We start from the raw sequence: 72,089 nt of genomic DNA, 5'->3' as shown, positions 1-72,089 counted from the left end.
TTATATTTTTTTTGATTAAATACATTCTAAAACAAAAGTAGTGTATTTTGTATGGTTGATTTCCAGCCCACTCGCAGACATGGGTTGTTTCATTTTCCCTCTGTAATTACCTGCTGTGACATTTCAATCTAGATGTCGAACCGTTATTTCTAGATAACTGTCCATACTATCATTGGTGTCTTACAAAACACAAAGTAGATCTAAACAGGCTTATATGAGAGATGATGTACATATGTGTTGTCTTAATATAGGGAATACGTTGTGTATGTCTTCAAAAGAAATATACGACATTAATTAACAACAATTTATTCTCGAAGAATATCTGGTATCTGTTACAATAAAAACTGGTTTCGGTTGTCGCTGGCTCAATTCAGAGCAGGTTATCGTGATTTAAAGATCAAGAAAGACATATTTCAAAGCCCAACAGTATCTGTACATCTTGTAACCGTAATGTTGTAGAAAATGAGTATCACAGTAATTTACGTTAAACAAACCACATTTTACACAGTGTTGGATTATCCAATAGCGTAATTTAAAATTCGTTATGACTGGTCAGTGTACTAAGGAATCATGTGCGTTGTGTAGAGTTACCTCCCTTGGCGGCCAGGATCCGTTGGTAGCTGGATCGAACCCTAGGCCTTTTGGTCTGTCAGCACAATAAGCTGTTCATCTTCGGCAGGTGTCAATCGAAAACGTTTCATATATACTCGCTGTTCTAACTGAAATTATATTGTAAAGGCAACGTTATCTCTAAATATATTTATTGTATGCAATTTATATCTTCAAACATTCTATTACGACAAATACATTGTCCATTTTCCTTTTAAAACCCGATCCAAATGATATGATGCTAAAAAGAGCAGTTCAATGAAATTACGCTCATGATCGAGACCAATTTTATGCTCATTTAGTGAATAGAGAGATCAAGGGTATGTTTCATTAAATTATTGTAATATAAAACCCTGTATAATCGAGGATGACGTACAGTAGCACAATGATGAGGAAGATTTGCTTCGGGTTTAATTCCTTATTTGTATATCATGTGTAGATGAAGATCGGATGCCTGGACATTTTGAGGCGAAACAATACCTCGAAGCGTGAAGGTCGTGTCCATACGCATTTATGAGAGACTGTTAACATCTGAGTATAAGGTACCGTGACTTAAATCTACTTACATAGTTGGGCTTCACCTTGGGAAAGAGTTGTGTTCCACATTGTGAGAGTGTTGTGCTTCAAAGTTGTGATCACACAACTGATAAAGTTGGGCTTCTATATGCTGTCACAGTTGGAGAGCGTGTAGCTCATGGCTTGAGAGAGCTCGCCTCTATACTAGGTAGCAAGATCTGACAGATTGAGAGAGCTGGGCCTCACACTATAAGAGAGTTGGCGCTTCACAGTTGTGACCGTTGGCCTATACTTTGATATATTTTGATAAAAAAATGTTTATGATAGTTAAGCTTCACTTGGCGAGAGTTGGGATTCTTCAGATGGAGAGATTTCGACTTTGATTTTTAAGAGTGTTGGGCATCATCGTTGAAGGGGCCCGGGCCTCACAGTTGGCGAAAGTGTGACCTCACGTTTGAGAGAGTTGGGCAACAACTTGAGGTAGTTGGGACATAAAAACTGAAGGGCTGTGAAAATGCTTCCTAATTTATTCAAAGACGTTCAAAGACGGAAACCATCAGAAGGTGACTTGTCTGACAAATACAACTCCAATATGAAGGCCGAAAGGAAGTTATAATGTTACAACATTTATTCGCGGCCATCGATCAGCATGCAAAAAGTTTGGAACATCTGTAATGGTACACAGCAATACAACATCCAATCACGCTAAAATATGTTTGCTTCATGCATGCTGTAATGATTTGTAAAGATGTTTTAATGCTCACAATCAAACGAGGAAATAATTGTTTCCTAATTTAAGGATCTTTGACAGTTTTTCTACGCATCTGTCATAGGCTGCAGCACGTCTCTTTTGATGCTGCATGGAGCGAGTTACGTTTGATTGTTATTCAGTGCAAATGCTAACAATGATTACAAGCTCACGAACAACGTGAAGCCTTACAGTCAAATGAAAGGATTACCCGCATTTATTTGTGAGGAGGGAGATTTTAATGTTGATATTTGCTCATTATTTACATAATTGTTTGTTCAAAAACAATGTTTTTTGTTGCAAAAATATTTCCGAAAAAAAACTCTTTAACGTCATATCTCCAGAAGCAAACGTGTTGCTTTTTATAGATATGAATGGTTGTATCGACGCGTACTAGATAGTGATCGATGCGAATTACCTGTTTTCCTACATTCTCCTATCCGTCGGTATGGAGGTTTAGACAAGATAGCAAGAAATATGATATGATATTTCAGAGGAAAGCAACGTTATATCATGGAAAGCACATTATTGACTGAAAAAACAGAATTAATCATTAAGGTACTGGTCATGCCGTTGCGTGCGACAAATATTATTATCGTCTGATTTACGAGCTGTCGCAATTTGTGTCGAAACAAGATAGTCGCCAGGGAAATAGTATTTAGTTCCTTCCCATCATTCATCGCGACGGACCAGAGGAGGTGGATTTGTGTAATGATGTTTTATGGGCTGGGCAGACACGGAACTACCAGATTTAACAAAGCTTCTCCAAATTCTCACGACAACAACGGATTACGAGCTATTCAGTATAAGAATTCTATGACTCAATCATGTCCTGTGCAATGGAAGGAAATGTTATTTTGGTACGACCTGTTTAGTGAGTGACGTAAATAAGCAATTTACATGTATATGTTGCGTTCATTAATGTATTGCTTCAAAGTCAAGCCAATTAAATTTTTCTGGGGCTACATGAACAGTTAATGCTATGCGATAAATAAGATACACCGACATAAGGCCAGTATACCCCGAGTACAGAGTTGTATCATGTATCATAATTGGCATAATATTGTTTACTCATTTCGCGAAAACTGGTGTCGTCACTGATTTTGCGTGATCCATTCATATTATTTTCACCGCTGTTTTGCCTTTTTCGCTAATTGGAATCTTTCGCCGGATAATGGAGACTGGTTATACTCTGTCATTGACGTCCGATATTTACATTTCACTTCTCTTATGGAAAATACAATTTCATGTATTAAGATAACACGAAGTTTATATCTTTCTTCTCAGTTGACATTCATGCTATTCTATCGCGACATTATTAAAAGAGGGCTGTGCCTGCGGCTGTCATTATATACCGTATAACTAAATACGGAATGAGTAGGCGACTATGCTTGTCGTAAGAGACAACTAACGGGATCGGGAAGTCAGGCTCGCTGACTTGGTCAGCATACCATCAGTCCCAATTGGATCGATGCTAATGATATCAATCACTGCATTGTCTGGTCCAGACTCGATTATTTTTAGACCGCCGTCATATAGCTGGAATATTGCTGAGTGCGGCGTAAAACAACAAACCAACCAACGAACCAACGAAATGAGTTTCGTCCTCTAACACACAACATTCACTGCATAAAGGTTCGACGTTGTCACGAGTGCATAGATCGGGTTTACTGAATACCTTGATCTAAACCCAAAATACCGTCACATTACCCCTGTGACCAAATGCCAACTGTTTAGCGTTTAACTATTCCACAATAATTCTATGTTGATGGGTTTAAGTTGAACACTTGCGGAATATGTATACAAAGAACTTTTTTGTTCAACATTTCCTTTGAAATATGGATGCCCTCAAATAGGTGACATTAGTGTGCTTTAAAATCAATACTGAAGCAAACTCACTTAGTGACCAGATAAACAAGACTGTAGTAATATATATTTATGTACATCTTCATTAATAAAACAATACACTGATTCGTGATAGTAACACCTTTGGATTCCTTACGGGGAGCCGCAAATATCCAACACGCAAGCAATAGATTTAGAACAGAACCGTCGGCGGAACTCGAGTGAGTCATTGAATATGTAAGTAGATGGTATTCCATTTGAGAGAACCTCCAGAAAGTAATATTTTATTACAATATTGTTAATCGTTCCGGTGTTTTCAACGGGTTGGGTGATCATGTTTCGGTCAGACGTTCATTAAGTGGGAAAGACAGTATTCAGAACTATCATCAGTATATACTGTTGCCATACTCAGCGTATTTGAATAAATTGATCAAGAATTGCCCACTACCATTCAGAGAGGCAAGTACACGCCCTTGTGTCAGAAAAACCATGTTATGAATCACATGTGGAAGGAAAGTATCTCTTCCTCTTCAATGATTGCTTCAGTGGGCTACTGGTTTTTCTTGGACGTCATACCACTGATGTGTGAGAAGGGACTTGTTTCTCCTTGACGTCATACCTGTGATATCTGAGTTAGGACATGTTTCTCTTTGACGTTATACACGTTATGTGTGAGTTGGGACATGTTTCTCCTTGACATCATACCCCTGATGTGTGAGTTAGGACATGTTTCTCTTTGACGTCATACCCCTTATGTGTGAGTAGTGACTTGTTTCTCTTTGACGTCATACTCCTTATGTGTGAGTAGGGGCATGTTTCTCTTTGACGTCATACCCCTTATGTGTGAGTAGGGACATATTTCTCATTTACGTCATACCCCTGATGTGTGAGTAGGGACATGTTTCTCTTTGACGTCATACCCCTGATGTGTGAATAGGGACGTATCTCTTTGACGTCATACCCCTTATGTGTGAGTAGGGGCATGTTTCTCTTTGACGTCATACCCCTTATGTGTGAGTAGTGACATATTTCTCATTTACGTCATACCCCTGATGTGTGAGTAGGGACATGTTTCTCTTTAACGTCATACCCCTGATGTGTGAATAGGGACGTTTCTCTTTGACATCATACCCCTTATGTATGAGTAGGGGCATGTTTCTCTTTGACGTCATACCCCTTATGTGTGAGTAGTGACATGTTTCTCTTTGACGTCATACCCCTTATGTGTGAGTAGGGACATGTTTCTCTTTAACGTCATACTCCTGATGTGTGAGTAGGGACATGTTTCTCTTTGACGTCATACCCCTTATGTGTGAGTAGTGACATGTTTCTCATTTACATCATACCCCTGATGTGTGAGTTGGGACATGTTTCTCTTTAACGTCATTGCCCCCGATGTGTGAGTTGGGACATATTTCTCCTTGACATCATTGCCCCCGATGTGGGAGTTGGGACATGTTTCTCTTTGACGTCATTGCCAGTGTTGTGTGAGTAGTGACATGTTTCTCTTTGACGTCATACCCCTTATGTGTGAGTAGTGACATGTTTCTCATTTACATCATACCCCTGATGTGTGAGTTGGGACATGTTTCTCTTTAACGTCATTGCCCCCGATGTGTGAGTTGGGACATATTTCTCCTTGACATCATTGCCCCCGATGTGGGAGTTGGGACATGTTTCTCTTTGACGTCATTGCCACTGATGTGTGAGTAGGGACATGTTTCTGCTTGACACCATTGCCCCTGATGTGTGAGTTGGGACATGTTTCTCCTTGACATCATTACCTCTGATATGTGAGTTGGGACACGTTTCTCTTTGACATCATAAACCCTGATGTTTGAGTTGGGACATGTTTGTCCTTTACGTCATTCCTTCTGATATGTAAACGGAGACAGGTTTGTAGATAAACGTACTGTGCTATCAATGTAGAGCTAGGTTACCTGCTGACCTTACCGCGCTAGATTGAATATGCAGCCATCCCTATGATGCATGGGTGGAGGCCTAAAAGACTGGCAAGATCTTTTGTGTCTGGTTTATAAAAATATTAATTGTTTACGTGGGACAATTATTGCAAGAATGAAATTATTTGTCTCCTTCTTTCAGAGAAATATATTAACAAGAAACTGTCAGAGGACATTGTGCTGAGGCAACCGTTACGAAATGATCCAGCCTAAAACACATTTTGGTTTAGGTCTGTTCACAAAACCAAAACCAAAACAAATATACTATTCGTTCCGTTCTAACCTCAACGTCTCTTGCTGAGCAGATATTAATAACATCCACAACGCCATATTGAAGCACAGTAATCCTCTTCCAGGCTACGTAATGCATATTTGCTGATGAGTCTTCGATGCAGTAAGGTATTCAGCGAGACAAAGCAATACATTAAGAACATGCAACATGTTTGACCTGTTCAAGAGCACAATAGCTCATCGCATTATTCGAATCTGCTACACACAACAGCAGTAAAATAACAAAGAATAGCACGAAAACTCATTTTGGCTACAAGGCAGGTGACCACGATCTCATAACGACAGGCAAATAGCGCACCTGTTTGCAATTCTGAGGTAGTTCCAATTCGCAAGCACTGTAGCTGAATTAAGCTTGGACGAAATTAAACTCTATTACCTTACGCATGTGGAATGTTCAATAAAAGTGGGCAAGGAAATCTCGAGGTGGCAGAGACCCCGTAAAGATAATTCGGTGGAAGTGTTTGGAAGAATATTTGAAATAATCAATAAGAAAATAAGACCCCTGTGGGTATGGGTAATATCATGCTATATGGTTATGGGTTCAGTCGGATATTTGCACAGCTTCAAAGGGCGCTGTGTGAATGAGTGTTAATGAAGGTTTGGAAAAGTGTACTAAACCATCGTTGTAATAGGCCTGAGATACGAGGACGGGATTTCACTGTGCTAAGGCTGTAAGGCAACGTGCCTAAACTGATCTGGAGTATTTTACTGTACACATGCTTGGCGTGATTGCGTGACAGTTTGTTAACGTGATGGCCTTGAGAGACACGTGAGCAGCGCGTTTTGACGTTATGTTGTATTCATAATTATAGATATTACCTCATTATTTTGTGTCGTGACCTGTATCGTTAGTTACCATATTAGGATAGAAAGTATTATTCATAAAAACAGTCTGATGCCAAGAGTTATCCATTTGGGAGCGCTCAGTTTATCATCAGTTGTTATTTTTCATCTATAACACAGCAGCATATTTCTTTCATCAGATAATATACTGTTTATGTCCACAATAGAGCCACAATAATTCCCTCCTTGTCCCTGACCAATGCCTTAATCTAAAACGAAAACGGAGAGTTCATTTTATTGTGTTCAGCTTAATGTAGTACGACAAATGATTGTGAACATGGGCATAACCAGAGTATAAATTATTTTAGAATTTGTTCTATCAGGTGAGGTTCTTCTATTATAACCGACAAAGAATAACTCTAATGATTAAAAAGAGCACGGTTGGACCAGTCCAATCCGTTAAGATGACGTCATCCGGAGTAGTGCTTACTACTCATACCTAGTAAAACCCTTGACAAAACGTTTCGGCCATATCTGTAGATAATCAAGGCCATGACGATAATGCAAGCCAGATGAGACCAATGAACATTGATTAAACACTCTTATGCCGTTTCGACGTATGTGAATTCGACTAAAGCATGAGAAACGTCTCAATGAATTACAATCAGGAAAGTAGTCCATCATAATCTGAACCTAGTTTATTACCATGGAGTAGCCAATCACGGATCTCAAATTCGATATCACACATATGTTTGATAGGTGTACCAGTTATCTCAAATGGGTTTCTCATCCAGAGGTGTGTAAGAAACGTCTAAGACTTGCGCCACTTTGGGCGTCCCTTCCACATAATCTGGCACGCCTTGATATGACTGATATACAAAGGGGCATTAAACCAAACCCACTTACTATTACTTATGATTTTATTTGAGCTAATATATAAATGCTCAAAAATTAAACATGGTTACAATTGGTCTTTTACTGTGATCAATTATAATAAATAACAAACAACTTCCAATGCACATAATCTTTTATTTATCACGATTGTAATAGTTAAAGTTCCCTGGCCACTTTCATTTTGGCTGCTGAATAAAAATATTTACTTAGCTGTCAACAAGTAAATCAAAAACTGAACTTTGAGCCCTGTTTTTAGGATTCGGTGTTCACATCAACATCCTAGGTTCAATTTGAATAGGATTCGATACATGTGTATTCACATTGTTGGTAGAGTCGGTATACACACTTGTGAGGACGGTTAACACAGTAGGAGAAGGACCTGTTTCCCTCACCTACCATGTAAATGTTGGTTCGAATCCAAGGTATGGTCTGATAACCTGTTTACGTGGGTATCACCTCAAACATTCACATCCGACTGCAGAGATATTTCTGTTTCAATTTTAATGCGTTAAACACCATATGATGATATTCCAAGACATTAATTGATATACCGATTTGGAGTATATGCATGCCACACATACTGTATATTTTACTTAAACAAATGTCACCTTAAATTAACAATTCTCAAATGTAATATTTCGCATCATACGTCGCATATTCTTTTTAACTTTTTAAAAATGAAACGTAATAAAAGCATTTTTTTCGATCATAATGGACCACGCAATGGAATTCCTAACTGCAAACAGTGCAAAGTGATGCCATAATTCAAATCTAACATTACAAATCTTCACTTCTTCAAACTTTTATTGACATCTATTGAAATATGAACCAGCAGCTCGACTCTTTATGACGACTTTGATGTGGATGGCTTTGCTATTGACATGATTCCGATGATCCTGCTGATGCTTCCACACGAAGCAGTGGGTATTTCTGTTGCAACTTGAGGCCCATAACGTGACTAACTAGGCAGGGAGTCGCTGTAACGGATCGTGATTTAAGTGAAGTTCACTTTAGAAATCATTCAAAACATTTTATTTTCAGCTTAAACTAACTAATGTTGTTAGTAGGCTCATCGTAAAAAAGTCTTGAAGTCAAATTTTCTCGGTATCCTGTGCACAATTACTTTTATGTGTTGTTCTCAAAATGTAACCCCTGAAGGTGTAGAGGTTGTTTTCGATTCATTCGAAAGAAACGAATAAAGACATGGCCAGAGGGAACAGACTAGATGTTTATTGAAATACGATGAAGACAAATCTTTTTATGTGGTTTTAAGAAACTCCGACTTGATGACTTGGATTACAAGATCTATTTTAACAACATGAAAACCGGGAAAGTAAACCTCCGCGACGCCGAGACCCCGGAACCGAGCATGTCCTCGTCGAACATCTCGGATGGAGTTAAGTCAGGTGCGCGGAGGAAAGTAACACGTTTGGTTACATTTTAAAAATCCAAGCCATATTGTTTTGCCATGTCAACAAGGGTCTGAGTGGATTCTGACGTAACCTTGAACACTAAAGTAACTGTTAAAGACGCCATCGGACATTCATCACCTTGTAAATCCGATGGTTGTGGTGTCGCGACAACTCAGTGATCCGTTATATAAGAAAGAATTAAGATGCGTTTTTTAAAAAAGACGCCTTGTTGAGTGCTACACTGTTAGCATTAGACCTGTCTCGGATGTCTGTCTGAAACAACTACTGTTTATCATCAACATGAGGGGGGCACGGGTGGCCCAGTCGTCTATGGCGCCGCGATTCGCTGTGCAGAGTTGCGTCCCTCGGGCACGCCAGAAACCTATGATTGAATCACGGTTCGCCCCAATTATGTTTCTAGGTTTGTCAGCACCATATCCGTGCTCGTGGGTTTCACCGAAGTGGTAAACGTCTGAGAACTGCATCACTTCGGGCTTTCCTCCCACATTAAACTGACTAGCCGTGATATAACTGGAATTCTGTTAAAAGCGGCGTTAAACCCAACTCACTCACTCACTATCATCAACATGAAGGCGACCCTCCTTCTTTCAAGTTTACTTATTGAATAGAAGGAAAACAATAAAAAACCACTACAATAGCTGATGTTATAATTTCATAAATGGCATGCAGCACACGCAGTGGGTCCAAGGTGAGTAATCTATCTGATTTACGAACACCTATGTCATCCTTATATTATCAGAAATATTTAATATGTAACATTCGTTTCATATCTTCGAGAGTCCGAATTGGGATTCCGGGTCAGTATTCTTCTCCTTGCATTGTGCCTCATGCTTGTCGTTAGAGAAGACTTAAAAGCGGATCAGGCGACCTCGCTCTGTGACGTGGTTGAGTGCATGTCATTGTACCCCGATAGCGTGGATCATTCACTGGTCGTGATTCGAATACTTTCATAACGGGACTATAAACATTTAACATGGATCTCACCGCGTTAACAACATCCACACTTGACAGACAGAGATGAGAGTGAGAAGACCTAATTTTATATGAGTTAATCTTTACACGTATATGTACACCCGTTATGCTGATTAAATTTGGAGATAAACCAACTGTGTTTTGAAATTTGAAATAGTCTTACTGTAGATTAGATATCTCGTATTGTAATGTGGAATCGAGCGCTTCAGCAGGTTTATCGCCAATCTACCATGACGTGAAGAACGCTTTGAAAACTGTTCTCTCTCAGAACGCATACTTTTTTGTACACAAGGACACATAGGCCAGCTATCGTTTAATGTGCCGAAAAAGAGATCACAGGTAGTAATAGACATAAAAACTGTTACTCAGGTTTAGAGATTCAGAGATTATTTACTAGAGTCTTACTTTTTCAAAATAAGGGTTAAAAAAATCATAATTTGTACTTTTGTACCAGATAGTTTGAAGTTAAGATTTCTCAATAACGGTATTACCCATTCGGAACATTCGGAACATCTCTAGATCTGTCCATCGTGTTGTGACAGTATTATCCCCCTGTTGTCAACACCTTACCCATGTTATCCCACTCATATCATGTAATTGTTGTTACTGTTAATCCTCTACTGTTAATCCTCCACCTACTATATATATTCTGTACTAAGTCCCTCATTCAGTCTTGCTTGACGACGGTATAAGGATCTATACCGAAACGTCGCTTTTTACAGTATTAAACAAGTTGTTATCCGTGTCATCCGTCAACTTCTAAGTAATGCCTATCAAACAATACATTCTGAACTCTTCACTGTCCGTGGTTGCGAAATAGGTTTTCATGGTGGCAGTAATATATAAAAATGGAAATGGGCCTGCTAGCACAACCTCACCCCGAGGAATGGCTGATTTTTGCCGAAGACATTGTACGACACGAGAGCGTTTGAGTGACTGCTCATTTTCATGATATGATTTCGTGGTTATGTGGCTCTGACACAGCGGTTAGTGTGTGTTATACTTTATTGTGTGTTCTCTGAAATAGAGTTCCTGACGTTTTAAAAGCTGTTGTAATGTCGAACATCTACAATACTAACAGGTTACCGACAGTCGCTGCATCCATGCGTAGGCTGTGGATAAATCAATGTTTTCATACGCAAGATTTTTGTTCGAAATGCCATAAATTTTTTTGAACCATTAAATGGAATTAGATACTTGATTTTAATGTTAATTTGACCAATTAGAATCAAGCATTAGTCTGTGTAATGGTACAATTGGAAATAGTTATCGTATGCAAGAAAATAGGCTTCATTCCTACATACGGTAAATCCTCCCAAGGCGCTACTTAAACAGATTGATATGTTTCATGTTTGTCGTGCGCATTGTTATATTTGGCTAGCTGTGTGCTGGAATATTCCAATTCTATCGGTTAGTGTGTTTTGTACTTGTCACACATTTGATGCTTCCCAAACAATATGAAGATTCTGGTGTAATTCCTCCAACAAATGTATTTTGCGAATGATGTAATGGCTGGTTTACTTAGCTCCCCCCCCCCCCCCCCCTCCCCCAACACACACACACATCTTTAAATACCATACACCAAGAACGTTAAAGCACGGTGATTATCGAACAAATTCTGTAATTTATGTCAACGTATGCCATGTTCCATGTGAGCTTTTATGTACTTCTAACATTTGGGATAACCTACATTTTAGATGTTCTTGCTGAGGAAAATCGCCATCGACTTTCCACACTTGGTTATTCAAGAGAGTAGACTTGTTTGAGTGAGGATTTGAAGAATATCTTGAAAGAAGTGCACCTATTCTGAATGTTATTTCTATAATTAGACTTGTAGTTAAGATGCAGACAGACATTTCGCCCCACTAGGTAAACACATTTTATTGCAGAGGCTTACAGAATCGGTTCTACATACCACAAAGGGAAGATTAATAGTTGAAGCTGAGAAAATGAGGGCAACTATGTAGTTACAGGAAGGCCATAGATGAGAGAGAAGTGGCCTTGATGTACTAGAAATGTCACTAAGGTGCATCGAGACCGGCCATTATGTATCTGTGATGCAGGGAGGATGGGATTGAGAGTGTCGAATTCGATCAAAACGTTCGAAGAACTTGGGGAAAAGGGACAAATTAGTAGAATTTATCTGGCTTTGCCTCTCTGAAGGGCAATTTAGATTCCGTTTTTCATAGCGCCTAATTAGTGATTTTGACACATGAAAAGGAAGACTCGTAAATATTGACGGGAAAGTTGTAGCGATTGAAATCAATCTTCAACAAGGACTGAGAATATTGGTAGATTTAGCTGTATGTTTTTACATCATTATTCGTTCAACACTTTACGCAGACATTATAAGGGCATTTGATAGGGGAATAATTTCACAATTTGAAGTCTTATGATGTCAAAGTTGGCATTTGTTATCGAGGGAGTAGTATGCTGACCATTTCATCTGCTCGAGTCATTACCATGTGTTCAGGCGTTTGATATGCCCGTCTAGATGTTCGTACATCATTACGTGAACATTATGAACACATTGCAAGAACACATAGGCATACACGAGGGATAGTCTCCAGTTACTGTTACGTCATTTCACCACTAACAGCATTTGCTACACAAAACAGAGATGTGTCCTTATAGTGAAAAGTTGATAAAAAAACAGTTTATTGGCGTGCACTTAAACTTCAGTGTCCATCTGCTGTGGTAGTCCTGAGCTGGTTCCTTGTATGTGTGAATGTGTTTAATAGATGTATATACCCAGTGAAACATTATCAGTCATACTATCATCTTAGTTACATTTACAATGGGATACTTACATTTATGTCCAAATGCACATTTGTTCCATCTGAGTTCATGAATTTATCACGCCAATATCACCTTAAGACGTCTCATTGCTGATCCGAATGACATTGGAATCTGTTATTGCAGTCGACATCGTCACAATCGCATTACACTTGTCAGTTGTTGTCTGATGATAATCACTTTATAGGCTTGTTCGGGGTATCATTTCAGAGTTAGTGAGTTAATCGTATCAGAAGCTATCGGTCGCCTATGACAACCAGATATTACATTCCATAAAGTAATTAATATTATGTCATGATAATAAATCATTCCATTTATAACCACGATATGCACAATATTTCAAACCTGACAGTGTTTATCGATTTTTTCAAACAATTATTTACTATGAAAATAATAATGAAAAATCGCGAAAGGGAAGACACGATTCAAGCAATGGAGGAGGTATGCGGTGTTTGTTTGGTCATATATTTCCATCAGTTGATACAGCTAATGTAAATTCTTCAATACAAATTTCACTTTTAAACGTATTCTGTGACCATGAAATAGCCAACTTACACGCGTGCCTTTTACGTCAACAGCTTTGTACAAATTTACTTTTCATAAATCAAGCGGGGTAATTTCTCGACCTAACGTTATTCCAGAGAAATCGAATGTAACGAACAACCAAATACATTCAAGTGTTGGGGCAATGGAGTCTGGTGGCAGTACAAGACAACCTTATTATCTGACTTGGTCAATAACGACTCGCTTCAGCCATCAGTCTCCCTATAATAGGCTCAGCAAGGCGCTTAGGACATGTGTGAAATAAGTAGTTACGAAACTGTCACGAAGATTGCCTCCTATATCAAGAAGAAGATTCGGGTAGAGAAATGAGATCATTCTGAGGGCTTCTGTGGTGGTATTTGGACCCGGAAACGTCTTGCTACGTATGAGACGAGATACTATTTCAAACGACTAGTTACAGCGTTTTACACTAGAGATGTCAACGTTGCGACTGACCAGTGATTGAGTGCGCTGATTGATTGGAAATTTGTAACGCTGGTGACCAATGGTTGAGAGGTGAAGAGGATAACATTATATACCTTAAAACTAGATGAGAGTAGTCACATCTCAGAATGATGCATCACTTACACGTATCGGCATCCAGGGTTATTGGTATACTGTTGTGGTATTTTTGTACCATTCTGTGGTATTTTGTTAAATAAACGTGAGTACAGAGACACACGTTTTGGTCGCCGGTTTGTTTTATTCATATTCCAGGTGACAATCTATAGTAGGCTTGAAAATGCCAGGAATATACGAGTATGGTAAAGTGTATTGACGAATATGCTATCATATATTTAGAGCGCCTCTGTGGTCTAGTTGATAAAGGGTCTTCCCTAAGAGCGGAAGCTCAGTGAACTTGAATAGCCTGGATTAACACAGATTGTGTGACGTATGTAACAGACGTGACAATCTATACACACTTAGGCTCAGCGTTTCTTTGGGCCTTCATATAGAGAGTGGACGTGGATGCGTTAATGACGATCCGTCAAGTAGGATGATATGAAACGCTGAGATCACTTTGATTCACTGTGAAGAGAATCACTGTGTAGTGGAGGATGGGAAGGCCCACAAACCATTAGTCTCACCCACTTACATGAATTCTGGCACGTACGCGTGTAAGTCAGGGAATTAGGTTTCAGTCCATATCAGCTATATGAACAACGCGTGTGGGCATTAAATATTATTATCTGGGGGACTAAGGTGACGTGAAATGGGGTTTAATGTCGCGTCCAAGATTATGAGATTGCGCGCGCGCGAGCGTGTGTGTGTTTTAACATGAATACCAGGGTAACAACAAGTACCATCTTTTAACGCTCTACCACTAGACCACGGCGAATAAAGGATTCGAACCACATCCAGTGCGATGCCACTTTAACCACTACGCCTGAAGCATACTCTTCAAAAGAAGTTAAAGAACACCAGATTGTTTCATATGACTATATTTAATCTCCCATGTCGGGTTATATAATTTTGGTAGTATATATTTATATTTTTATACCTGGAAAAAGGTTAAGTACCACCTTCTTTATTCTTACATTCCCGATTATATTTGTATTTTTTTGGAAATGTCTACATTGGATGTTGATTTTGATATTATTAAAAAAACTAATTAAAAAATTAAAAAAATACCTCATATGGTCGCAATTAGTGAGTTATGCCACTCTGGAAACACACACAAATGTGTTTTATCATAATACAGAGCTCCATTTATGATAAGAAGTTATTTATATCAATATATGTTATGCAGCGTTAAACCTTTTTCAAGGGGTAAATATGATTTCATGATACATTCACATGAGTAATATCTGAGCAGACTGAAACGGAACTAAAATGTAAATTCAGTTATTTTACACTACCTCATTCAGATACCAGTTTATTTCACATGTAACTGAACGAAGGGGAAAGAAAGTAGACATATCATATTTAAACCACACACAGAGCCATCAAGCAATACAGAATACATTGTAGTAAATGATTGAGTGAGTTAAAATTTAACGTCGCATCGACATTATTTCATCCATATAGCGACTTGTAGTAAATGAACACCAAAAAACCTTTACAGCAGATACAACTTTTATGTTTATATTTGACATAAAGTATGTACACATATACAGTATGATTTTCGAATAGTAATATGCTCTATATACAGATCAAAGTGTGCGAAAACCAATGGCTATACAAGCATCACAAGTAGCTCAAGCGTATATAGGATATAGGAGCGAGAGAAAACAAGTTTCCATGTACACCGTGTCCTTGGGTAGGACAATCAATAGTTAACAATAACAGTACCTTTGTCAACTAATATAATAGCCGATCATATCAACAAGGATAAACTATGTTTATCACATTCAGAACAGATTGATATTTGTGTACTACTGTTGTATAGGAGCAGTAAGGCAGTGTAACGTTCAGTTACCCATCCCCTTTAATTGTGTTGACGTCGATATGTGTACGATGACAAATATATACATGGTGTTTTAGAACACATTTAAATATATTGCCATGCGTAGATCTCATGACGGATATATTACCCAAATTTTATAATTTGGTGAAATTGCAGGTTCGATGTGTGCTTGAAAGGTCGTTCAGTGTGAGCTTATGAATTCGTTATTGATTAAAACTTAACCTGAAGGCATTACACGTGATTGACCATGTGATATTCGGAGTTGTTTTTTGGAGGCTCGATTTTTTGTCAGCTGCAGTTGCAAAACCATATACATAATAATATATATATAATAATTCCATTATTAAAGAATACTATTTACTATTATAAAAAAGAGAACGCCTTGCAACAATGTGTTTTAGTGTCAGACAATGTAAAATAGTCTGCAGCATATTTTGTTTTTTTGGTAAGCCAAATCATATTCATAATATAATATAAAAATGGACGGTCCCTTGCTTGGACCTTTTACAATATCTGAGTTTTTTTGTACCTATATGATGTTATAACGTAAAACAGAAAATTGTTCGTGGCAACGGGAGGGTGTAGAAAACGATCCAGGCATACCACTGCCCGCTGTATACTACCAGCACCAGCTTGAAAACTGACAGCAGGGATGGCTCACAATTGGCAGTTTTAGTATAAATGCTTTAGGTAGTGAAGAAAGCGTTGTATAATTACTATTTGTAAAAAAATACATGCGTGTCAGCATTTGTTGTGATTATACATAATTTAGTATATGCTATATAACGTACTTACAAAACTGCACTCATAGTAACTATACCTAAGTCTTGCTTTGCAAACAACAATTTCCTTACATATACTACAAAAAAAAGTTAAGGATCACCTGATTCTTTCATATAACTAAAGTTAATCTGTCATACCATGACATATTACTAGAGATAATCAGTCATGCCATGAACAACTATTACTATAGAAATATGAAAGAATAGGATGTTCTCTAACTTGTGAGAGTAGTTTCGTCATATGGTTCTATGCAGGCTTATTCTACGACCAATTTAAGTGAAAGCAAATTATGAAGCATGGTACGTTTCCACACCTCTTGATACTTAATCTTGCTACTGACTATGTCGTTGACATGAAACCAACATTGAAACATTCTCATTGTTTGACCATGATATCGATAACAGTGTATTTGTTCATAACAGAGAACAATATAATCTATATAATACAGTAACATTCAAGCTTATACATAGCTGCATGAGGGCAGAATAACATGAACTAAACACAGCTGTTCAGCATCTTTATAAGTATATGCACCAAGCCTAAATCGAAATACAATTACGAAACTTTCGCACTTAAGCTGGGTTTGAAATTATCCGTATCGATATTACATACAACGTATAATCAGAATTGTCCTGGAAACTTTGACTCCTGGAGATGTCCTTCGGTGGGACATGTTGAAATGATTTGACCAGGTAAAATCTGATCGCAATGATAATTTTGTTTATGATATAAATAAACAACCGAGCACTAATACATTGTTTGTTCCAAATTCCATAAACACCTTATGTGATATTTGTCTTCAAATTGAAATCAATAATCAACTTCTGCTGAATTTCTGACACGTGGAATATATTATGTCTAAGCTTGGTGTATATATCTTTAATATCTACATGTAGCTACTCCCTCCTCAGAACATTTATAATGAGTATAATTCATGCATTCAATTACAAAGCACAAAGAAAAATAAATACAATAGTATTATAATGACAACACTATATCCTTTCACACAAAACTTGTGACATTCTGTAGATAAACCCGTCTGTCTGGAAGGACATGATTAGATACTTGATTTTCAAAAGGGCAACGTTCACTGAAGCGCTTATAACACACATTCGAGACAACTGTATATCGTCCAGTGATATGGAAATAAAAGCAATAAAATCCTTTCCATAATCATAAGAAATATTTGCCAAAAGCAGTGTCCATTGCGCGATCCGACAATATCATGAGTATACGTTTATGAATTACCATAAAATAGGGATGATACAAGGCGAGTGTACCCTTTTAGAGCTGAGGCACCCGTCTCAAACACACGCAAAGGCAAGTCAAGTGTTCATCTGAACAACCACGGGAACATAGGGAAAGCCAAACTTAGAAAATTGAATCGGACATTATTTCGGTAACTGCTGCGTTAATTTTGGAAATTCCCTCCTTGTGTCTACATGAATAAATTAGAAAGTTTTACTAAGGTCGTGAATTCTGTAACCCTGATAATTTGAGCAAGAGACGCATGACGCCTCTTTGAAACAAACATCCCTGTAGTTGTAGCTCCGGCACGATGGAAGATGCACGAGAAATGATTATCGTTGTCCCCAGTGACTGAGAGAGACTAAGCTGAGCAAATATATAACTGTTGACATTTTCAAAAAAATGTTTGTAAAACTTGAAATTGGATTGTCACATAAAGATAAATGCCGTGTCACAGTAAAAATGTGTGGTTTGATGATCATGTAATAAACGAAAACATGCAGTCAATCAGAATAAATTAAAACCACCCACAAAAGATAAACCGTTTAAACAGCTGGAGACAGAAATCATCAGAGACACACCACTAAGAAGAATAGTTTCTTGTTTGAACTAAGTGTTGTTGGTTAAACACTTCTTGAACGCAGCGACAATTTCAAATACTACAGTACACCATTCGTTTAGAAAGTGGTAGACATATATCCCCCAAAATTAGGAAAAGGTAAAAGAATGAATACTAGTATTCGCTATGAAATATGAGATGTTACGCCCGTTCGTGAAGTTAATGAATTCTGTATAACAGGTCTCTTTTAAAAGCGTTACAGTAAAACACAGAAATTGGTAATGAGATTTCTGTTACACAGGTTGTGTAGCCGGTGCAATAACAAGGATAGCTAAGGTTGAAATTACAGTTCCAGCAAGGAATATACAGAAAAGAATTCTGTCAACAGTCTGCGCCAGTCGACGCCAGTCCTGCATCACCTCATAATCTTTTTCCTCTTTCTCATGCTTGTCCAGAATACGAGTTAAAGAAAACAAAATGTCCTCGTAAGACTTGGTAAACTTTCCTCTGGAGTTGGACTGCTTTGAATGTCCATGACTATGTTCACCCGATACACCTGACAATGTAGGGTACGCCCTATCCCTTCTGTCCTGGGAGGTATTCTGACTATGAGTGTCATTTGACAGCGGCTCGCCCACACCATTGTCTAAACTGAGTTCATCTTTCAGCTCCTGGGCAATGTTTTCCAAGGTTAGTTTCAGAGACAAGTTTCTCATGAAATTCCCTTCATTGGACGAGCAATGGTTAAGAAAGCACCTGTCGTTGTTGGAAAGGAATATACTAGGATGACGATAGCTCCCAAGAAAGATCTTGCGCAGCCAGCCTGGAATAGCTCTTTTGTCTGGGCCTCGGTGATGGAGGTTCAGCACAAACACCGTCATGATGACGGAAACAGATGTTAGCGACATGACTATCGTCAGGTAGATGCCTGTAAGATAACAGTAAAAGAATCCTTAGATTGTAGTCAGTGTAGCAACTACTAGGGGCGGTAAGCTATTCAGTGTGTGGGTTGAAGCCATATCATGTCGTGTAGCACCAGGGCATTTCAAGCCATTTAACCAAATCAGGCTCCGAATAGACGATTTCTAATTATGTTACAGATACCTTAAGCAAGGCATTAACAGTTTTCCTAGAATGTTGTAATTTAGAAATTGGAAAGTATTTTTTTGTCATCCCTTAGATCTCTGTATATGGTAGCTGTGGGGCATTGTCATTCTTTGTCCATGGGAAGATTTGAACAAAAACTTGAAGTCGATATCGGTTCATAACACACGTGGGAAATTGACATAAAATATATCGATTTTTCACACACTGAATTTAGGACTGATTGAAAAACAGGCTTTTGAAAGCTGGATTAAGTAATAATTGCAAACTTAGAAACATTACCTTGGGACATCATTTTAACATTAAAATCAACATTTGCTAGCTAATCAAATAATGTAATCTTTCTTCTTGACTGGACATATGGAAGAATTGTGCAATATTGCCATAAAGGTAAGATCAATACAGATAGGCTGCATCTTTAAGGGGCGTTTTTCTTCTTTTACAACGTTAGGATTACATTATTTCGACTTGCTGATCACGACACATAAAAGATATGTTGCTTGAAAGGAAAATACTTTCACGATTTTCAAGACTGTAGTCGTGACAGTACAGTGATGGAATCCGCGAACACTGCTTTGTTTGATTAACGAAGTGTTAATGTTTGTGCCCCAAAAAGAACAGAGCTGTTTTTCATCGTTGTACATCTGAATATTGATCTTAAGATAAAGACATTTAAGCAACACCAAATTCATTCTATATTCATATTGTAATACATTGTCTGAATGTAAAGATGACAGGGATTATCTAGTCATCTCTGCCGCCACAATCATCTATGCAGAGTTGCGGCCCTTAGGCGTGCCATGGTCCTACGGTGGTCAGTTCGAATCCCAGATTCACCCTGATAATCATTAATGGTTTGTGAGCAGCATACGCGAGCTGTGTGTTACAAAGTGGTAAACGTGGCAACTGACTAACGTCGGGCTTTTCTCCAACATATAGCAGACACACCGTGACATAAATTAACAACTTTTCAAAACAACTTATAACGCAACTCATTTATTCTTAATTTAAAGGTGGAGTGATTTAGCAATATTCCAGCAAAATCACGGCGGGGGACACCGGAAATGGGCTTCACCCATTGTACCCATGTCGGGAATCGAACCCGGGTCTTCGGCGTGAGGAGTGAAAGCTTTAATCACTAGGCTACCCGACCGCCCCTTTAAAGATGGAAATGATATTTGTTTTTTCATAATAACTGAGATAATATCGACTCAATTCTTAATTTAGAAAAAACGTTAATGTTAACCTGTTAAATAAGAGAATATAATGTGCAAATACTTACTAATTAGAGGAACAAACTCGGACGTTTCAGGAAGATTTTCAGCGACGGCTAACATGAAGACTGAGAAAGCCAAGAGCACAGTAATTCCTAGTGCTATTTTCTCACCCGAGTCTGGTGGCAGACAAAAGACGAGCAATGTCAGAGCCGACATCATCACACACGGGAACACCACGTTGTACATGTAGTACAACGTACGACGTCGAATTGTGACGTAAAATGTCACGTCAGGAAAAGGCTCATCGCAGCAAGCATATCGCACAACGTTACGGACAATCTTTATACGTATAAGTTCCCATTCTCCGTTGACGACGTAATTGCTTAGGTCTACCTCTGTTGTCCGGTTTGTAATGTCCACTTGATAGCCATCATATGTCCAAGAGCCGAACTTAAGACGACATCGCTGTATGTCGAAGGGGAAGTAGGTGACGTCAACCTTGCAGGAACTCTGTAGTTTGGTTGGGACAGGCCAAAAGACGTTACCGTCAGAAGCTACCATAGCGTTAGCTGGCATCAGTCCGTCAGTATATTCTGCAGCACTGCAAAAGAAGTGCACTGTTTTATAAGAACAAGGACTGGCTTTGTGTGACACCAATTGATTAACAAGTACATGTACTTTTGAAATTAAATGTTGAAAAGAACATTGAACGGGTGAGTAAAACCACAACCCTTTGTCAAAAACAAACAATGCAATTTGTTGTAATGTTTATTAATGACAACATTCTCACTGTTTCAGAAGTTCCATTCTGAAAAGTTTGCATAAAGAACATAAAATGTAGACTGAGATTTACTGACCTAAATGTACCAGTTTATCACACAGAGGATTAAATCAATGCAATACTCGTATAACGATCAATAGTCTGGCAAGAATATTCACATTCCTACTTGAATCTGGGAATCAATATATCTTTCCTTAATATTCCCTAGAACGTTTCATACATGTAGGCGTAAGTCATGGTAAGGAAACGTATGGCACATACATAAAGATAATGAGAGCAGTGAGACTTTAAACGACATCCCTGGATAAACTCATAGCTTCCACCCAGAGTACGAACATGTGTGATTGCTATAATATTCCCGTCTCTATGGTAACACGTCCTTTAATTTTTTTGCAAGAATGTATTTATGAACTCTGCATATTCGTTCATATGCGAAATTCGTTCTGTCATCTGGTTCCATAAACTACTGAAACGTAATCTCGTATCCCATTTTGCATGTCTGAATACATATAAAACCAATGGATATAAACCGACCAATATTACAGGATTAATAATGACTTCAGATGTTATGGAGTTGATTCATGCAACGAACAAAGGAAATTGAATTATTCCCCGTGAGAGTGTGAATTTAGGTTTGTTTCACTCCTTTAATGACCAGAAACTACATATCACACAATTTGCAATTTCCTTTCAGAATGTCACATGCTGTGGGTCAAATATCAATAACGACTTAAATAAGTGGTAATTGGTTTACAGAAAGGCAATACAAGAATTCATACCCACACTGGAATAAAAAAAGCGACAAAACTCTTTCCATTCTCATAAGAAATCTGTGCGAAATGCCGATTGTACGGAATCCCAATATATTATAAGAATGCGTTGATAAATCAATATGAAGTAGTCATGAAACCAGGTACAGTGGCTGAAAAGTTCTGATCTAACATAGAAAGATTTATTGAACACCCTTAACAGATTGCATGTATTAAATGCAATACTTTTGATGTTTACAGGCTGTATTTGACCATGACAAAGGTTTAAACACGGTGGGTTTCAAGGCTTCTGACGCTGATCTGAAACGCTCCAGGTTCACCATCTCTCATTAAAAATCACATCGTCTTGAAGCAGACCTTACTGCTTCTTGTGAGCGATTTAATGCCATGGACAAATGTTGGGTTCATTTCTATCTGCCAGACTTACAGAACGTCCATCAGCTGCCAAGGTGATGCTTTCGGTTTTCGTCATCCTACAGTGGACTACCTCCCGAAAGGTCAGACGAATGCGTGAGGATAACATGGCTAAACGTCGCTGACGCTGACGTTGTTCCACCACGACAATACATCTGTGCACCCGTCTCTTGTCTCCATGGTTGCAATGCATTAGTGTCGCTTTGAACTCATTGGCGCGATCAGAGTTCCACCTCTTCCCAAACTTTACGAAATACCTGTCTGGCAAGTATTTTATGACGTGGATGACATGAATAACATCAGGCGGATGCCTTCTACACCAGTGGGGTCCAATATTGCTTGAAATTAACGGAAAGGGGACTATTGGAAAGTTGAGTCATCCAAATTGTCAATAGTGTCAATAACGTCTTGTGTATAGCATTTCGCCACTATGAATCGTTAAGCAGAATATATTCCCCAAAATTAAAACGGTTCAGGCGGTTCACTAGTCTCCTTTCTTTCTAGTTAGATAGATAAGGGTAAGGGAATTGGCTATTTGACAATTATTGAACGATACCAGGTCGACGATAAGTTGAAAACGTTTGGCAAAATTCCCTCATTTATACTTTTGCAAATCAGAAATTCCGATTTATACGCATAAGGTCGACAGGAGGCGATGCTCATGGGGATGCCTACCACTTGCCTAAATGTCCCATCCCCAGATTTCACATAGTGTTATCTCAGTAAACATAAGTAAAGGGGGTATATGCTTTCAGTTTTGACGAATTGTCCTGAACCTTTGACGACTGGAAATGTAACAATATGTGGCCACCACGTTTGGTACCAAATGCCCTGTGGATCAAGGAATAAATTTATCTTTATGTTTGTAGTGTGGTATAGTGGTGTACACAATTGAAAAAAATCAAAGAAGCTTTTCAGAAGTTGAAAAAAATCAAGCAAATCCTTTGAGGTTTTTAAGAATCTACATAGTAGTAATTTTCACTTATATAAAAAAGCCCTAGCGTAATTGTATTAAAGATTATCGTTAATCTTTGAGACAGAGGTTTGATGAACATGGAACCAGCAACATCTCCCTCTTTGTACTTATTTTCATTGAGCTTTGGAATCACTTACACTAAGATCTTTGGCCAAACAGTTATTGTAGTTATGCTTACATATATGGTTATGTTATTTGAGGCGTTGTCAACAATTACAAATATTTCATGTCTGGCAGCCATACTTTGGATAAGAGCTCACTGATTCAGACTGAAGTTATTCCAATGAATTTGTGCATTCACACACAGACATGTTGCACCCTATTTGAACAACTTAGGGAGATTATGAACAGTAATATTACCTTTACAAAATTTCCTGGGTTATAAATGGACAAATAAACTTGTGTAAACTTATGTTTTTTATGCTTGTAAATATGTAATATTTAGATTTATATGTCATACTTGCACGAACTGCTTATGCAAAAATTACAAGTAAGTGAAGGAATACCTTTCTTCCAGTACCATAAACATGGTATTATGCCGGAACTCATTACAGGCTAACATCTACCAGACACAGGGCGTGCTTGCGTAAGCACGTTGTGCAGTTAACGTTAAATAATTGTATATGGTTTCAAAAACAGTTGTAACGTACATGTATCAAAATGCCTGCCTTACATTCATTATACAGTGGATGGAATACATTATGTATCGTGTCTTTACAGAACATTTTTCTTTGCTCAGAGAGCTCAATCAAATCAATATTCTGCATAACTTCATTCTTTCGATAAACGCCACAAAGACATTTTCAAAATAATAAGGAGTCTCCACACAAAAAACCCAACTTAACTTACGGTATAAAAACTCAGTTTGCTGTCTTACGCCGCACTCTAAATATTCCAGCTATGTGGTGGCGGAGGGAAACATACATACATAATGTTCATTGGAAGACATTAAACTCACTTGTTATAAAGTACTATATCTGGCAGCCATAATTTGTGGCATGGTATCCTCAACATAGTGATGTTATTGAACATCATTGGATTCCAGGTGAGGAATTCGTCCACCCACTCCTGAAAAGAGGACATACACTGATGCAAAGGGAGAAACAAATGCTTCCTATTTTTATTCACTCAAAAACCGTTCCCCTACGATTCGGATTTCAGTTAAGTTACTAAACATATATACTAACTTGAACGGAAAATGCAATCTAAAACTTTCATTCAATAACTGAGTTATCATTGACAAGTAAAATCATTATTACATGGCATCCTGAAATGTAATTGTAGTCTTTTTAAGGCTTTGGTTATCGTATGTTTTTTTTTCAAATACGACATGGTCGATATTTCATGGAGATTAGATTAAGTATTTTCATGTTTGCCAATATCATTGTTCTATAATGTTCAGTATTTAAGCTTCTTATTAACGCAGTTTATTGTACTAACCTGATCTAACCACACGTTTGTAACGAGAACCTGATTCTTCTCATCCTGAAACAGAACAAGGGTAAACGGTGAGTATTCAGATGTATTCAGAAATGCGCAAGAACCAAGAACACTTGGATGTGCACACAAGTGACAATGAAGACCTTTTCCATGTCCTTATATTCAACAATTAATCGATGTCGTAAACACCAATGCTCGAAAACACGTACATGATCCTGACTGTTGTACAGGGACGTAGTCTACGGTGCACAATTATTATTTGGAAAAACAAAAGACAGACCAATGGAGACTTCTTTGAGAAATAGTATTAGTCTTGGAAAGCTTAAGAAGAATAGAAATCAGCAAAGCCATTTTCTCTTCCTCTCTCAGAACGCAATTGTTTTGTTCTCAATACTGAAAGGCATAAAGGGAATGTATTACCATGTATATGCAGAAAGACTCTACGCAAACTTTACTTTCTAATTGACTTGACGCTTTCTGTCTATTTGGTTATTGTAGATCAAACTCTAGTAATGATAAAAAAAATATTTTTCAGCCGTTCTACAATATACGTTTACAGAAATATTTGTCTTACAAAAAAGGGGGCACGGGTGGCCCAGTCGTCTAAGACGCCGCGATTCACTGTGCAGAGTTGCGTCCCTTGGGCACGCAAGAAACCTATGATTGTGGGTTCGAATCCCGGTTCGCCCCCATTATGTTTCTAGGTTTGTCAGCACCATACCCGTGCTCGTGGGTTTCACCGAAGTGGTAAACGTCTGAGACCTGCATCACTTCGGGCTTTCCTCCCACATTAAGCTGACACACCGCGATATAACTGGAATACTGTTAAAAGCGGCGTCAAACCAAACTCACTCACTCACTCACTCTTACAAAAAGAATGCAAACTAATATTGCACGTGTATACAATAAATTATCAGTATACATGTATATGCCTATTGGATGATTGGTCACCCATATACGTAGGGGCATGTTGTTCAACATAACCATGATCTGAACAGCTTTTCAACGCAGCTGGGTTTTCTTTGTCGGTAAGTTAGCTGACCGGAAGCAGCTATTGATAATGTGCGAAACGGTATTGTGGCGAAAGTAGACATTCTGGATTCTTACGACAAATATTGGTGACAAATATTGATATTTATCGCTTCATTGTTACATAGAACGTTCTTTTAACCTAACAGATCTAGAGTTTAGCTGTAATTCATGTCCAGACATTAATGACGTATGTTTTGTGGGAGGTTCAGTCTGAGACTAATCCTAACGGCAGTATTCAGCAGTCTTAATTCAAGACAGCGTTGGGGTGTCATGCACAGTGTCTTCACTTGGGTTGTCCAAGGACAGAAATAGACGTAATCCTCTGCTTAAGTTATTTTAAAGTCCCCCGCGTGCACAATTTCACAAGGACATCAAGAAGACCCATATCGTATTTTGACTGGCTTTATTTACGTTTTCAGCACGTGACGTTACTAGTGAAACGTCGTTCTTTATAGCAACAGAATCCTAATGCTAATGTTGGCAATGTTCAACATGTGTGCCGAGTCTGAGAAGTTCATTCACAAACGAGGACAACCACAAGATTGTCTGATGGAAACCTAATACCGCTAATTGGAAAACTATGTAAAACAAGAGTGGACCAGGTTGGACGTGGCTATCCCTCAGCTCTTACTCTAGCCTTGTCTGATCAATTTGGGATCTGTAGAATTGTATTTAAGAGTGAAAACAGGATGATGTCGCATCTCCCCTAAGGGGCTGTTTGTCGGAGTAATGAGAGCAATTGTATTCGCCCCCACGCTAACTTCCTTGTTTACATTAGAACCCGGATTGGATCAGAAATTCTGGACACGGGATATAGTTTGCAATCAGATTTTGCTTCCGTCCTTCTCTCCTCGGAGAGCTGGTGTCATTAGCCTATGGCTATTCACAATAACATAAGGAGGGGAAGTATCAAATGTATCGAAAGTGTTTACACTGTTAGTTACTGTTGAATCGCCAATTATCTGACTTAAGGCATGCGTTTATTTACAGATGCAGAAAACTCCAGAACTATTTTCAGATTTCCTTTCAAATTTGTTTCATTTGATAAAAATCGTTACTTATGATATGGTCCCCGGTCTGCATGTCAAATGAAGCTGACATGCTGGGAGTTTCACGTGATGTTTCCTTCCGCACAATCAATGGCTATGATACTCCATTACTTCCGCGAGTGAAAGTAAGATGTCAATGGGCGATCTTCCCGTATTCTGGGTCATTAGTTGCTTATTCAGTCTCACCAGAAGTATAGGTAATTAATTGATAGGTGGAAACAGCGCTGTTGTTGATAAAGGCGAGGATCATGTTGATATGCAAGGATGGAATTGGATATTTTTCATCAGATACCTTCAAAGAATAACACGTGACATCAACAGATCCACCTGTGCAGACCTGAAGAACAACCCACAGGGGAAATTTACCGGAGTTCAAAGTAACTGTAAAGGTCTGATCTAAGACAAGTGATCTGCATCTGCGCTGAGAGTTCCTTTGTATCTGGTTATATCGTCATGTTGTCCAGACTGGACGGGATATCAAACAGGGCTCAATTAGTAAATGACAGTGTGTTTTTTTTCTCTGTGTGTGTTTGTGTGTGTGTGTGTGTGTGTGTGTGTGTGTGTGTGTGTTTTCTTTTTGTGTGTGTGTGTGTGTGTGTGTGTGTGTGTGTTTGTGTGTGTGTTTATGTGTGTGTGTGTGTGTGCGTGTGTGTGTGCGCGCGCGCACAGTTCATCTAACTTGACACTTGTTACAATATTACAATGCATTATTGCGTATTGTGAGGCCATTATATGTACTATTGAAAGATTATATCTCAGGACAACATTCCATTATGTTTTATTTACAGCCAAATTGTTTCCTCCCTCATCATCATAATATTATTTATCTTACGTCAAAAATTAGAGAGTATCAAAATAACTTCTTTATTACAATTACGATTACATAATTTTTTTATATTTTTCCTAATGACCCCAGTAGTCTTTAAAACCACCTTGTTTTAGGTTGACTCTTAGATATGTATTATTTAAAGTATAACCCCTGTCGAATGACACATTCATTTTTGTTTGTGTGCCAAACAGCTTGTTGTTATGTCTCCAATAAATGTTCCCTGTTATAACAGTCAGATAAGTATGTATATTTAAAACTGACCGATAATCACTGATTGCCAATAAATAATGAATAACATGTTGAATCTTGTTAGTATGTGCGCTTTTCGCCCGAACTCTCTGTTGCGATATACGCATGTCGATCATGGAAAGTGTTTTCGGAAACAAATAATTACCGTGAAATAACATTAAAAGGAAACGCAAACATAAAGGTATAAGAACAACCTAAGTTATGCTAATTCAAATATTTACTTTGTGAGGTTTCAAGTTCTTTTCGATCGTTATATTACAAGAAAGTTGGTTGTAGGTTTTATGTGTGTGAATACCATTCACTGTGGGATTGTACACTGCAGTATTAATTCGGAAGGTGACTTTGGAGATGTTGAAAAGATATTAACAATGTAATTTTTCGTACATACGGAGATAAACAATAACAACAGAGAAATTGTAATGGAGTTAATGATAATTTCTGTGTTGATTGCCTCTTCTTCTTATATATCAACAGAGGTGGTCACATTTAACGTAAGCCAAATTGACACGGGTGCAAGTCCAATCACTCTTGCACTAAAATACTTTTTACGAACAAAATGTCGAGCAATATAATAAAAAAAAGTGTTATGAAAATATTCACGGTGGCTACGTTTTATGTCTCGCGCTGTTTTCATGGAAGCCTTTAAATAGTTCAAGAAAAGCAGAATCGATAACGTAATGCTTCGCACGTTGATTAGCCAAGATTGGAGGCACAGAGGATGCTAAAAGCCGGTAAACATGGTTACTGGGTTGTCTAGATTTTCATGATATGAAGGCTATAATTACACTTTATTTTGAATTTGAAGTCTGGAGATTGATAGAACTGGGGGCCAACATGTGTATTAATGCAATATGAAAATAATGTATTTGTCAAGGTATCACAGGTGTCATCCGATTATGGAACGGAAAATAATAAAATAAAGGTTTAGCATGAACTCATGTGCTTATTTTCCACGTCAGTTACATTGGTGTCATCAGTGAGCGTCCACCTGAAACGTACACGGGAACATATATGGTAGATGTCCAAATAGGGAAATATGTCCCTGGTGCGTCTAATTTGGAAATATTCTCCACATTTTTTACAAAGTTTTAGTAAGGCCTTGAATGTTGTAACCCTGATCAAACAGCTTTTGCGCAAGAGTCGTGTGACGCTCTTTGAAGTCGTGGTAGAAAAAGCATGCACGATATCGATTGTACCTCAATTTTTTTTAAATGTAGACATCAAAGGATGGTGCTGCTGGAATATTGCTCGACATAAAGGGAATGTTGACAATTTGAAAGTTGCAGAAATCCCTCTTGTGTATAGTTCTTTGTCGTTCTAAATCTGTATGCATAGATCTAAATATGAATGGGGTGAGGTGGTATCACTAGTCTCCTTTATTTCTAGCTTAGGTGGGTAAATCAGTGGACGGAATTGGCGGTTTGATCGTTATTGAACGATATCCGATCATCGATATATCTGAAACGTAATTTAAAACGTACTGGCCAAATTGCCTTAGTTTGAGATTTCAACTCGTATGTATAATGAAACAGATCACATATTATCATTTCGACATTGCATTTGTGGTCAGGGAGAACCAAAAATGGCTAATTAATTTCAAAACAGATATACAGTAAACTACGGTTATAACGAACCACTAAATGTAGTTCGTAATAACCGTAGTTCTTTATAAGCACATATACATCACATAAACAGCAAATGGACGGGGCCAAAAACACTTCGTTATATCCGTCAGTTCGTTATAAGCGTGTTCATTATAAACGTAGTGTACTTTAGCACACTCTGCGGTAGTGGTCCGGTATTGACGACAAGCTGATTATGGACAATAGCAGATATTATGTATCTATCATTCGAGTTTATAGTACATGCATTGCGCTTGTAACAAAAACTCAATATTGAGAGAAATATTGCAAATCAGTCTATTTCAACCTGAATCATATAATCCTAGTATGTCGAGTTTCCTTTTATCGGGAATGCAGATTTCATGAATCGATTATGTATGAACTGTCAAGTTTCGTAATCAATTGCTGGCAAAATAAAGTCTACAGCCATGATTGATGGTGGCTAATATGAAACAAACAAGAAATGTTTTTTAGATGGGGATGAATTCGAAACAGGTATCATTGTCGTCTTTGGATCTTAAGTTTGGACTGTTTCGGCGACTGTTGTCTGCCTAGTTAAGAATTGGATAACATCTGTAATTCTACAACTTCTTTAATACTGTGAAAAGAGACGTTTCGGTATAGATCCTTATAGCGTTGTCAAGCAAGACTGAACGACAATTTTATGGATAACAACTTCTTTAATACTGTGAAAAGAGACGTTTCGGTATAGATCCTTATAGCGTTGTCAAGCAAGACTGAATGAGGTCTTGCTTGACAACGGTATAAGGATCTATACCGAAACGTCGCTTTTCACAGTATTAAAGAAGTTGTTATCCATAAAATTGTGTCTATCTTGTCATCGTCAACTTCTAAGTAATGCCTAGTATCAAACAATTTATCTGTAATTTTGTGCCCAAATCCATCTTTCATGTTTATACTTTCTTTAGCCCGGCTGTTGAGTACGTTTTAGTTGCAGCCAATCATGACATCATCAAATATATCCCTGACATCCACGTTTATACGTACAGAAGAACCGCGTTGTGTCGAACACGTGGGTACCCGGGAAAAAGTTTGAGTTATCAGGGGAAAAATCGAACATAATGTTTTGAAACATTATTACATGTAATCTAGTTCCTTTGGTTTCATACTACGTTTCAACGTCGATAAGGGGCACGGGTGGCCCAGTCGTCTAAGGCGCCGCAATTCGCTGTGCAGAGTTGCGTCCCTTGGACACGCCAGAAACCTATAATTGTGGGTTCGAATCCCGGTTCGCCCCGATTGTGTTTCTAGGTTTGTCAGCACCATACCCGTATTCGTGGGTTTCACCGAAGTGGTAAATGTCTAAGACCTGCATCATTTCGGGCTTTCCCCCCACATTAAGCTGACATGCCGCGATATAACTGACATACTGTTAAAAGCGGCGTTAAACCCAACTCACTCACTCACTCACTCACTCACTCACTCACACACTCACTCACTCACTCACTCACTCACTCAACGTCGATAACCATATTGACATTATAGTCATAAGTTCGACACAGCGAGGTTCGACTGTATACTGTTAATGATGATATCGCCCAAATCCTGAAATGAAGAGTGCACCCGAGAAAGTCAACCATTCTTTCGAGGCATCTTCGTTTCCTGTTTCTCCTTTTCACTAGTTGCAATGCTAAAGCAGACCCGCCTACATTATATTTGCAAAGGAGACAATCTGTAAGTGTTGTATTGAGCTTTTCGGAACATGCCATTGACAACCTATGTGTTATGGATGCGTTTGCAAAAGGAACATGTAACTTCAGGGTGACGAGGATGAGGTCAACTCCATTTACGACAACCAAACCGCCCACTTCGTAAATGTAGAGTAAACCTCAGTAAAGTGTTTCTAATAATGTTTATCAATATTTCATTCAAATGTGTTTTGTGCTATAGTTAACCAAGACACAAATCTATATTTCGTACATTTATAATCAGAACAGAATGTTGTGTTTTTTAAAGGTTGAATGGGGTGAGTGAGTTTGGTTTAACGCCGCTTTTAGCAATATTCCAGCAATATCACGGCGGGGGACACCAGAAATGGGCTTCACACATTGTACCCATGTCGGGATTGGAACCCGGGAACCACTAGGCTACCCGGCCGCCCCCTTTAAAGGTTGAAGGTACTGGATCTACGTACATGTACATTGATAAATCCCGGTCTGTGACTTGTGAAAATAATCGTATAATATATAAGGGTATATACTGTAGATTTTGAATGATTTCCATACCTTTATAAATTATTTACTTATCAACGTGTTCAAAGCCGACTGACGTAACATACATTTAATCATAACTCCATGCTGTGTTGAAAATAACCATATTTTGTGTACAATGTCATGTGTGTCATCATTCAGATACACAGATCCAAATGTCATATAATTCATCTGTACATATCATGCCAGACAAACTTATTACCAATAACCTTCAGCACACAGCCAACTCACAAATTATAACAACATTCATAAAGCTACCATCAGTCGATTCAAACACACTCACCATATCAAATATTTGTGTTAGCGTTAATCCCATTCTAATAATGACTGCCGTTGTGGCGTTCCTGACCGGCCTCACTGCCTTCTCATAGCCCCTCATAATGTGGTTCATCAGCCTCTGTTCATCGGGGATGTTGGCCATTTCCTCTGGTGTCCGTTGTACTTCCACCAGCTTGATCTCCACAATGTTGGTGCCTTTTCCCCCACATCCTGAAACTAGTGTGACTGTCATAGATAAAGTACACTAATTGATTCATAATGCTGTCATGATATTTCTTGCCAATATTTAAAACATTGTCACTATTGTAGACGTTGGTCATATATATCTGTACGTGATTAATATATATTAATGTTATCTCTAGCAGCATCTGAAACCAATGTAAGGGTTGTAAATATTGATAAGAGAAATAACAAATGAGAATGATACTACAATAATAAAGCGTTATCACCGTTTTATTAAAAGATAAAACTTGAGATGGTCAAAACAAAACATACACTCAACAGTTTCCACATTGACAGTATCCGAAGCAAAACACTAAACGTGTAAACGTCAATAGCTATATAAAAACGACCAAACCATTTCCATAATCATAGACACGTGCGACTAACGTAACTGAACAGTTACACAATGTCCCTCTTCTGTTTGCCTATTTGTGTCTCTTTATGTCCTTTTCTCAGTAAGGGGAGGTCGGGTAGCCTAGTGGTTAAAGCGTTCGCTCGTCACGCCGAAGACCCGGGTTCAATTCCCGACATGGGTACAATGTGTGAAGCCCATTTCTGGTGTCCCCCGCCGTGATATTGCTGGAATATTGCTAAAAGCGGCGTAAAACCATACTCACTCACTCACTCTCTGCTACTGATTATTCACTTATTTGACGTCTTACCTATTTAACCAACAATACTAGTACATGTACTACCATTCACTTCGTCGATGTCATCATTATCTTCATCAGACGGTGTAGGTGTGTTGAGTGTTTTCTTCGTGTGAATCAACAGCCCGTGTTGCTGATTAGTGATGCCTACGTGTAGAGATTCATACATTTCATAACTTTTTGTGCAGAGCCTCAAACTCAGCGAGAGATATATAACAAGCGCGTTTGTGATCAAACCTTTTTTACTTCGTGCTTCAAACTTTTTACAATACTTGAAGAAATCAATACTCTGAAGAGTATCTTATCGGAAATCATGCGCCTCAAGTCTGCATGTAACCTTTGCTTGTCGTTTTGCTTTAGTAAGACATATCAGAAAGGTGGCATTAGATGGGTGCAAGTACCACTTTCTCATAACTCTTTTAATCAGCGGTTATATTAAGATTTCTTTTATCTGGCCTCGACCTCGACGAGGTGTCATTAATTGTATTGACCTTATAGTAAATGCACATGCAATCATGCGAAATGTCCTCAGTGGTTTAATCGCGATACTTTTCTCTGCAGACTGTCGTTTGAGTATAACCTATCTTAAAATATATAGGATCATTGTTCGTACTTGGTATATGTAGGTGTCACGAGTGGTCAACTTGTCTGGGCGCGTTCAATGATGTAGAATCTGCCTGCCGTCGGTTCGAATCCCCAGAAGATTATATTTCTTTGCGACTGAAATACTGTTCAAAGTGGTTTTTAACCCGCAATCTCTCACTCCACAACATTGCAAAGGTTGTACACACGAGCAATACCTTCATCCAAATTGACAAGATGATACTTATAGATATCCCATATGATTTCGGTACATTTGATCTTTCATAACTAAAATGAAATTACTTTCAGAAATGTTTGAACTTCTCCATTGACGTAGCCCAAAAAAATCAGCTATGAACCAGGTTGTCAAAGTGTCAATAACTCAGTAATCTAGTTATCTCCAGTACTTCAGGGAAAGGCAGTAAAAAGCATCTTAGAAGATAACAATAGGCATTCTCAACAGACCAGGCACAGTCTGATCCTTCTTGAGATAACGAGGAACGCTCAGAGCGTCAGGAACCCGGGAGAAGCCACTACTCATTCTCGCGTGGAGCTCCTTCACATGCCCATGAAACTTGCACGGTAAACATAGATCAGGCAGGGACTTTTTATTGAGCCTATCATGTGGTGAGAAGCACGTCTACTCTGCCCATACATCGAGTTTGTTATTCCAGTTTTTTAGCTTCATTTATCACCAGTTGTGAGTGCTGCCTGGTCAACGGGTCATGTCCAGAGACGACTTGATGATCACAGCGTTCTCACATTGTATCACGCTTGGTAAATACTGAAATAGAGTTACCGGAATCCTTTTAGGATTGACTTGATTATACGACGTATGACGTGTTTGTTATGAATAGAAGATAACCGTTCTTTGATGGTCCAAGTTCTCTCAGGAACGTTCTGGAAATTCGTCAAGGGCAGTTATGTCAATCTGCATAATGCGCAAGTCATTGTCCTCAAGACTGATGTACTTATTAAATCATCTGGTTTATGATGTTCTTACTACACGTTCCAGCAAGGATGCTCCTTTGTTCCGGTTCACTTTGTACGTTTCTACTTTTCAATGTTTCATGATATTTAAGTTAATTAACAATTTGTCATTTTCGCTTCGCTCGTCACCGCAAAGACCCGGATTCGATTCCCCACATGGTTACAATGTGAGAAGCCAAGTTCCGGTGTCCCCTATCGTGATATTACAGGATTATTGCTAATAGCGGCGTAAAACCACACTCACTTTCTCACTCACTCTTTTTCGCAACGAAATCGCTAAAGCAGAGAAGTCTTGTTATGTAACCCATAGTTACATCATACACGAATGCTGAGGTGGCCATTTTCAACATCCCTTAAACAAATCAGTCGCTTTCCGGTTATCATGTTGGGTCTGTTGATCTTTAGATAATATTTGTCCACAGTAGAATTCAGTCAACTAGCAACACTTATCAGCAGCAATTTATCATTGATAAAAAGCGAAGGGGTTAAATATTCATCGGAGTATGGAAAAGAATGGTATAGGTTTGTTTACACAGTTGACACTTCAACTAAAGGTTGCCCTATAGTTAAAAAAGTTTCGGGGTACAAATCTATTAGAAAGCTGGTAATCTGTTCGTCACGTTGGGGAAAAGATAAACACTGTGACGAAGTTATCAATAGTTGCTAATGTTTGCTCTAAACATTCCCTTCTATTGACAAAGAACGCTCAACCGCATCGCGTAGTGACACATGTCACTATACAGCAGCGTTTGCAACAAACCAACATGACATTACGTGAGTAGATACTTTTATCATTGAACACTAAGACCGAGGGTAAATGCCATGCCATCATTTATGTTAAAGGTTATTGCTGTTATTACTTCTTACACCAGCATTAGTAATTTCAGTGACATAACCGGATGTATGCTGTTCTATATATGTCAGATCTAAGGGAACACAACCACAAGTTGACCTTGTGATGCGCGCGTCCTAGATATCAAGTTTATGGACGTTCTCAGCGTCAACGGGTTTGTTCCAATATTATGGAACTTTACTGCGTAAATGGTACGAAATCGTTCGTCTAGCGTGAAGTGCATACAATGTCGTTGTTATAATGATTCGAAAAAGTTATAATTAAAACTGTGTCACTTTATACATATTGTTCAAAGTTCGCAAAATATGAGTATTCGTTTACACATCGGTTTCTAGCATTGACATTTTTAAATTGGCATTGGCTATGCTTGTTTGATGTTCAAATATTCTGAAATATTGATAAATGTCATATTTGGCAAACGTGTTCTGCCATCACTTGTGATCTGTTATTATTTCAAGTTGTTCGTCAGTATGACATGCACCACACAGAGACTGCCATGGGTAATGAGTGTTGGACGAACATGTTGTCTCTTCCTTGTTATTTTTCCTGACGTTTTTTGCAATTTGTCCTTGTATTCATTATTGATCCATATATCACCCTGCAGATCCCCATATCTGACACAAATAAATTGCATGCCTCACACGCACTTGTCAGACTCTACTCCCACGTCTACATCAGAACATTGCAAAACCTTCATGTCTGATAAATCGACACTTCACAGTCCCTCCACTACATACATGCATTGATAAAGGCCGATAACTGTTTTAATGCGTCTGTGGGAATGGCAATTCTTTTCATGCAAAATATACATCCTCTGCCTAGCATTGATTGAATGAACTAAATGGATCGTTCTACTAAATATTTCAGTCCGAACTACTTATGGTAAAACTTTCATGAAAATCGTATCAGACAAAATCATTTACCTGGCGTCAATAGGCTGTTAATATAATCTTTTGAAACATTGATATTTCAAACTATCTTCCCGAACAAAACATTGATCTCATTTCGGTCGTAACAACGTAATGTTTGTCTTCAATTGACAAAATTTCAATAATAAGCAGCTTTCTGAGACGTCATTAAACAGACATTTCGGGATGTAGCTTTGAGGCATTGGAAGACAAAGGTTTTCCAGATTAGTAGAATATGGTGCCTATGAATTACATTGACATGCTAAAAAATCTTTGAAAGTTTTTGCATTTTTGATTGGATGTTTGTGCCAGGAAGGCCAATCTTCATTTTTAATATACTTTTCATGGCAAAATATTATTGATTATAATCTCATTAGCATGCTTTGTAATACTATAGGGGATAATTTTACAAAATTTATATATTTCAAGGGTGGCTATCGGAAAAATCTCTGTGTGTAATTTAATAGGTGCAACGTAATAACTGATGACGATACAACATTAACCTTTTCAATGCGTATTATCAAAAATACAATGACACAACAAAGAGTTTCAATGCTGACGTATGCATGTTGCTTTAAAAGGACATTGTCTCATGTGTTTTCAGAAAATGTTATTAACCCTACACACAGTGACGAGCATAACGCCCCAACACGTGGGTTGCAATCTTGGTTTACATATGTTAGCAATATGAACGCAGGGGAATCTAATAATAGCGAAATATTTTCGAGAAACATCCATCAATCACCAGACTACCTCACCACGATCAAAGACAGACATCTCCGATGTATGTGCCCACATTATCTACTTAACCGCTGGTGCATAATTGACATTACACACGATTACAGTATAATATAATCTATACACTTTCCGTGCAGACTTAACACACCAATATATATGCATACTGTAGAACATTAAGTTTATTCTGATAGATATCTTATATGACTAAGTATCACTCTTTTGTTGTATTCACATATACCTGCAAACATTAATAAGTGATAATCGCATCCTTAAGATAAGAATATACTCGTGATTAATTCGCCAATATCGTTTAACGTCCCACGTAAGCATTTCAAAAAAGCTAGCGGACACAAGCACAAACATATATCAACATTAGAACTATTGGGTTTCTCCTCTAATAATGCAGTGACAGGGATATTGCACAGATTGCATTCTCTTTCCAGTTACACAACGTAAATCCACACAGCACGGAAGTTCAGGATTAATATGACGCGGAAACTAGAATAGAATGCAGCCAATTTATAAGGCACAGTTTTCCTTGATTTAAGCGTTTTGGGGGTTCCATTGTCCGATCCTTATAAATGACGTTTGAGGATAAAGCGTTGGCTTCACGAGATTGTGCAATTACGTGATTACTCCGGAAAATACATTTCTAATCACACACCGTGAAATGTGTTAATTTACGGGAGATTTCGATCAGGCTGCAGTTATGATTTTCCGGACCACTGAACATTAAAATTGAGCAACTTGAAGTTTTTTCATTCACCCAAATCAGCAAGACCTATAGGTGAGTCCTTTTTTATCGCAAAAGACACCGAGGAACGACATGAGTTGGCTGATCAGGATTGGCGTGACTTTTATTGAGATTGTCGACCGCAATCATGAAATTGTGTCGTGTCTTTACAGTTTCCTACAAGAATTGATTTCTAGATTATATGTAGATAGGTCAGACAGGCATGGCGATAGTGGGGGTCACTGTTGGCTTTTATTGGAAAAAAAGCGCTGGACGTTCTTCCCGTTATCGTTTCGTTGTTTTATAATCTTGTAGCGTCTGTTTCCCACACATAATGTCATCGTAGTTTCACACTGTAGTGACATAGCCATCATTTATGGCCGCTGGGTTAATAGCCAACCCATCAAATCAGTGCCTTCGCTAAACTCAATATTCGCATCCCTCAAGCGGACAATTTTAGTATTACCATCCATATGCTGTCTTCACCTTTTCACCTTGAAGAAGGTCCCTGGTGAATAACAAATTCATTATAGAGAGGATCCTAAATCTTCGTTTCGTTGAGTAACATTTATATCTACCCGAGAAATAATTATGCAGCAGAATACAACGCTTTCTAAAGGAAAGTTCCCTTCATCTGAAAGATTAGCTTGACCATATAACCGGACTTATTAATTAGGAAACGTTTAACACCGATTGGGCATTTTATTGATATTAACACATATACCTCACTGTATGCGGCATCTAAACACCGAATGCGTGCCATGATGAAGTAACAAATAATACCATATTCTACTCAATATCCTGTTGTGTGAGGCCCAATGACAAACCATTCCCTAAACGCTCCACATATTCCTCTGTCTGATAGCTCTTGTTAGTTATGTCCGATATAGAAAGTAGATTGATGAGGTTAATACGAGTCAATTGCTAGAAACCTGCCTCTTCTTCCAAAGATGAACATTGAGTCCAAGAATCGATGACTATCTATTTGTGTGGATGATGGGCTCATGATGGTCAATGGCTGCCTCCGGCATACATCATTCATTTCATAAGTTCAGCTGGGGATGAAATTGGCCAAGCCCCTTACTTACTAGTAATTTGTGTCCCTTCAAGTTCAGATTTGTTTGTCAAACTTCTCTGGCTCAGGAAGATTGCCCAAGGGCAGAACAGAGTCTAGACAACACCAATACATACAAATACTGTTTCCACTTTTAAGGATGTTTAGTATTTGCCATAATTCTTACTGATGCAAAGAGCTTGTAAGAGCTTACACAAGTTTAACATCTGATGTGCTTCTTCAGTGTGGGACTTACGACTGTAGAGTTACACGATGTATTAATATGCTGAACCGCAAAAGAAACGTCATCATGGATAGATATATGAGAAACCTTATTTGTCCAAACACTGTAAACATACTTTGAGACATATTAAAAAGATGAAACTTGGCCAAACTGATCATGGAGGTTGAAATTAAAGTGTGAAATGTTCTTAAAGTGAACCCCAGCACCAGTCTCTGAGAAAATGGCATTACAAGTCAGTATCTCGTGTTTCTGCCATGTGCATTGATGATTGCCGTGCGACGTCGATGCATGGAATGGATGAGGCGGTTGATGAAGGCCATGGGCACTTGAGCCCACACTCTGAGGAACGCCTGACGTTGGCCTTGGTCGGACGTCATTCAGCCGTCTTTGAATCTCGTCCCACAGGTGCTCAATGGGATTTAAATCGGGACTGAGGGCAGGCCACTGCATGGTTCTGATGCCATTCTGCTGGAGGAATTGTCTTGTTCCTCTCGGAGTGTGGGCACGGGCGTTATCATGCTGAAACTCGTGGTCACGGCGACGTGCCAAATATGGTATGGCGTGTGGTCTCAAGACTTGAACAATGTACCGAACTGCGGGTGGCGCCAATGCTGGTGCTGTGTTGCCCACTGAAGACGGTCCCGGCGATGACGTGGCGTCAGAATGGCTCCTCGGTGTGGCCTGTGAAGGTGGATGTGTCTGCTCGTCAATGGTCGACGCACGGTGTCCGCACTAATGTGTGGCTGGTGTGTCCCCATGGTCTGTCGAGCAGTTTCCGCAGCAATTACAAAGCGGTCTTGAAGATGCTGTCGCACAATCTGACGATCCTGACGTCGGGTAGTGACCCTTGGTCTTCCACTACGTGGTCGGTCATCTGTAGTGTTGGCGGTCTGGTACCGTTGCTTGAGCCTGTATATGGTCCTTACGTGGTCCTTACGTGGACTTGCCGGGCGGTTTGTCCAACTTACAATCGTCCAAGGGCTTGGTGTCGCTGATTTCTTGTCAATCTTGGCATGTGGTAGCAATTCAAAAACGAATGAATGTTATCCGATCTCGGTGGATTTTTATAGGGCAAGAAATGGGAGAACGCATGTGCATTTAAATTTGCACAGAACTCACGTGCATCAGGTTACCATGGCCGTTGCTGTGATGCGTTTGGGCGATCGGTTTATTGTCATCAGCTTTGTTTTTTATCATCAAATTTCGTTTTTCCGGACAAGGTAATGTTAAATTTTAGAAACTTTGACAAAATTACTCAGATATTTAAATGACAACTTTTCATGCAATGTTACTTCGGGTGACGTTTCTTTTGCGGTTCAGTATAGTTTGTACTCAGTTTTGTATTACATGTGTTACAACTTTAGAATCAGAACTGTTTGAATGCTGTGTTGCATATGCACATACTCGTCATTTTCCTACATGAAAAGTGTGCAGTTGTTCCCACTTACAAGGCCACAAACAGCATAACCATGATATGTAAGCATCGCTTCGCTAACTGTTTGAACAAAGAACTTGTTACAAGTGACATATAAAATAATGCACCACAGAACACAGAACAATTAACCATAATACTTAATACACTCAAAGAAGGGCTATATATTCACCGAAAGTATTTGAAACGAGTAGAATCAATTCCATGTGGATTCTCAAAATACTAAAAGAATTAGTTTCAATTCTGTCAAAACATTTGATTTTTCAACTTTGTACATAACTATCCCACATGACGAACTTAAGGAAAATCCCCATCGCTTGCTTGTGATACAAAACGTGGTGACCATAGATGCAGTTACTTATCTATCTTCAGAGGTTTAAGACCATTTGCCATTAACGAAAGCAAATGCCAATATGTAATATGGACCTTATTGATAACATCTATGTAACATTTGGGAATAAGACATTCAAGAACATATATATATATATATATATATACACACACACACACACACACACACACACACACACACACACACACACACACACACACACACACACACAATGTCAGACCAAAAGATGTAGATGTTTCAAGGCTAAGCTGCTTTGTAACTGTAGGTGCCACTCAAAAACTAAATTGTTCTTGTTCGTTAAGTCTATCCTATGTTTAATCTAGCATTGTTTTGATTACAGTGAAGACTAATTGTTAAGCTAAGTGAAAAGTATTTATTATCATGTCAAATAAATTTGTCTTCCTATAAATAATTTGTTTTTGTTTATCAAGTTTGATCATATAAGAGCTTCAAAAGTAATTGCAGGGAATATGTCTAAAAACCTTGATGTTAAATCAGGGAATATGTATAATACCTGAAAATTTTAGGGATCATGTATATTCCCTGAGTGAATCAGACATTAAATATATTCCCTGAAAATTTCAGGGATTATACATATTCCCTGATTATACATATTCCCTGTAACATGTATATACATATATATATATACATGCAGGAAACAAAGGCTCTGTTGTTAAAATATCGAAGTATATTCATTGTTGGTTAAGAAATCGCTATCGAGTTGTCCCCACTTGTCCCCACCTGAATACAATTGTATCAATGCACCTCTGAATCATGATCGTATTAAGAAGCATTCGTATCCACGACAGGTCCAATGCTCGGTGATGACAGCCTAGTTTGTGGTTATAGAGCTAAGAAGAGGACTCTTGTTGAATTAAATGCAGCTATAATTGCCAAGAACTAAACTTTCCATGATAGTGAAATATTTGTAAACCAGGGGTTCTCAGTGGTGAATGGCAAAGTGTTTTGACTGGTATTGAAATGGTAACATTTTCCCCGAGTTTCCTATGTATTCGTACTGGCAAAATGGTTAGGTTAGATGATATGAAAAGTATTTAGGAATAATGTGCTAAAATATAGAGATAGATATATTGAAATTGAATTTAAAATATCAATCTTAAACTTTCATATTTTACTATTACGATGAAGGTAATGAATAATGAAATAATTAAACCTGTGAATGCTTACTGTACTCATATTATTACACATACGTACTTGGTGGATACATTGTATATTTGAGCTTTCAAGGACCAAATCTGATGCATTGATTGTATTCAGTGTGTTGTGCACACTGTAAACGTAATAATACAATATCGATTATCTTAACACGTCTCAAAGATTGTACCCACAAGGCCAAACGTACCCCTAACATTCTTATATGCCCATACGATAACAGAGAGCGTCAAACAGAATGTCCTACTTTTGGAAGAAACAGCTTTCATTTGGCTGCAAAACTGAATATATTTCTCCCTTGAGTAACACATACAGTGACGATACATAACCTATCACGCGATGTAGTATTTAGCTCGGTCAAACAAACACTCCTGCGCAATACCTAGGTCGATGGATATATGACCTAGGTTATGCTTGCTAACCACATTAATGGTACAACTGACAGCTGACATCAGCATACCAGGAAATCCAAGGAAGCTAACTTTTGTATTTCTCTAGGTTTTTTTTATATCACCATGCATTTATGACTGCTCCCGGGGCTTGGATGAACATTTTCAAGGCACTTAAGCATAGAGCTCTTTACACACCATCCGCATGAGATTGCGTAATTCTGTTTGAAGCTTGGAATGTAGGAACCTAATTTCCTTCATACATAGGGCCGCAGTCGGTCATTTCAAAGGAGATATTGCTAGCCCAGCTTCTTCTCGACGGAGGCAGTCAGTGTCATTAGTGCTGAAGGCATGCTATCCGATACGGTGCTTGGCTTGGGGATCAACGATGCTATTATGGAACACTGAACAACCAACAGTGGAAAACATTCCTTTACTCTGAGATAGTGTTACGTCCCCTTCATACCTGGACAAGTATTAGGGGTGAAAATTGCGTGCTTATCCTACGGGGCAAATGCATGATTAGATGGACAAGCTGAATAATGAAGTGATGTTTTTTTTTCAGTTCAAGATCCTGACAATGCTATTGATTAAGACTATTGCCCTGTTGATTAGATGCATAAACTAATGTGACATGGTATGGGGCAGTGGTGTGTAAAGGATATGATATAATAGAGCATGAGAGTTTTTCTGCCTTTATGAGATTTTGGATTTGAAATGTACATATACTGTCAGCAGCAATAGCATTATGCTATATTTCAACAATCGCCTAATAAAATTCATACGTAGGAATTATGTAAACGATGATAATAAAGCATTTAAACATATCATGTTAGAACACATAAACAGCATTTGGTACGCTAGGGGACGCTTTACCCTCAAAACACACTTACTCTTTCGTCTTTTTTAACTTTGAAATATCCATACAGTCAATGCCTTTGCATACCTTATGTCCCATTTCAGGCATCGCGATCTAGTTTTATGTGTAAAAAACACACGAAACCGGCAATAATTGGAAACGATTGCTTTTAACTAGTGTCACGTGTTAGAATTTCAATTACCCACGGCGGCTTTTTATCGCTTGATATATATCAAAGACTAAGTATCATCTTGCTAAAACATCAACATCAAAGGATTCCCAAAGCATCTTGCAATAGCGTCCATAATGAATATGACTGCCTTGACGTGATCCTGTAACCCTGTCCAGAGGGTTGAAAGACCCACAGTGGATACACTTGGGAGTGGTTTACTATTCTTATCACCACTAGTCAGACGCTGTACGATCATTGTGTGTTATTGGAAGCCATTCCCTCCTCCAAACAAGCAGAAGATCCACTAGGGTATTTTCTATACATAATTCATCTTTTTCGCATTAGTTCAGTTCACCCTAGCTCGATATGATGTGCAAATGCAACATGAAAGCTTGGCATGGCATGGGCTGATTATCATTATTCAGGAAAGAAGTTCTGTGATCTTAAAGGCAATGTTTTTTTCTTCGACCTTTGGAGAATTCAGTCGACGTCTTCAGATTGTGTTAGGTTACTGAATGGTGTGTGTCAATATGTGCACAGCTATACCACAGTTGCCTAAATACTACAAATTGATATTTTTCGTTTCAGAACTGCAAGCTTTATTTACACGTCTGTTTTGACACTGTGTTCAATTTATTAACTGTCCTGAGAAATCTCACATGGATTTTATGTCTAAACTAGATGTTCCTCACTACTGAAGTGAAAGAGAAACATGCAGTTATTCACAGTTAACGATTGGTACCGAATTCAGAATTAGGCAGAGTCAACATTTCGATTGACCCTGTACAGTAAAACTCGTTGTCCCGGAAACTCACATCAACGACCATTACCTTTAAAATGATTACACACTGTTACCCTACGTTTTCGTAGCCAAAATGATCGAAGAGTGCGCATACACGAGTTTCTGCTGAATCGAAATCTAACCCCTCGTGAGCATTCTGGGGAAATATCCATAATATCCCATGCTTGTCCCGAGAGCCTACTTCGACTAATAGAGATCAGACGAATCGGCTGATTGTGTGTCACCGTGATTATGTGGATCGTTTCTCATACTCTCGGCCAATGGTTTGACCGGTCCAAATCGATTATTGATAGGCTGCCCACGCTATTAGTAGACAGTGCTGTTACACCAAATCCACTCACTCACTCACTGAATCATAACTGCACCGAAGTATTACGACTCTCGCTCCAAGGTTGTTTGATCGAGGTTACACCTTTAAGGCCTCAGTAAATCTTTCAATAAGTTTTATAGTAGACATATGGAGGGCATTACCAAATTTGCCAAATTTCAGTGCCCCCCGAAAAGTCGATACAACTCCCTAGTTTGACTTTCCGTGTCTTTTTCAAGTGAACACTTGACTTGCATTTGCATGTGACGGGTGCCACCGATGGAGCAGGGTACTTTCACCTTTTCGCGAAAACCTACCATCATCACTATTTTATAGTGATTCATAAACACATGCCCATGTTAAAGCCCGAATCGTATTAATGACTCTGCTTTTAGAAGAGCTTTCTTATGAATATGGATAGGATTTTGTCGCTTTTATTTCAATCCATTATTGAACGAATACTCTTGTCATTTATCATGTTCATTGGTCGTTGGTACATGGTTTTCAAAATGAAATTATATATTTTTTGTGCATTCATAATTGTTGCTTATATTTCAAATTATGCACACATATGAAATGCATCACTTGGCAATGCCTCAAAGATAATTAGGAAACTACGTGTTGAAGTTGACCAAGCAGAAACTCCTGACTTGAGTAGTATCTATCATATTCAAATGTCAACCATAAAAGGAGTCTTTGAGATTTTCAGGATGTTCCTCGAGAATGCAGACTTTTATTAACATAATTAACCATCCTCTTGAACTGTAAGCAAACACGCATCCTCTTTTCAAAGACCTTGGGCATGATTAAGGTAATGCAGAAATTGTGTTAGATTTGCTATATAAACAGTGATGAAACACTTTCTGCTTGTAAAACGTGGAATGGGTAGCAGCTTCCTGTGTCGATCAAACAAAGAAGATTGCCGAAACTGATATTGAAGGAATACCCATTTCATGATTAGTGCACTTGCAGGGATTGATTTACATTAGAGTGATACTGCATTTGTATGATTGTGTCATAAGAGTTATTCTGATTTGATAAATAATTTATTCCCCTAAAACTTATTGATTCATATAATCTGGGACAAACGAATTCATTATTCGAAATGTACCGTGGTATGATTAATTATTAAGGATCCTTCACATGAAATACGCATTTCATATCCATTTCTCGTATCACTGGCATACAGATTTAAAATTGAAGATGTCCTTTAAAAATATTGACAGAGAATTTCCATAGGTAATGATTCACTGGGTGAAAGACGACGTAGTGGTACAGGCTCCCACCTTTCAATAACGGTCGGGACAGAAAATCAATGGATTATTCAGGAGTGTTTGAACAAGAATAGCACGTCAGTGATTCAGACTCAAATGTTAACTGTCACATCATTTACAACCAACAGTGTGCCCACAGCCGAACGATAGACTTGCAACTGTGGAGTAACAGTTGTCATGGGCATGCAATTGCTGCCCACAGAACGAGCGTTGGTTCCGGCTATCATAGGGAAAAAGTTAAAACAACAAACAACAGATATTTTACCATGGCCACTTTCCTGGTAATAATTGTTTTGAATGTGGAGACGTTGTTCTCTAATTCATGCTACTCAAACTAGAATGGCTAGATGGCAAACCATTTGCACTTGCAATTTATTTTACGCCATAGCTTGTGAATAGGAAAAGAACAGTAATGGGTTTAACTTTTCATGACAACAATCTATGGAGACGTTACGCACGCTTGAGTACAATCAGCTTTATAATGGAAGTTAGAACGGTTGCATACATAATCGAATTCCCTAACGGATTTGTAAGACGCAAATGCGAACTTTCCATTTTGTAAATTAAATGAACATTCTAGGCTTTCTTTTGAATCTAGTCCCTTGGTCAGGTGAAATACACTTTCAACCTTTCAGTAAATCGGTAAGTTGATGTTAAAAGTTTGGCACTGCGTTTTGTTCCTTTTGCGGTTTTATCCGGAACGTAGATAATTATACTCTAGCGATCTAAAAAACCCAATTACTTTTTGAGACGAATGTCTGAGTTTTATGTTGTTTTCTGTGACTGTAGTTACTTATGATACCTGTTTTCGTGACCTATTATCGATAAATCATTTCTGAAAAAATATTTGGAAATATTTATTGGTTGCATGTCACTCAGTTATTTCGTACAGTTATTAACTTATTTTCAACATCGTGTATTGATATGTTTTGTTCATTTCCCCAGTTGATTAAGTCGGTAAGTTTACCGCTACAGATATGAAGGAAAGTCTTCTTGTCGTGGCAGGCTGTTATAAGATATTTCAAATGGCTGTTTCGAGGAATCGATTTCTAAAAACACGATTGATAAAGGAATTTGTTGTTGGATATATTTTAGATGAATAAAAGAAAATTACAAAAACGACGCCTTTAGTCTTTACGACTTGCTGTGTTTGTGGTAGTAGCTTTCTAAATTTCAGTGGTTGCTTCAAGCGTTATCAGATGACTGTCTTCCTACGGGTATATCGAGTGATCTGTTCCCTAAGCTGATATTTATTACGCACGAACCATTGTAATGTAACTTCCCAACAATAGCTGAACATGTACAACGTAACACACATACGGAATTTTAATATGCCTCAAAGTGAGATTGACCAATCAGAGAGCAGTATTACTGGCCTAATATGAGACCGTTTGAGACCGTGTACCGTCAGTAGCAGCCATTTTGAATTTTCCATCACCCACCTCACATATTTCACATGGAAAGTCTGGTTCGGACATTCGTTATTCGACACTGTTTTGTGTTTTAATATCATTAATTGTGATGAGCAAAGATATTATTCATTAAAGAAACCACGTTCTTGATTTTATTTATTAAAAAATATAGATAAAAACGCTTACAACGGAGGTCACTGAGTTACAAATAACATCGTTATAGAACATACTATGGGATGACGTCACAAACAAGAAACGTGACGCCAATGACGTCACACAGCAAAAGACGATAGCAGCCCGTCGTTAAAGGGCAAGTTCACACGGAAATTAACCTATTTTTCTTGTACTTTTTCCACATTAAAAGTGTTAACCTAGAAGTGTCATAGACAAAAATATAAAAATATCACAATTAATTAACATATTTTTCGCATTCAAACGATTTATATTTTTCACATTTACCAAGTGTTCTATTTCCACAACAAAAACACCATGGCTTATGCCCCTTGCAATATGACGTCATTGGTGCCAATTGATAAACATTATGACGTCATCATGCTTTGTTAGAGCCGCTTCACGTGGTGTAGGTCTAGGTGTGTGATTCTAGCGTCTCAGATGCCAGCCAGCATAGTGTTATGCTGAGTCACCACTGCGCCGGAGTGTGTCGTAGGCCATGTTGTTTAACCGCAAACTGGTACTTGATATCTTTTGCGTTGAGAATAGACAGGGACCCAGTTGAATTGGCACCAATTACGTCATAATCTAAGGGGGATAACTCAGGCCTGTTTAGCTCGAAAAACGAAGGCCTCATAACGGCATATCATTTTCACACTATTGTGAGCTTCCTACTTTCACTGTGAAAAAAATGAGTGTATATTTTCAAACACAGATACTAACTAATTCTAAAATTCCGTTTTCTTTAAAATAAGAAAGAAAGTGATTTTTGCGTGTACACTTCCCCTTTAAGGGAAAGCGGACAGCTATCAAGTTACAGTGGCCCGAAGATTTCTGTTAACATGCGGGCATTTTTATGATAATTCTATCCACTTTACCTATAGTACTTTAAACGTTCACATTTGGTATTATATATTCCACATTATATATTCCATTGTTAACGTTTATGCTTATATTAAAGCATTGTATCGGAAACATATGTACTGGTCCTGTCGTTCATACCGGTTGTACATGTAAGTGTCTAGTTTTGATTTTGACATGATATGTGCGACAAAGATACCAAATAGTGTAAACTTTTGGCATAATAAATTCGTTATGGTGTTTTTAGTTGCCGTATACGGTGTCATATTAGGTTAGCAGTATACGGCAACTAAAGACACCATAACTAATAATATACAACAACAATCACTGACAGTACTTCCAAATGCGGCGTTACGCCCAGCCCCGTCTCGTGTTTGATGAACGTTTAGCTTAATGATTATAGAGTCGACTGGACAATCAAACACAACAAATGGAACCTTGAAACTGTGCTCAACATAATGTTACCTTGACATGAATGTTCATATAGTAAATGTCTTATCAAGCTGATAAATATATCAGCTTGGTAGTCTGACTCTGCCTTGACATATGGAAAATGCCGTATGTACTTCAGGACAAAAGATCCAAGGCCTAAACCTCTAATGTCCTTGTAAGAATTGTGCTTATTTCTTTTCAACGTTATCTTAAACGTCTAAGCCAAAAGCCGCGCATGAATCAATCATACAACGGAAAGTGAATTTTTTACATCAATCACACATGTACTGTAATGACATCGATGGCATAGAGAGTTCGTAATTATGGACAAGATTGCCGTCCCACATTTTTGGTTGAACTATGTTTTAATCTTCACTAGCATTACTCAAAACCTAATAGCTAGTGTTAGTCGGAATATATACTTTGATAGGGACATTCTGAATGTCCAAGATAGGGCTGAATGGCACTGGTTACTTGGATATTTTGTCACACAAATAGTATTTGATATTGCCCCCCAAAAATGAAGCATGATAGTTTTCATTTCAATTTAATACATTTAAAACATAAATTGCTGTCCTCATTAGTTGTAAGTGATTATTAACACACCAACGAAATTCCCCGATCCAAAAAAAATGTGTATATATAATTTTTTATAAGATCATAGATTAAACCTAACATAATAAAGGAAAATACATATAAACCCGCATTTTCGGAACGGAGATTGTCTCTATGTGCTGAAAAGGTGTGAATGGATTGAGGAAGGCCCACTTAGTCCTGCAATTTGGCTGTTGTCTATGCAAAGTAGTGATGCAGGTGAATGTTCACTTAGGACCCCAACCCATACGTATAGAGCCATGGGAATCGTGTTTGGGGGTGAAATCCAATCTCAGCTGGTCTAGATGCTATCCGTTAGAGATTTAGCAATATATCTCCTTTATACCTTATTTCCTGAGCAAGTATTTACGAGGAGCAGAGAGAGAGAGAGAGAGAGAGAGAGAGAGAGAGAGAGAGAGAGAGAGAGAGAGAGAGAGAGAGAGAGAGAGAGAGCAGTTAGGAACACGTTTTAATTATAAGTATATAAGTATCATGCTTTTCTAAAGATACCGATAATAAAGAACATTTTGATAGTATGTTTTGTTTTTGGCATCTCGTGGTTTTTCTAGTTTTATCTTAGTTCATGATCATTACTCAGTTTCGGATTTGTACTACAGGAGATACATGATACACTTTCGACACTTCACAGCTATGCAATGCCCCCAAAGTACACGCATTTCTATTTCTGTTGTTCTGTATGACCACCATACTGTTTGCAGTAATTGACCAGTGTCGGCTGGCGGATGGACAGATTATTAATGGAATTGTACATTGGGGCACATACATCAGTGGCAAGCACAGTATCTAGTCGATTATAAGCTAAGTCTAAAACTCACATGGCTAAAGACCAAGTAGCCTTGATATAATAATCAACTATGAAATGCCAAATATCGACGTTTTAGATGCAAATCTCTTACTAATAGATTGCATGTGCTCTATGCAAAGCAAACTGTATAAATATTTGGAGTAATGATGTGTTTTAAATAAACAAAAATCTTTCTCTTATCACCAGAAATCTCCAGGATCCATTGTTCCGATTCCGACTATAGCATAAGCATATGTTTATTAATCACTATCAAATAGTAATGACACCAGGTGTTCTCGGAAAGATGAGCGTATCCTTCCCAACCGGTGTAACCCGTCACAAACACATGTGAAGGCAAGTCAATTGTCAATCTTAACACGGCAACATACATGTATTGCACAAGTCGAAAAAGGGGATTGCTTCGGGAAAATATTTTTTGTCACTGATGCATCAAATTTTTAAATGGCCCTCAACGTGTCTGCCGTGAAATGTTTTGAAAGTTTACTAAGACCTTGACACGTTTGAGCGGGAGTTGTTTGACACCCTTTGAATTCTTCATGGTAAGGCATGATCGATTGTACATCACAAGATTTGAAATACAGACACGAAAGACTGCAGCTGCTGGCATATTTACCGACATAAAGCGAAAGTTGACAATTGGAAAATAGAAGTAATAATCTTGTCACATATTGCCGATGTAGTTCCCTGTTTAAGTCTGGGCCGTGTGGCCCCGAGTTTGTTCTGGTGGGCACTTGACATGCTTTTGCATGTGTTTGTGACTGTAGCCATGGGTGGGCCAGCATACGCTCATAACTTCGCAAGCATCTGCTGTCATTAATGTCTCATGGTGATTCGTGGACGACGCTTATGATATAAAGAGTCTTAAGGCGAAGTTTCAAATGATTATGGAAAGAGGTTTTTCGTTTTGTCTCCACTCCTACTGGTTTACAGATTTTCTCTTCCACAATCTTGCCTGGTCCCAGATGTCTTGTTTGACGTTTTGAGAGATACAATGATGTTGACCTGTATTCCAAAGAGCCCAACCAGATTATTGTGATACAGAATTCGCTGGACCTAGAGAATTGTATCTATTTGACCACACCATTGATACTGACACGTTCATCCTTACATACACACAAGGACTACAATCTTCGTGTCGACAGAACCTCTGAGAAATACTGGTATTCCCCAAACCGCAGATAACAAGGTACATAAGACAATCTCCTTGCATTTCACAACACACTGACAGTATCCTCTATTTATCAGCGGCCAGAACCTCATCTGACCAATGGTCTTGCTGCGCTATCTCAGTTACTCTTCATCTGGAGGTCGCTAGGTGGACATGCTATCACACTCTTCCTACTTAGACGGATTCATCCCGCTGGTCACGATAAGGCTACTACCCTTGGAATCAATACTCTTAGCTGATTTACAGTACTTTATCAAATATTGTATCAGAACGAACACTAATGATTTGATTAAGTAGACGGCATGGAACACATGCAGCGATCCCTTCTATTACTGGACACTTGTCACACACCTTCAGGGTCACAAGCTCAGAGCATAAAGGCAGAAAGACTGTGGTATTTACAAGGCTTTTGCCACTCGAGTGTCTAACCTGATTACATACTTCGATTGTTTGACCAGTCGATTAAGAAGACGGTGCTTTCATATTGTTATCCCAACTGAAATACTGAGTCTACGTTTAGAAACTGCTTATCATTCCTATTTCCTCGCAGTGAGATATCGTACAGTTCACCATTAACCCAATTTAATCAAGTAAGTTGGCACAATATGTTATTCGTCTTTAGCAAAGACAGACAATACTCTAAATGTGTTTCGTGAAATTATTGTATAATATATGATATGATTCAACAGAAACACTTTTCAAAGCAGTGTCAAACCAAACTCAATTACTCACTCAAGTTAAATATAAAATCGATCCACGAATAAGATAATGCACGTTCTCAAACGTGTACTCATATCATTTTTTTGTGAAAAAAGAAGCAAAATATTGATACGTTAACAGCGGTACATTACAACCCAAAAGATACTATCATGAAAATTATTCACAGATTCAAGCACATAAATGATTAAGACAAATATGTATCAGCATTGATGGATCGCATATTATTTGCCCGAATGAATTTCAAGATGATAAAAAAGAATCACACAAAAAGGAAATCTGTAATTCCGAGATCGTGTGAAGGGACGGTTCCTTTTATAACCCATTACCATCTTCGACAAGGAAATACAGAAAGTTTAAAAAGAATACTTCTTGTGGTAGTGCATTTGATGCCTGAAACAGTCATTGAAATCATGGACATTGAGGACGAGGCAGGAACCCTCATGCAGCTTCCTGTTTCTGTCGGCCGCTTTTAAGATCATTCAGAGAGTGACTGTAGAATAGAAGCATGCAATCAGGTCACGGCACCAGCACGACCCTTTCTGTTTGCCCGTATGTCACTATCAAGATTCATTTGGCAAAGGAAACCCTCGCCTTGCTATTTCTTTTGGTAACAAGCAGATTAGCATATGTGTTGGATATCGAATTATCAGCATCAAATCCTGACGTTTTCTTCTAGTCAAATACACTGATAGTTATTGACAGGTGGGCCTGATATCAGGGAAGTAATATGTTTTATAGGTGCATCACGAAAGCACAGGAGTGTGAGTGAGTGAGTGAGTGAGTGAGTGAGTGAGTTTGATTTTACGCCGCTTTTAGCAATATTCCAGCAATATCACGGCGGGGGACACCAGAAATGGGCTTCACACATTGTACCCATGTCGGGAATCGAACCCGGGTCTTCGGCGTGACGAGCGACCGCTTTAACCACTAGGCTACCCAACCGCCCCTGAAAGCACAGGAAAACTGAAAAGGTAATATTTTCCACTCAAGGTAAGGTTTGTGAAATGATCAAGCTTATTTGACTCATATAGGGGCGTGCATGCGCATGTGTTGTCTGCGTGTACTAATCTGAACGTATGCCAGTTTTATGGTTCTTGCCCACCAAGGTATTTGGCTGCTGTTTAATATGATATCTCACTCAGACACAGTATACGGACTCCGAACCGAGAAGTCCTTGTGTTAACCCCCAATGCCGAGCTCCAGGCAGGGTAACAACAGGTACCCTTTTTATATCTTTCACTATGACGCGGCCAGGGGATGTCGAAGAATATATCATGGATTGATATCTGGATGTTTTGCAGATTAGGGGAAAGCTTGTCATAAAACGTTTAGCCTTTTCATGGTGCAATAATATATATGATGTGAAATCATGGACATTATTTCAAATTCACTCCTATCTACCTCAATTGTGTTGTTAAATCACTCCAATGCATATATCGTGAAGTTAATTAAACCATCTTTCGCAACTGCAAACAACTGATACCGTGAAGCTGATCAACTAAAGAAGAAATTAATATCGTTAACTTTCATTTCAGAATTATGCATACAAATAGAACAGCTTTTCCAAATAAATGACTTAACGTACACACAATTAATAAATTCTAACTGCTGTATTTGCTCGTGAAGCTCGTGTCTGTGGATGGTACTGTAATGTCAAACCAAAGCTAAATGGACGACATCCACTAAGAGTCAGTGAGTTGGCTTTAACGCCACCTTTAACAGTAATACATTTATATCACGGCGTGTCAGCTAAATGCGGGAGCAAAACCTAAAGTGATGCAGGTCTCAGACGTTTACCACTTTAGTGAAACCCACGAGCACGGGTATAATGCTGACAAGCCTTGAAACGTGATTGTGCGAACCGGGATTTGAATCCACAATTATAGGTTTCTGGGGTGCCCAAGGGACGCAACTCTGCACAGCAATTTCGGCGCCTAAGACGACAAGGCGACCCGTGTCCCACATACACTAAGAAAAGGAGTGAGTGAGTATGGTTTTACACCGATTTATAGCAATATTCCCGCAATATCACGGTGGGGGACACCAGAAATGGGCTTCACACATTATACCAATGTCGGGAATCGATCCCGGGTCATCGGCGTGACGAGCGAACGCTTTAACCACTAGGCTACCCGACCGCCCTGAAGAAGAGGAACTAAATTAAAGTGACTATTGATGGGAAAAAGATGATGAACTGAATGTTTATTATCATGTTTATCATCATGCACTCATCGAAGTACATCTTGCTTCAATTGCCTTAATCACACCAGCAACAGTATTCCAGAAATCAATTGCGCTAAGAACTAGTTTCAACTTGTCTCTAGGTTATTGTTCATTGCATGATTGGGCCGCCTCCGTGGTCTAGTGGTAGACCGTCCGCCCGGAGAAGGGAAGGTCCGGGGTTCGATACCCGGGCGCGTCATACCAAGAGGCGTTAAAAGATGGTACTTGTTGTTACTCTGCCTGGCGCTACACTAAGGGGCTAACACAAGGGCTGGTCGACTCGGAGTCGGTATACTGTGTCTAAGTTGGGTATTCATGTTATCTCATGATATGTTTTTAATTTGAAGTTTACACGACTTACGGCTTTTCCATTAGACAAGAGGTCGGTCACATGACCGCGAAATTGGCATTCAAACGTTTTTTCACGAGACCGTATCCTTGAAATGACGTAAACACTGACGGACTATTTCCACATTCCAGGGGGAACCCCTGGGAATTCCCTACAACAAATAAATACAGAAGGGTTGTTTCTCATCATTAAGATCCTATAATCTTGAACTTAGCGTATTTGCATACATTGGGATAAGTCAGGGTTTCAATGATATTCCCGCTATTAACGGTGAAAAGGTACTTGATCCGTGTCTAAACTACAGTGACGGTCTACAGCAATGGATGTACCTAAGTATTTATTTGAAGCATCTTTACAATCACCTTTCAGTGGTCGGCCAATTGATCAGTGATGACTAACACTTGGAACAGCCACAGGTTCATTTACAAATTCGGAAATCTCTCCTGTCTCTCCCGTCACGTTTATCGTGTCGGCCATTTTGACGTCTTGTACTTGATGTAAATGTATTACGACGCGCTGTCATTGTCACTGACTTACTGACGTAGTTCTTAACAGACCTTTTTAATCTAATGAGGATATTATTTGTACATTAGTACATTTGTTGTACAGAAACTACGGAAGTTGTTCCTGCTGAGCATACATGAGCTCTTGTCACCTCTCGTTTTGAGGAACTATCTTATTCCGCGATACAGCTGGTTATTGTATATGGCTGTCAGTGTAAACATGAAGTCACACATCCTAAATATAACTGTCGCAAGCTCCGACAGGGCCATACAGCTTGGCCCTCACTCCAATGAACTCACACAAAGTGAAAGCCAATTCTTAAATAGAACCTCTATGGGCTAGCACTATAAAATCGGCATTCGTCCGGACACACGTACAAGCAACCACACACACACACGTGCATGCAAGTCGCTATATAAGTGCAATGATCTTGAACGAAACGTTAAACCCCATTTCATCTTATCTAACCTCATCACATGATTACAAAACGGTGACACAACATAAAAAGGAAGATTATCATCTATACTTTCATGTCAGTACTTCTTTTTCTAGCTCTAAGTGATACTGAAACATCGAATTTTGAATGTATCTTAATTCTGAAAACCTTATCTGACTGTCAATTGTCAATATCAATATTATGTTAAATTGTCAATATCAATATAATGTAAAATTGTCGATATCAATAAAATGTTACATTGTCAATATTAATATAATGTTGAATTGTCAATATCAATATAATCTTAAATTGTCAATATCAATATAATCTTAAATTATCAATATCAATATAATCTTAAATTGTTATTATCAGTTTAATGTTAAATGGCCATTATAAAAATATTGACGTTTTTCAAAATGTCAATATCAATATAATGTAAACTTGTTTTCAATATAAACCCAATCACCTGGACCATTACTCAACCGAGCACGAAATAACAATGTTAATGAACAGTGTCCGAACAAAGTCAGAACTCTTATTTCAAAGACGAAAGAGTTTCAAAGACTCTTCGTGAGTTTTTGTTCACGAAATGGTTCAGAATGTCCCCCTGATACCACCCGTTAAAGTGGCCCTTACTTAACATACCAGGAAATGGTTCTCAGTAATTTGTGGATGACGCCATAACCAAAGTGTGACAACTTGACAGCTGAAAACTCAAGGATAAGAAGAAGTCCTTAAGGATCGCAATAAAACCCTGATGCAGGAAACTAGCTGCCACATTTGAACTTTACACTTGTGTCAATTGTAAGGAAAGAAACATTTGACACACGGACTAGATAGAATATTGCTGGTAATACTTTGTGCAGCAACTGTTCTTCATACTTATACAACAGAAAGGCTTCGAATAGTAATATCTCTTTAAGCCGCTTTGCGCGTACTCCACAAGAGAAATGTAGAAAACGGCTACCGGGGAAATAAAGAAAACGGCCACTGCATAAGAGAAATGGCCATGAGGGTCAGTGAAAACGGCCCCACAATAGAGAAATGGCCATGCGGGTCAGTGAAAACGGCCACTGGGTAAGAGAAATGGCCATGAAGGTCAGTGAAAACGGCCACTGCGTAAGAGAAATGGCCATGAGGGTCAGTGAAAACGGCCACTGCATAAGAGAAATGGCCATGAAGGTCAGTGAAAACGGCCACTGCGTAAGAGAAATGGCCATGAGGGTCAGTGAAAACGGCCACTGCATAAGAGAAATGGCCATGAGGGTCAGTGAAAACGGCCACTGCGTAAGAGAAATGGCCATGAGGGTCAGTGAAAACGGCCACTGCATAAGAGAAATGGCCATGAGGGTCAGTGAAAACGGCCACTGCGTAAGAGAAATGGCCATGAGGGTCAGTGAAAACGGCCACTGCATAAGAGAAAAGGCCATGAGGGTCAGTGAAAACGGCCACCTCGTATGGAGAAAACGGCCACCACGAATGATGAAAACGGCCTCTGTATTTAAAATGTTTTGATAGTGGAGTACTTTGTTAGAATAATCCATTGGTTTTTCAATGTTGTGATTGTATTTCTATGTGTTGATTGTAGAAGCCAGTTAGAAGATTTAACTTCTTACTCATCTATAAAACAGACAGTGGAATGATCAGCTAATCCATTGTATAAACTCTATTTTGAATGATTTCATTTCAGTGTTTTAATTGTAGAAGCCAGTTAGCTATAATTATGAAGCTATAATATAAAGGTGAGATAAAATGGATTTGAAAGATCAGTCGTCATCATGAAGCCTACGTGCTCGCATTGCAAGAAGACAGTGAAGTAACTGAGTTTTGAGGTGCGTGGATATGAATAAATGTCGATATCACGCCACAATTTGATAAACGTTTATATTTGAAACATTATCATAATTTTACTAGTCATACTATTTTTGTGAGATATCAATCACGTGATGTGAAAACTTTGAAAAGAGAAAAGAAAATTGTGAACTCTGTCAAAATATGTTGATCGAATACGTCATGTAAAATGCATGTTGAATGTTAACTAAATATCACAAATGCCATTAAAACTGATATTGTTACTTCCTTTCCTATTAAATATCCAGAGGCCCTTTTCTCCAAACGTGGTGGACGTTTTCACTAACCCTATTGGCCGTTTTAAAACCATATTGTTACTTCCTTTCCTATTAAATATCCAGAGGCCCTTTTCTCCAGACGTGGTGGACGTTTTCACTAACCCTATTGGCCGTTTTCTCTTATGCAGTGGCCGTTTTCTCTAATTGCGCGATGGCTGTTTTCAACGTTGGCCGTTTACACTAGCACCCCCTCCACAATATATTATAACATTGCGTTGATAAGTAAGACAATTTTACTAAGACACATATGTTTCTTAACAATTGAAAAATACCTTTATATTAAAGGACACAATTACTTAAATGTAGAGGTTTGCAAAAAAGTAAGTTTTGTTTGTTTGTTGTTTAACGCTGCACACAGCAATATTCCAGCTATATGACGGTCTGTGAATAATCGAGTCTAGACCAGACAACCCAGTGATTGATATCATTAGTATCGATCCACGCAATTGCGATACGATGACATGCATCAAACAAAGTCATCGAGCCTGACCATCCGATCCTGTTAGTCGCCTCTTACGACAAGCATAGTCGCCTTTTACGGCAAACATGGGTTGCTGAAGACCTGTTCTACCCCGGATCTTCATGGGTCTCAAAGTAAGTAGTTACCTACAATTTTGTTTTTCATACTTTGTTATTTGTAGTAATATAATAATATGACAAGGAGTATCATCATGGATAACAGCTTCTTTATAATGCATTCACAACGTTTCAGGGCTAACTTCACCTGATAAAGGGCACGAAGAAGCCCCGTAAAGTTGTGTGTGTATAATAAAGAAGTTGCCATCTATAATAGCGCTCCTTGCCATGTTTGCGTACAACTTCTAAATGTCTATAAAGACTCATAGATAATAATGTTCATGATAGATCAATATTTATATGCTTATAATTATACAATACATAGAAAGCAGTGACATCTTTCTTAAAATAAACACATACCCAAGGTACTAAACGAGTGGTGTACTTTGCATTATAACGCTGACGACAGGATAATGATTAATTGATACATTTGTGAAACAGTACCTATCGTTGTGAGTGATATGTTGGTCCATACCGTGAAGACCACGTTATCTTTCATGACAGATGTGTAGCACTCCTAAACGTGATGCAGCCAATGCTGGATCATCATGTTGTTTTAGATCCGCGACTAAGAGCTTTATGTTTGCGGACAGAATCAATCACACTTAGCTAGACGTGGCCATGGGCAGATATGTCTTCATAAAGGGACAAACATATCGCAAATTTCTACGAATTACATTCATCTACTTAGTTTTGTTTTACAATGACATTTCTATGCAATTTCATTTTCGTGATATGATCATAAAGAAATAAAAGGAATATTGGGGCACACTCATACACCTCGTGCAGGTTGAAGCGTAAACACAGTGTTAGGCCTATATGTACATGTACAGACAATGTTGAGATTCATGTGTAGGCGGCAATGTTAAGCCAATGTAGGTATTCACGGTCCAGGCGGTCATGTTACAAAAAAGTTGGGGCTCTCTAGTGTCGGAGATCTAGGTACCACCAAAGTCGTGAGACATAGTAAGACAATGTCGAGAGTCTGTGTATCGGTGGTCATGGTAAGACAAGGTCGAGAGTCTATGTGTAGGTGGTCATGGTAAGACAAGATCGAGAGCCTGTGTGTAGGCGGTCATGGTACAAGAAGGTTTGGAGCCTGTGTGTAGGTGGTCATGGTAAGACAAGGTCGAGAGTCCCTGTGTAGGCGGTCATTGTAGAACAGGTCGAGAGCCTGTGTGTAGGCTGTCGTGATAAAAAAAGGTTTGGAGCCTATGTGTAGGTGGTCATGGTAAGATAAGGTCGAGAGTCTTTGTGTGGGCGGCCATGGTAGAACAGGTCGAGAGCCTGCTTAAGGCTGTCATGGTAAAATGAGATCGGGAGCCTCTGTGTAGGCTGTCATGGTAAAATAAAGTCGGGAGCCTGTGTGAATAAATTTGGGAGCCCGTGTGTAGGCAGTCATGGTAAAATATGATTTGGAGCCTGTGTGTGGGCGGTCATGGTAAACTATATTTGGGAGCCTGTGTGTAGGCGGTCGTGGTAAACTAAGATTTGGAGCCTGTGTGTAGGCGGTCATGGTAAACTATATTTGGGAGCCTGTGTGTAGGCAGTCATGGTAAAATATGATTTGGAGGCTGTGTGTAGGCGGTCATGGTAAACTATATTTGGGAGCCTGTGTGTAGGCGGTCGTGGTAAACTAAGATTTGGAGCCTGTGTGTAGGCGGTCATGGTAAACTATATTTGGGAGCCTGTGTGTAGGCGGTCGTGGTAAAATAAGATTTGGAGCCTGTGTGTAGGCAGTCATGGTAAAATAAGATTTGGAGCCTGTGTGTAGGCAGTCATGGTAAAATATGATTTGGAGGCTGTGTGTAGGCGGTCATGGTAAACTATATTTGGGAGCCTGTGTGTAGGCGGTCGTGGTAAACTAAGATTTGGAGCCTGTGTGTAGGCAGTCATGGTAAACTATATTTGGGAGCCTGTGTGTAGGCAGTCATGGTAAAATAAGATTTGGAGCCTGTGTGTAGGCAGTCATGGTAAAATATGATTTGGAGCCTGTGTGTAGGCGGTCATGGTAAAATATGATTTGGAGCCTGTGTGTAGGCGGTCATGGTAAAATATGATTTGGAGCCTGTGTGTAGGCAGTCATGGTAAAATAAATTTGGGAGCCTGTGTGTAGACAGTCATGGTAAAATATGATTTGGAGCCTGTGTGTAGGCAGTCATGGTAAAATAAGATTTGGAGCCTGTGTGTAGGCAGTCATGGTAAAATATGATTTGGAGCCTGTGTGTAGGCAGTCATGGTAAAATATGATTTGGAGCCTGTGTGTAGGCGGTCATGGTAAACTATATTTGGGAGCCTGTGTGTAGGCAGTCATGGTAAAATATGATTTGGAGCCTGTGTGTAGGCGATCATGGTAAAATAAATTTGGGAGCCTGTGTGTAGACAGTCATGGTAAAATATGATTTGGAGCCTGTGTGTAGGCGATCATGATAAAATAAGGTCGAAAGCCTGTGTGTAGGCGATCATGATTCATGGTAAGTCAAGGCCTGGAGTATCTGTGTCGGCGGTCAAAGTCGGGAGTCTGTACCAGTGCAGCGTCGGAAGTCTGTGACTCTATGTGCAGGAGGTCCTGGCAAGACAAGGCTTGGACTCTCTGAGTAGAAGTCTTGGAACGATAATAACTCTATGATGGATTCGTATAAAGTCAGCACATTTGGAACATACATGTTACGTAATAACGATTTTTACACTTCTGCTTTTTCAAGATAGCATTTTCTCTCGATATTCTCGTCACTGAAATGACTTGCCAGCGGGTTGGAATTATCTGCAAACATCCATGATGACGGGGGAGTATTGGTTTGTCGGACAAGTATGGTTTCAATGGCCATTCGTGCATTAACAAATGACTTTAGCTGTCAGTGATCCGATTGACTTATACCGATATATCGTGTGGTGAAAGTTGAGAGTTTCCTTGGCTGACGCTATGCCATATCACGTTTGAAGTTACTCTAGCGGGGATTTCAATGTCTGAGACAGGCTTAGGAACATGGACACTGCGTATCCTTGCGTAAAATACCGGTTGTACTATCCGCTGCATTAGGTTTGTGATGGATTATGATGATGGCACCGCAGTTAATGCTTGTTTAGCGTGTATAATTATCTGGACATTGTGATGTTTAGTGGATACATCACTGCAGCTAATTAGACGATGTGGCTTTAATGATGAAATGCAAGATTATGACAGAAGATTGTTGAAGAAGATACGGCGGCACGTGTTTTACGGTTTGGAGCTGAATCGTGACTCCTTTTGCTTTTCATGTTTGAATGTCATTTTCAAATGTTTTCTTCAAATGTCTTAGCGCCATATTGGATGAAACTCAGTTCTGTTTAGAACAGACACATTGAAACGTTGTATCGTTAGAACTGGATTCAATGAAGATGTGTGGGAATATTTAAGTGAGTGAGTGGGTTGGAATGCGCGTGCATGCGACATGTGTCGCTAGAACTGCTTTCAAAGAGGATGTTTTGGAGTACTTACGTGAGTGAGTGAGTGAGTGAGTCTGGGATGGATGAGTGAGTTGGAACAGTTTAGGTTAGAAACATACTACATAGCCCATTAAAAATCAAACAAATACCTACTTTGTTACGAAGTAGTTATAAGCACACGTGTACAAGTCCTTATATATAAATATATATGTGTGTGTGAGTGTGTGTATGTGTGTGTGTGTGTGTGTGTGTGTGTGCGCACACGCGAATTTGCTTTCACAATCATATTACGTGTATATGCGCATACGTGACGTGAACATCTATTTACAAATAACTATTTTACATATCTATGGGCATAGTCTTAATACTACATTTACGTGTATATATTGCATACGCGAACAATGTTCAATTATACATGGTTTAATTCTACGTATACTTGTATAAACTAAACCATGCTCTTTATCTTGTTATGATGTTTTTCAACCTATGTATAAATGCCAATGCATTAAAATACACTTTCGCCGCCATATTAGTGACAGATCACATACTTTTCACAGCGAACATTCTTTAAGCGTTCGTCTTCCTCTTTGATTCCATAATATATTCTTCTGTACACAAAAGCTCCAGGGCATGTTTACAAGACTCAATAAGTTGCGGTACGGTTTAAACTGTCAAGGTCAACTGTTTTTTCCACTGTTTTAATCTATAACCAGTGCTATCTTTGAAAGAACTCTTCATGAAATCAATATTTACGTACATAACCGTAATTAGAATGTGTTACAACGAAATGCATAATTATAAAATATAATCATGTGATTACATCACAAATAAACATACAATCAAAATGGCTAGTTTTTCATTTTGAGCCAGATTATGAGGTAAAACAGTTCGATACAGCAATGCAATGATAAAAATGTGGAAAATACTTTGATTTCCCCAATCTAAGTTGCAGCATCCGTCATCATTTGTGGCAAATATAGCGCCATGATTCCAAGATAATGGCTTGTCATAATGGCCAAGACATCATTGATCCAGACAGTCTCATAAAATTGCCACTTAGGAATTTTGAAACTTATTAATTATAAGGGACAATCTCCTGATCAGACAAGTCCGAGAAAGGTCAAACAAGCCTTACCTCCACACACTAGGATGGAGCTGATGACACTAATCCACACACAGAGGTTGTCCACAAACATCATAGGGTACCTTCACCCATCGGGGTGCGCGGGCCAAGAAGGGAAGGTTCCGTGTATCAGTGTTTGGTTGTCATCTCTGGTATGCGTCCATGTAGAAAGGATTCGGATAACCGCTTAGCTCTGGTACTGGAGAACATGAAGTGTTGAGATATTTCCAGTTGGGATGAATCTGGAAGGCATACAATTATCAATACCGTGAACATTCTTGTACATGAATAATGTATGTTGCACGACATTTGTCTTATACCAACCAATTGGAAGAAAACGTGCTAGTCCGAGTTTAGACAGATCACATTTTTAATCTTAAGTGGATCTGTTCTCTGAAAAAGGTCACATCAATTAAGGGCTTGTCTTTGCTGGAGGAAATGTAAAAGAAACATAACTGCTCGTTAAGTATGAAGTGCACACGGTAGTGCAATGACGTGGCTTATTTCAGCCATTTATTGATCATTGATCATCATTTTTTTCTCCTATGCTATAGATAGTATAATGTGTGCCAGGTGTATGACATATGTTATGACGGCACCAGCATGGAAGTTTATTATATTTTAAATCTCCTAACGCATTTGGTGATATTTGGACAAATAAAACAAAAGGGAAATTCAGCAAAAGCTTTTAGCAAAGTCATATACTTCAGCAGCAAGAAGTCCATATCACTGTTTATTTGAATATAAAAAACCAAACAATCAATGATTGTATTTAAATATTTATGAAAATGTCAATATTGGCAAAATTGTTATAGTTTATTTATTAATCTGTCTTGAACATTTACAAAACCGATTGCCTTTCCGCTGAACATGCATGAACTATTTGATAGTCCGGTTTCAATATTAAGGTATTCGGACAGCATAATATAATAGACATTTGAGTGGGAGACCTGTTCAACACCAGACAGGCAGGTATAATAGTTTTCAACTTCTCTGGATTATGTGGTACCTTTTTATATATTTACTCTGGATAAAACAGATACCATCTGACGACCGCATATCAATTCTGTCAAAATGATGCAAAACATGAAAACAGTGTTTTTGACTTTTGTTTTAAGAATGTAAATAGTACTGATCGTCAGTGATCCATTCATATAATTTTCACCGCTATTTTGCGGTTTATGCCCCATTGAATCTGTTTCGTAAGATAATCGAGACGTTGACGTTAAAGATTAAAGATAAAGAGAGATGGATTTACATTATATTCAATACCCTACGTGAACTATTTTCTCAATTTTCATTTCAAATACAAACAAAGAGAAGAGAGTGGATATTCTGAAACATATATGATATAAACAAGGAGTCGATACCTAGTCTGCATCGCAATTTAGACTATACATTTTTGTATTGCTTGACACATGGTATTTGTATATGTATGAACAAATACTAGCTTGGCATGAACATATGTTTTTGGTTGCTCTTAGTTCCATTGTGTGTTTCCTCAAGGCTTTATAACCTATATTCAAATAAAAATCTAGCATTACAGTTTAGGCTAATAATCCTTTATTTAACAACCTTTAATTATCAATCATGTTCTGGGTTGGAAATGATATTGAATACAACCGTGTAAGTCAATGAATGATGTCATGATGTGTTAATTATAGAGGAATCTCTTTCACCGTATGCTACACTAACCCCCTAATACCAATATACACTAAGATAAGGAGCAATGACCGCATTCTATATTCTATGTTTTCATGATCGTAAACCGTAAAAGATTTTTGCACCACCTTTAATTACCGACCTTTCTTCGTTTTTTCTCAGAGTAATGTTTTTCTTAAGTACCAGCTCCGCCAGTTTTAGCCTTTATTCCTTAATGAAGTTATATTCATATGAACTGTGTGACACCATCTATCGACAGATACTGTCTAAATCCTGCAAAAGACGTCATACGCATTACATCCTGCATAGAGTTAATTTCAACAGAAATATACTTGAGTTGAATAATTCTGATGGCGCTTGTTTCTCGAAAGGTCAAAGAAAGCTATGAAAGATTTAATACAATGCCGAGGAATAACAGAAATCGATAACTATTTTAGGCTGTTCTTCAAAACCTGAATATTTCGAATTCAGACAGTAACCACACAAAGGGATACGGTATGACATAAAACACAAGAAAGATATTTATCTTAATAAATCTATTAAAATAATTACATTAACATTATATAACTAGTAAATTCGGTATAACTGCCAGCTCATTGTTGATTCTCTCTCTTCTGCATGTAATTGTGATAGAGGTTGTCAGTTAGATATGGAGGGGTCATGACCATTTATTTAACTTCAGATTTTATATCGAAATCATTCTTCGACTCGTCAATTTGCAACCTCTTGAGAAAAGGACGTGTCTTTAATGGCGAAAACAAAATAAAATTTGTTCATCGTATATAGATACGAATAACCTGCTAATAACGAAGACGTTTTAAGGTAAGTAAGAATTGTTTTTATCGCACCTACAAGCATTTGACTTTCAAACATAATGTCGCAAAGCCAGACAGATTATATAGGTGTGAAATGTCCGTTTTGCATAAGTTATTATTTACAAAACATACCTTCTTGATTTACAACTTTGCTACTAAGAAGTTTGATTTGTGAAGCAATTACCTTATATCGACTTTTCCAGATGATTATAGAAATGTAGGTAGTTGATATTGACAAAAAACACATACATACCCATCGACATAGCAACAACATAACCATACCCATGTTTGATGTAACCCGTTCAACGGAAACATGACGTTGCATGCACACACTCACCTTAATGGTAGTCCACAATCAGTTAAGCCATGTGCGTGTTTCTTATTCACGAGAACGTATCAGCAGCCATACAGACAGGCACCTCTCTACCGGTTCCCGCTTTCTAACAGAACAGATGCAACTTGACAAATCACACTCAAATATTTGCTTTGTAATATTTCTGCTCGTCTTGTCTACACAGCAATATAATCCAAGAATTGTCATTGATTATCTGTGTCCAGTTCTTCAGCATTCTAACACATGGTGCTACCTGCTCTTGCAAGCCAAACCGAGTGACTACAGGATTGAGTCTAGGCTCCAAGCTTGCTATTGATTGGAGGAACCGCCTTCGATTGACAGCCTCAAATGTGATGTATACATCCTCTAAGCTCGACAGCAGTGAAAGCGGAATATCCCCAGCGACTTATTCCTGATAATAGCTCTCTATTAGCCTTTTGTCGGGCCTGGATGGTCGCACTGAAGGCGACACTATGAACACGGACCGGACATGTTAACAAAAGGCGAGATGATTATCACACCATATTTAACAGCTGTGTAGAATGAGAATGTTTATAAACAATGAAACAAATATGCTTATTTCATATATTGTCCCGAGGAATGTTACCAATGACCATTATTGAATTCATATTGAATATAATGTATAAGAATGTGGTCAGGTTTTTGTTTGTCATTGAGAGTTTAATTGAATGCCATCATGTTAACCAATTTTCTGTTTGTTGAATATAAACTTGATATAACTAGAGTGACACTACATGCGGACTTTGGTGCAACGAAAATGGATATATACAAGTATAACATCTAAAGCAGTGTCAAAACAGAGTGGAAGGGGGAAACGTTAATTATACATGTCTAGAAACCTTTTAAGAACAGTAATGTTTCTCATCCTAATTGGTTTCAAATTCCACGTTTGAAAGATATCCTGTTTTAATTTATTGTATATTTATTGGGAGGGGGTTTGTTTTGGCAAATGTATTATTTGTTTTATCTAGTATTTTCCACATATATGTAAATGGCAAAGGACACAGATGCAAATGGCTGTTGGTATCACGCGACTCCTAATACCTAAGCTTAAACACTGACAAACTTAATATGGATTTGAATGCTCCCAAATATGAACTAGAATTACGCTATGTAAATGAGCATCTCAGATGGCTTATGTGATGATCCTCATACTAGCGAAGGAGACACTTGCCATGCAAAGGAGACCGCCTCCGTGGTCTAGTGGTAGAGCGTCCGCCCGGAGAGCGGAATGTCCGAGGTTTGATCCCCGGTCGCGTCATACCAAAAGACGTTAAAAGATTGTACTTGTTGTTACCCTGTCTGGTCGGCTCGGAATCAGTATACTGTGTCTGTGTCTGAGTGGGATATTCATGTTAAAACTTGTTGGTATCTCAGTGAGCTGGCACTATAAATCGGCATCAGTCGGACTAGTACAAGCAGCCACACGTACGTGCACGTCGCTACACAAGCGACGTGAAATTTAATTGTCACCTCACCTCACCTCATGCAAATGAATACAAGTCACCTCATCATCAACTTTTCTTGCAGGTCTGTAAGTATGTGAGTGAGTGAGCTGGGTTTAACGCCACTGTTATGGTATTCAAGCTATGTCAGCCTGATGTGGGAGGAAAGCTCAAAGTTGTTCAGGTGTAGACCAAGCAGGCGTTATGCGTGTAAAAATGCTGTATATTTACCCGGTACTGAAACACATAGTGCACAAAAGATGTGAATATGTACCAGTTATATTTTTTAGACGTTATAATTTTGAAGATTCGGATTACATATATTGCTAATGGTAAAGTATTAAGATTGAGTGTGTTTTTTAACTACAACAATATTTTAACTACTACACTGTCGCAAAACTATTTCACTGAAAAGACTATATATTATTATTATGAAAAAATGTTTCATACATAATTCAACAGAAACATTTAGCCAAGTCATTTTCATGGACAGCGTAGTTTTTGATTGATATTCAGAAGGTGAAACCTGCATCCGAGTCTTGTGTGACGCCATCCCAACAACAGATGCTACTGACAGAGTAGGTTAAAAGTGATGAAACTTGGGTGACAAGTGTACAATCGTGAAGACAAACACCACACTATTTGCATTTCCCTTGTGAAGTGTATGAGATACGTACACTGCCGGCTGACAGCTGTCTGCGGAAGAGGAAAAAGATTACACGTTCGCTATTCACAGCACAAACATCTAATATTGCCCTAGGGCATGTTATTGTATCCACAGATATGTGGGCGTTTCACTACTACTGTATCAGGTAAGTGATCAAACATTATTAAGATGGGAGTAGCGTGCTCTCCTATTTGTCTACAGTAGCTTGTTTTTAAGTATTTCATCGTCGTCGTCATCATCATCATCATCGTCGTCGTCATCATCATCATCATCATCATCATCATAAAAGCTGCAACAACAAGAAAAATTATGTAAGCGACAAAACCATTTTCATACCCATTACATATTTCTGCTAAGATCAGTATATTACTGAATCACTATCAATTAGTGATGACACCAGGTGTTCGCGAAAAGGTAAATGTTTCCTGCCCGAAATCCAACCTAGATAAAAGTCCTTAGGCTTAATTTTCATAAAATGCATACCTGTAAATTAGCGCTTAAGCTTGGCTTGATATAAAACACTTGTATATAAATTCTTTGGTATACTTAAATATAGTACACGCATGTATATAAGTGCTTACTGATAGGGTTACTATATTACAGTAATTATTGATTTTAATACAAACATCAACATAGGATCTTTGGATTAGTTTGATAGAAGTCACACCTGTATACAAGTGTTTACACCTAGTTTGATATAATACATACTTGTATAGTTTGATATAATATCCATATGTATATAAGAGATTAGGCTCAGTTTGATATACTACACACCTATAGGTGAATGTTTCCACTTTATATGATATAGTACATACCCATAGGTATATTGATATAACGTATATAGGAATATAAGAGATTAGGCTTAGTTTGATATACTACACACCTATAGGTGAATGTTTCCACTTTATATGATATAGTACATACCCATAGGTATATAGATATAACGAATATAGGTCTACGTAAAGAAACGAGGTAACACATATAGCAGGATAACTTCTTGTAAAGTGGCATTTAGAGGTTGTTGTGATGAACAATACATATGGACATTATGTCAACGTCATCACTTGCTTGATAACGCAGCTAGTATCTACACCATCGAAACAATGCATTGTAATAAAAAGTTGTATGATTATAGAAGTGTCTCCCTTGTACATATAACGGAAACTAAACAGACGTTAAGGGAACCAAGTGTGTGTCCTGGATTGGTTGGCAATCTCAGTACACCTCACTCACTGTCACAGTTTCATGGTATCAACATGGTATTGAAAGCTGTGGTGGTACACACGTCCCTGTTCTATCGTCATGTGTTCTCGAATCTTGCCATCTTTTATGAAATCGTTGTTTTCTTACCCTTCATTATACTTGGAAGCAGTTAATCAGTATATTGGCATTCGCAACATCAAAGGTACACAATAATAAGACCATGGATAATCACTGATAATTAGGTGCCAATCACTGAATAATGAAGAGGCTACCTTTTGCCTTAAGTACGTTAAACCTATATCTAAAGAAGGTGCGCAATTACTTTGTATTCATTTGCACTGGAACATAACACCATTATCATGTTATCAATGCAAATCCTTGCCCTTTACTCCAAACCTCGTAGTTAGATTGAATCCATCATCCATGATAATTGAATGTTACCCAATCGAGTATTAATGGGGTCTTTCGGTCTTGTGCCCAGTAAACATTTGCCTACCGCTGCAGTTGCATGATTTGTATCTTAATCCAGAGACTTGGGGGTCTTACAAAAGTTGGGAGAAGAACGATTAGAATTCACCCACATTTCCCTCATCCATCATGCGGTAGGTTGGTCTAGACACGGGCCAAGAAAAGAAAGCCCCACCATTTTCTTCTCATTACCAATGGCGCCAATCAGAGGACTCGGGTTCTCCTACCAATCGTTAGTACGACGTGACAATTGCCCCGATTTCAAGAGGACAGGGAGCTCTTTTTTGGAAAACCAATTCTTTGGGGATTTACTCCATGTATAGTTGCATCATGTTTGTGAGCTCTGGTTCTTTAAGATCGTAATGTTGGTGTAGTGCTTTCTCTGGTCTCACCACCAGCGATTATTGGCCATTTTTCCCAGGAGAATATAACAGGGTTATGACATAAGGGGCATCGATTGGACAAATTTATTATATTTACACTGATGTTCCAAAGATCGACCCTTGGAGACACCGCAGCCGGCTCAAGTCAATTCAGACTACTTCACAATAAAAAATAGCATTGTCGTTTCTTCTGGTGAATCTTAACATCGATAGTGATTCCTAATTGAAGCATGTCATCTTCAACACTGTGATTGACCTAGACTATATTGATGTTCAGCGTTTCTTCCTCGGAAAGTATTATTCTCTCGTGTACTCACTGGAACCGTTTTGTGTGCCTTGAAACAGCAGAGTTTGGAACGCGTAGAATTTTATTACATTTAACCCTTGAAAAAGGGCCCATCGTAATACTTGGGAACTTAATGATGGTGTGAACTGAATATCGCGCGGAGAACTGATGTAAGGCATTGTTGATGAATCGATCTTTGCCTCATTTTTACCTTCAAGAATGCTCATACTGTGTTAAGCAATGGACAAAAAACCGTATTTTGTTTGCATTAAATGTAGTAACCTGCTACACAAAGTTCCGCTTGCTATATGTAAGTGTAACTACTCATTCATGTTTAACATGGCATGTGTTTTGTTACTTAGCCAGGCATCACAATGTAGGTACTTCATGTCCATCACAGTGCGTGTATGTTTACAGATTCAAAACGTCACTACAGTTAGTCCGCAATAACACCACTCCGGGACTTCCACTTAGCAGCACCATGAATAGAAACGCATCCGGCTGCAAAAATGTCTTAAAAATTTGCATAACAAATATTCCATGAGAACTCAAAAGGGGCTGTAATTTCAAGACCAGTTTACGAGATGAAAGATGTTCTGTGATAAGAATTTATCCTGTCATTTCAGCATCTAACGTCTTCTTACATACTTCATGATCATGGTGAGCCTCTCATGAAAATGTTTAGAATTATGCTACATGCTGCAAAAACGCTTATCAAGCAGTAAAATGGAGCAAACGCAAATACGCACACTATCCACAAGTGACGCTTGACTGTATAATTAAACATCGATTCTTGTTCAACCTTTAATTCTTATGCCGTTTTAGTGACTCACGTGTGTTGGTATTGGAATGTTGTCCACAAAGCCCGACCAGTGCAGTCTATTTCGTACCAGATCGATGATTTGCTGGGTTAATTTTGTCTCAAAATATCAATATCATAGAAAGTGAATATTCCCTATAAACCTAATTAGCGGAACTGGATATTTACACCACAGGCCTGTTTACAGTGAGTATTCGCATTAGATTTTTCTACAAGCTTAAGTGGAAGCCATGTAGGGTCCTAGAGAACGCAACCGAGTTCTTCGGGACTAAGAGACACAATATCTCGAATAAGAAATCATTTAACGATCGTTCGCTTCAATTTGCCAACATTAGGGCAAGTATGGGACAGTTGCGAGCTGATGATGAAAGAGTTAAGATGAAAATTACTGGCTAGAGCTGGGGTATTCTATAATTAAATACAATTATCCTCCCATTACTAACATAAACTAGATTCTTGACTAGTGTGTCATTATTTTTTTTCAGCTACATTTTATTCAATCATGATATGAGATTAGGCCAATTTCAAAACTGTCGGAGGTTGATGTGAATGGGGTCAATGATCCTGAGCTAATACAAACTACGTGTGTAGAACTCGGTAGTCTAAATCAAATAAGCATTTACATGACTATTCCTCATTATGGTAACTACATGAGCTGCTGGGATCAACGGCACCTTGACATATCTGTTATCACTGATACCATTATACTGCACAATGATAACCTAATCAGTCTAAGTTCAGCTCAACTAATTCATAAATGGAGTGATTTGTAAACTAAGTCCTTTTTGTTACGTCTCTTTCTTTGGCGTATTTCAAAATATGAATACAGTGGCACTGTATATGTTCGACAATATTATCAAACGACGTTGATGTAATAATGTAAAGTTGCACATGATACACAATGACAGCTTTAAAAACAT

The 72,089-nt window shown here is 38.5% G+C and overlaps 1 protein-coding gene across 1 annotated transcript; it reads right to left on the bottom strand.

The window, feature by feature from the left end:
* Positions 1-16,070: 16,070 nt before the first annotated feature.
* LOC124146810 (neuronal acetylcholine receptor subunit alpha-10-like) lies at positions 16,071-66,171 on the bottom strand. The gene is made up of 7 exons (XM_046517275.2): positions 65,880-66,171; positions 63,078-63,307; positions 32,386-32,597; positions 25,091-25,135; positions 24,609-24,718; positions 20,775-21,310; positions 16,071-19,316 (listed from the first exon to the last, which is right to left on the bottom strand). The coding sequence occupies exons 2-7, from the start codon at positions 63,139-63,141 to the stop codon at positions 18,682-18,684; spliced, it is 1,602 nt and encodes a 533-aa protein (XP_046373231.2). The 5' UTR covers positions 63,142-63,307; positions 65,880-66,171; the 3' UTR covers positions 16,071-18,681.
* Between the last annotated feature and the right edge of the window lie 5,918 nt (positions 66,172-72,089).

Source organism: Haliotis rufescens, unplaced genomic scaffold (assembly GCF_023055435.1).
Source record: "Haliotis rufescens isolate VD_foot unplaced genomic scaffold, xgHalRufe1.0.p SCAF_1, whole genome shotgun sequence".
NCBI classification, from domain to species: domain Eukaryota; kingdom Metazoa; phylum Mollusca; class Gastropoda; order Lepetellida; family Haliotidae; genus Haliotis; species Haliotis rufescens.
Note: the sequence above shows the minus strand (reverse complement) of the source record. Positions and strands in the feature narration are given on the sequence as shown.

Coding starts and splice junctions, on each gene's coding strand:
- LOC124146810 (XM_046517275.2), bottom strand. CDS start 63,141: ATGATGTTTGTGGACAACCTCTGTGTGTGGATTAGTGTCATCAGCTCC. Junction 32,598..63,077: donor CTCCATCCTAGTGTGTGGAG/GTAAGGCTTGTT, acceptor CAGTCACACTAG/TTTCAGGATGTGGGGGAAAA. Junction 25,136..32,385: donor TAACACAAATATTTGATATG/GTGAGTGTGTTT, acceptor GTTCTGTTTCAG/GATGAGAAGAATCAGGTTCT.